Source organism: Neofelis nebulosa, chromosome 7 (assembly GCF_028018385.1).
Source record: "Neofelis nebulosa isolate mNeoNeb1 chromosome 7, mNeoNeb1.pri, whole genome shotgun sequence".
NCBI classification, from domain to species: domain Eukaryota; kingdom Metazoa; phylum Chordata; class Mammalia; order Carnivora; family Felidae; genus Neofelis; species Neofelis nebulosa.
In genome coordinates this window covers 80,885,171-80,957,259 of record NC_080788.1, presented here as the reverse complement: position 1 = coordinate 80,957,259, position 72,089 = coordinate 80,885,171, and the positions used below count along the sequence as shown (strand labels likewise).

Genomic DNA, 72,089 nt, shown 5'->3' with positions numbered 1-72,089 from the left:
TATATATGTACACACATATAAAGAGTAACTCTAGAGTCTGCTTTAAAGACTAAAGAATTATTGCTGCTTTTAAAAATAAGAACAAAAAAAGCAAATGTGAAAACCTCTAAATTAAATTCCAACATTTTCAAACAAATGCTGCCTGGGAGATCACGCAAACCATTCAAAGCCTAAATTGAATGTATGTTGGCAAGAGCATCTTCACATCTCTCTAAATAACTAGCTAATACAGTCAGTATTTTGCACCTCATCGAGGCCTGGCACTTATTTGCAAAATGTTGCAGTCAATTGTCAACTAAAAAGAATGCAGCATTTCAATCCTTTTTGGTGTGGGGGTTAGGGGACTGGCAAAAGGTTTCTCTTCTGAAGAATGTTGTGTTGCAAAGACTGAAATTCTCCAGGGGCTGCTAATACTGCTGTCAGGTGTAATCTACCCTATCAACATTTTGAGGAGAAAGAATCAACACAAAAAGAAAACATGAGGCCATTAGAAAAGGAGATGTAGAAGCAACCATCTTTAAGCTGCTGTAATTAAGCCTTTTATCTGTTTTATTGAATAAAGTTTTGTAGAAAGTCAAGTAGAGAACAAAAAAATATACTCTAAATTGTTTCTCTTTTCCTTATTCTTTTGCCAGGCCTCTGCTTATATAACCACAACAAAGGTTCACCAATCATTTGGCCTTTTATTTAATTCTTTCTTTATTTATTTAAAAGCAAGGCAAGTGATTGCAAAAGAAGTATTGGCTTTGCAGCTTAGCAATCAAGGAATATATATCTAATGGGAAAAAGGCATGTATTGAAACTGTTATAATACAGAACAGAAAACAAGAAGCATCATGAAAGATGAACAAGGGGCTGTTAGCATCCAAAAGAAAAATGCGTGGATGGAGATTAGTGTCTCTCATTTTTTGAACCCACCTACATTATAGACATTATGCTTAGTGTTCTATACATTAAATCCTCTAACAACGCTATGTGATAGGTGTTACCCCATTTTACAGGTGAGGAAATTGAGATGTAGAGGTTAATACATTTGATTTGGTTTCCACAATAGATGGTAGAGCTGATATTAGAATCCTCAAATACCTCTCTAACTCCAATTTCTAACAGGAATGCTTTAGGGAATACTTCACAGAGGTAGGGGCTTTTGCATAGATTCTTGAAGATTAAGGGGATTTGAACAGTGTGTGATATGGGAAGTGCTCATTTCATAAAGAAGAAATAGTGTGGGCTTACGGATTGAAGTTTGGTTGGAGCCTAGGGTAGAAGCAGAGTTTCTCTGTTTAGTGAGTTGGGACTTATAGCTAGTTTATAAATTGAAACCTTGGTAAAAGTGGGGAAAGAGTTTAAAAAAACATATGTAGGCCTTTATTTGTATAAATATAAATATAAAACATACAAGTATATTTTTTTTTTTTTTTTAACATTTTTTATTTATTTTTGGGACAGAGAGAGACAGAGCATGAACGGGGGAGGGGCAGAGAGAGAGGGAGACACAGAATCGGAAACAGGCTCCAGGCTCTGAGCCATCAGCCCAGAGCCTGACGCGGGGCTCGAACTCACGGACCGCGAGATCGTGACCTGGCTGAAGTCAGACGCTTAACCGACTGCGCCACCCAGGCGCCCCCATACAAGTATATTTTTATTTGTCAATCATCTCTTGAGGCACCAAATCATTTTCTTGAGTATGAATCTGTTGATTGTAGTCTGTACCCACAGTCCACCATTTTATGCCTGATTTGATACAAACATGTTTGGTTATTTAAAATGGAGCAAAACTGGAAGACACAATCTGAGTGTGGCATCCTTCTGGATTTTTATTACTTTTTTTTCTCAATTTATTATAGCTGTCTTGCCCATTCCTGGTTTGACATCAGTTTTGTTTTTTTTTTGTTGTTGTTGTTAGCGTGTTAGTTTTTTTAAATCAAGCACATAACTTAGTGTTCATAGAAACAATTTTCTTTCTGTACTCCTATTTTATCAGTTTTCATATTTAATTAAATCACATAATTGCAAGAACAAGTAAGACTGGCATAAATAGGTTTGGACAAGTATACAGCTAATTGGTGGGAGAAGGGCACAGATATACTATATTACTTGCTAGCCTGGAGTGTTTAATCATCCATGTTTTACAGAGGGAATGGAGAGCATTGATCTGATGAGTCAATTAAACAGAAATGTGTTAAAAGAACTGCTGTTGCAATGGAAAAATAGGAGATAACATATATTAGGGTCAGATCTTTCAGGGCCTTGAATGCCAAGCTGAGAAGTTTAGTCATCATTGATTAGCCATTGTTGCTATCCCTACAATGTTGGGATCATTGTGTTCAGAGCTGTGGATGGGGATGATTAATTTAAATGCTGCCTAGAGAGATTTGGTAAAGAAAATTATGAGAGGGAATAGTATAGTGGCAAGTGTGAAAAGAGAAGAGGGGATGGATGTGAAAGATATTTTAGATGTAGGGTGAGTAGGACATGACTGGACCAAATATGAGTGTGGTATTCAATGTATCTTTCTCAGAAAAGTGAGCAAGTAGGAATTTGTCACCTTGACATTGTATGAAACTCCAGGGACTTTACTAGTGCTTTTGACTTCTTGTTTCCATTAAGCTTAAGTCATTCCGCAAACCATCCCAGTGATTGCAATGGTATCTCTTGTATTAGCCCTCTGTCCATCACTATCTGTACAGCCTCACCAGTATTTAGCACTGTTGTATATTATTCCCTCATTGTTTTAGGTATATACGCTATTGCACTAAGACACACTTCTATGTTTTTTTTCATTTTAGCATCTCTAAAATCAGAATGCATCTTAAAATGTCAGTGCATCTTGACATATGATGACATGTTAAAAATTTTTTGTGCTTATTTATTTTTGAGAGAGAGAGAGAGAAAGAGAGCAAGCAGGGGAGGGGCAGAGAGAGAGGGAGACACAGAATCCAAAGCAGGCTCCGGGTTCTGGGCTATCAGCACAGAGCCCAACGCAGGGCTTGAACCCACAAACTGTGAGATCATGACCTGAGCCAAAGTCGGATGCTTAACCGACTGAGGCACTCAGGTGCCTCATGATGACATGTAAAAATTTAATTAGTTGCATGTTTTTCCTTTCTTATGGCTCAAAAAATAGCTGTGTTTTATAATCTTGAGCACCTTCCTTCCTCAACCAGGTTATAAATTCTAGGAGCAATTCTCAGACCACTTATCTTCTTCATCCTTTACAATGTCTCATACAGTGCCAGACACATAGTACACCTTTAGTAAATATTTTTGAATTATTGTTAACTCGAATTAGAATCATGATAGGTCAGTTCATGAATAAGGCATTGAACGAGGACTTGGAAACTACAGTATTCTGAGCTTCAAGGATACTTCCACAATGTCTTAAGGAGACTCTAAGAAATGAAGAAACAGAAATGTAGATTTCTATTCAGAAATCACAACATGAGTAAGAATTAACTTGGTTGGCTTGATATTTAAAAAATTTAGTATCTATTGTTGATTAGCTCTCATGACACCTAAGGAATTTTTGAAGGGGACTATTTGATTTACCTTCTGTTTGTTTTCTTCCTTGGGAATATATCAATTACTAGACAAGAAAAAATGAAGAGAGAAGAATGAAAGATTCAGGTAATAAAGCCATATAGACTCTACAAGATAAAAATATTTTTTTTTAAAGAAATTTTTTTTAACGTTTATTTATTTTTGAGACAGAGAGAGACAGAGCATGAATGGGGGAGGTTCAGAGAGAGGGAGACACAGAATCTGAAACAGGCTCCAGGCTCTGAGCTGTCAGCACAGAGCCTGACACGGGACTTGAACTCATGGACTGCGAGATCATGACCTGAGCTGAAGTCGGCCGCTTAACCGACTGAGCCACCCAGGCGCCCCAAGATAAAAATATTTTTGATAAAGTTGACTGTTTCCAAGATTTGTCTTAGCTCAAAAAGTCTAAAAGAAGAAGCCAGATGCCTGAGTATACATATGTTAGAAGGCACAGTGGCATTTAGGCAAAGGAAACAGGTTAGTTTAGCAGTATTCTAAGGAAAATCGTCAAAATAAGTGTGGGTTATCTGCCAATTTCTCGAATTTTCCAATGAGGATATAGAAATTGCTTTCCTTAGAAAAATTAATGAATGATGGAAATACACTTTAAAATCTTCTACTGATATAAATCATTAATGGAATTATAGATAATGAGAGTTTTTTAAATGTTTATTTATTTATTTTGAGAGAGAGAGAGTTGGGGAAGGCCAGAGAGGTAGGGAATGAGGAGAGAGAGAGAATCCCAAGTAGGCTCTGCACTATCAGTACAGAACCCAACATGGAGCTTTAAGCCACGAACTGTGAGATCATGATCTGAGCTGAAATCAAAAGTTGAACGCTTAACTGACTAAGCCATACAAGCACCCTGATAATGAGAGTTTTGAATGAAAAGATATTTGCATTATCTACAAATGGAAGGTGAAAAATTGAGGATTTGGCACAATGTTTCTAAAGTGGGTATGAGGTTTTTTGGAGTCTGAGGACAAAAATGTAAGAGATTATAATGGGTATGATTTGAGTGTTTCTTTCTTACATTACAGAACCTAAATCATTTTGGAAAACCAAACCACATTTACAAAATGCAAACTTCCTGGAAACATCCACTCCTTGTAGTGAATAAATACACTTTTCCCCATGGGTAGAGTCTACACCAGGCCTATTAGGAAAATGGTAGTAGAAATGAAATTATAAAAATAAAATATTCAATGAGAAAATGTTTAATGAGGCCATAGTATGATATTGATTTAATAATGATGAAAAAGGAAAAGATGCTTTGTATTATTTATCCTGGCAGCTTCATTTTGGATTGACTTTCCTAGGTTATTAAGATTAAATAATGTGAAAAAATTAAGACACTGCCAATTCTCAATTATTGGTGTGAAGAGGTAGTTTATTGGCATACAATTAATAACAAATTTTGACTTCCAATATATATTGTAATGTTTCCCAAACTTTGCTACACATTGGAATTACTTGGGAATCTTTAAAAAATACTGTGTTTGCCTCCCAGCCCTAGGCATTCTAATTTCATTGGTGTGGGGTATGACCCGAGCATCAGGTTTTTAAAAAGCTTTCTGGGTCATTCTAATATACAACAACGGTTAAGAGTCACTGTATTGCCAGTGAAAACAAGTATTGCCTACTTTCTGTTTTACTGACATAGAACTCCCTCCGTTCACTGCCTACGCAGAGAAATGTTTTGTTACTGAAACACATGCCCTTTGCAGAAAGGGTAGTTTGTGTAGAGGGCTGTTTCTGCCTGATAGGTAATAAGCCTGATGGACTAAAAGGAAAATATTCTGATCATAAGAGATTGTGGGAAAGAATTAAAGGTTCTGATAAAAAAAGAAATATTTCTCCATTCCACCTGAGATTGGACTTACTGAGTCCTCATTAATTAGCTTATATTAATTTTCTATAAAATATATATCCATATTCAAAAATCAGTTCAAAATATATTAAAAAGATAAATTTTGATGATTTACTATTCTGAATTACTTAAGTCTTGGGGAATAATCAGAGGTCTATTTTCTGAAAGGGAAAAACACTTCAGATTGTTGATCATTGCAATCACTACTCTAGGTAGATACATATTATATCTTTGTTATCTTTCATTTCGATGATTCCCTGAACTAAAACTTGTTGTAATACTACCCTACATAATGGCCCTAACTATTCTTTAGCAAGTTCTGTGATAAAAAGAACAAGATAGTAATTTCAAGATGTATTTCCTATACGACTCTGCTTTTGTGACTTTATCGATCCCAACATTATCTGAACTCTTTTCCTTCTAGTTTTGGGATATCAGATGAGAAGGAGTTATTTTAACTATCTCTTGGAAAATAACATCGATGAACTATTTTCGTCCAGTGCAGCATAAATTGTTTTTGTCCACAGTGGATTCCACCCAAAGAAGGCAGACTCTGATTACTGGTTATTAAGCTTTTTTCCCCTGGCCATATGCCTGAATGGAAACGTGGCAGATTTTCCTTTGGGTTTCAACAAAGTGTTTTCTCAAACCGCAATGAAACGAGCTGATTGAAATGTCATAATAACAGTGGTGGTAGTAGATTGTTGCTACTTCTTGATAAAACAGAGAAATGGGGCTATTTGAAATCAGGGTAACTTTTGAGTGAAAGGATAAGACTTGGAAACCAAATATCAAATATGCTGGCTAATAATGAAGACCGTTTGCTTGTTTGGAATTTCTGCAGATAGGCTATATTAATTAGTTTCTCATCTCCTGAGACATATAAGAAACACCTCAGAATGAAGAAGAAAATGCCAGAGCAGCACTTGTGTTGGGTGATGTTTGTGTTGGCTGTACTTATGTAGGACGAAATGTCTTTTTTCTCTTGTTTAGTAGCATTCCTGACACATTTGGGGTGATATCTAATGGGACTGGTCATCAGCCCAGAAATGCATAAAGGAGAATGCATTAGCCACAATTTGTCCTTATAATGCTCTCTTCACTTATTCTGGCACAAGATACGGATATATTCTAAAGAAGATCACCTTGCTAGAAGTGCTGATCACAATGCTCTCATTAGTCATCCTGAGTCACTGAAGTGGACACTTTTATTAGTGATATGATGTAATTGTTGTATTCTCAAGTCTGAAGCCAAAAGAGTTTAAGATTCATGAGGGGTTTTCGATAAAATATATTTAAAATCAAAGTCTTAGTCTTGGGCCTCATGTAAACTGAAAGTAAAATCGAGATATATTATTTGATCAAGTGCCACAAATTTTGGACAAGGCTCATTTTTTTTTACCTCAACATATAGGATTAATTCTGTATGTTATTTTTTCATTTGTTACCCCCCCTCCATGTATGTCAGCCATTTATAGTTGTTTTTTTAAATTGTGATAAAATATTCCTCACATAAAAATACACCATTTTAAGTATTTTTAAGTGTGCAGTTCTGTGGCATTAAGTACATTAACATTGCTATGCAACCATACCACCATACATTTCTAGAAAAATTTTGTTATGCCAAACTGACACTCTGTATCTAATAAACAGTAACTTCCCATTCCCCTTTCCTCTCAACCCCTAGCAACAACCACTATTCTACTTTCTGTCTCTGAATTTGGTTAGTCTTGGTATCTCATGTAAATGGAATCATATAATATTTGCCCTTTTATGTTCTAAATTCTTTTTTAAGCAGCTGGTTTTATATAGTCATGACAATTCAAATAAGGAAGAGATCAATAATGCCAACTTACTTTCATGGATAAGAGAGCTGATCCCTGAACGTTATCCAATTTGTTCTACTGACTTCTAGCCCCAAAAAACATTATATCCAGTTTAAGATACTTCATTAAAACACTATTTTGTACTTCTAATCACTTTTATGATATTTGTTCTAAGAAAGTCTTTATTTTTTAAAATTTATTTATTTTGAGGGAGAGAAGGAGAGAAAGCATGCATAGGGGAGGGCCATAGAGAAAGGGAGAGAGAGAATTTCAATCAGGCTCTGCACTGTCAGTGCAGCTCTCAAATATGGGGCTCTCAAACCCATGAGCCGTGATATCATAACCCGAGCTGAAATCAAGAGTTGGTTGCTTAACCAACTAAGCCACCCAGGTGCCCCAAGGAAGTCTTTAAAACCTCTCTCCCATCATCTCTCTACTGGACCTATATTTAGCTTTCACAAAATGAGTTGATATTAATTATAATGATAATGAAGATAGCTAATATTTATTGTGTGCTTCCTGTTTGACAAACTTAATGCTGTTATATATGTATTGACCTCATTTAGTTTATGCAACATTTTATAAGGTAGATACTCCAATTATTCCCATTTATAGGTGAGAAACTGAGGCATGAAAGATGAGGTTGCCTCCACTGGGTTGTGCAGCTAGTAAATGTAGAGCCAGGACACTGAATACCACTACCTGGCCGATATGTAATAAATAAAAATCAGCATGTTAAAATGAACTGGATTTGGGAAGTCTATTAAAATTAAGGAAAGCTATGAAATTTCCGGTTTTTTACTTTTTCAATTATTTTATTTTCATTGGCAATTCAATTCCTTCATACACAAATGATCACCCAATTAGCAGAATCAAGGATAATGCTAAATTGGTTAAATAATAGACATTGCAGTAACATTCTCCTGTACAAAATACTTTTAAAAAGGATGGTCTTTGATTCCTTTCTCTGTATATCTGTAAACGTTATTACACATATGTTAGGCATTAAGTAAATTAGTGACAATAAGACATATGAGAGATGGGTAATACCAAGTTAACCACCAACCTAAGTAGACCAATCCTCTGATGATGCTTTTATCCTATAGGAATTTCAAGTTCTATATCTTAAGTCCACATTCTTTGATACATCAGCAGCACCTATCAGGCTAGGATTTTCTGTTAACTTTATCCTGGTTCTAGTCTTGATTTGCTCTGCAATAGAAACTGAGTCTTTCTTCTGTGTCTCAGTCCTATGGTTCTTTCAATCACATCTAACAGTCCTAATAGGATGGGTCATTGGAATAACTAGCCAGTCAGGAGAGCATGGCTGAATAATTCCCAGTCAGGAGGTTATGGGTTATTCAAGTGATTGACAATATTTTTTGATAATGAGTCAGGTAATGGCTTTGTTCTGTCTTCCACGTCATAGCAATCAGCAATTAGAATTCCATTAGTCATTTCCTCTCTGGTAGCTTAACTCCATACACAGCATCCCCAAATATTCACCAGAGATGCATCCTGTATAACAGGTAGTTGGAATGGCTGTTGCTGCAGGACAACAAATGATCTTTGAATTTGGAGAAACAGTCTTTTAACCTCTAATATTGAGGTAAATTTTTTTCCCCTTTCTGTAAACATTGCTTTAAGACTGGATCATTTCAGGGCCAGAGGGGAGACATGGTGTTTACTCCTAGGTTCTCCAGAAATTAGCCTAATGCCTAAAATAGATCATTATTGGATAGAACTTTTAGATTCTCAGTTTCTACTGCCTACTTTAATTCTGTTACTCATGGTTATGTCACCTGTCTCTACCCCCATGCATGCTTCCATCTCCTGCTTTGTAATTACTTTCTTCAAAATATTCTTGCCTGATGATTACATCCCCCACTTACTCGTCATAAGTTTTATATAATGTATATATTGTTTGTAATGTGTCATTTTCCTTTATATTGTTACATTGTAAACATGCTGTGTTAAAATATGTTAAATTGGTTTAAACAAGTTTCCTTTTTAGCTGCCTTTAATTTAGCTCAGATTGGTCTAAATCCATGAAGAACCATATATTAAACACTCTTGAATAGCTTCTATGAAAAGAAACTTAATTTATGATGTTTAGTATTATACATTATACAGTTTCTTTATTTTTCGCTCAGTTCATCATGCTGTGAAAATTCATGAATATTTAACTATTAAATGAAATGCAAAATTTTCATTATCATTTTATTGAAAACTTGACATCTTAAAATACCATACATACCATTAGTATTCTAATGCATTGTCACCTTATTGAAAAATGCTGCTAAAAAACAATACAGCCATTCAGAAAAAAAAATTTTGTCCGCCCAAGGCTATTAACTATAGTTCTACACATACATTAGTGACAAATAAGTGAAGCAGCCAATGCTCACAAAAGATGTCACTAAAATGCTAGGAAACAACTGTAACCATAGAAACCATCTCACACTGCAATCTGAACATCTTTTGTCAGTGTGTGACTAGAAATGAGATGCTTAAAATCATTAGACTATCAAAAAATCTGAACATCTCTCCATTGAAATTTACATATTTAAATATTTTGAAACCTGCAAAAACTTCAACATGATACTTCTATAAAATATTGTTTCAGCTCCTAGCCCTCAACTATCAGTTTAGATATAACAACAAAAATTATACATGAAGACTTACAATTTTTCCCCCTCTATCTTTAGGCTATATGCATTGTCTAAGGAGCCTAAACAAATACCCTGGAGAACAGAGGTTAGCTCTGAGGGCTGTCTACCCTCCTGCTCTAAATCTTCACAATGGTGCCATTCTTCACCTTTCCTTTCTCCTTTGAACAATCACTGGCTTAAATTGTACCTGCTCCAGCAAGACAGGTTTGCAGGTTTCATAAGCCTTCATGACAGTAAGTACAAAATTGTCTTAGATAATGAGATATTTAAATAAAGGATTTGACAAACCAGTGTAGGAGAGCGTGAGTTTGGATGAATGTGGAACAGCCTTTGCAACCTTGGCTATGGAACTGACTTTTTCCCCTTGTCTTCATCTTCTCAGAAACTCCTGAAAGGTCTGGTTATTTAGCTGAATGATCTGTGTTTAAGGGGCAGTAGAAGCCATTTTCCCTGAAACCTCCATTTGAGACTAAAGGTTAAGAAGCTTCTTTAGCAGCCTGGATTATTGAGACTTTACTGCTTCTAAATCACTCTCTCTACCCGCTTCAGTCATCATTCTAAAAACATTTATGAAGCACCCATAATGTGTAGGCACCATTCTAGGCACATGGGGCAGACACATCAGTGAGCAAAGCAATGTTGTCTGCCTTATGGAGTTTGCATTTTAGCACTTGGAGACAGAAAATAAACAACAAAACAAATACTAAATTTATAGTATGGTCTATATACTTGGTATTTTTTGAGTGCCTACCTCATGCCAGCTACCATTCTAGGCTTTTCAGATCCAGCACTGGACAAAATAGGCACAGCCTCTGCTCTCCTGGAGCTTTCATTCTGAAAGAATCTTAAGGAAGGATTTAGTAAATACATGAATACATAGATAACATACTTAATCTTTGAGGCTTTATCATTGGGATCATCCAGGGCAGCTCCAGCTATCTATATTATAGGCAATCAACATGACATAAATAAGTTCCATGGAACAATTCTTTGTGGCTGACCATGTATCTAAAATATGGTATCCAATTTTCTGTTCATTTCTTCTCATTATACTTATTTTTCGGATTTCTAATTCCTCTTCTCTATAGAAAATGAAAACCCTATCCTTTATGAATGGTTTCTATTTTCCCACTGCCAAATAACAATGGTCTTCTTCCATAAATCTCTATAAATGAAGCTTACCAAAGATTTAATAATACATAATGCATGAAATACATATTGATATATGTATACAGACAGTCCCTGACTTAAAACGGTTTGACTTAATGATTTGTTGACTTTATGATGAGGTGAAAGTGATAGGAATTTAGTAGAAACTGGAGTCTGGATTTTGCTCTTTTCCTGGGCTAGTGAGATGTAGTGAGATCCTCTCTCATGGTGCTGGACAGCGGCAGGAGCTGTAGCTCCAGGTCAGCCTCATAATCATGAGCATAAGCAACTGATACACTTATAAGCATTCTATACCCATAAAATCATTCTGTTTTTCACTTTCAGCAAAGTATTTGATGAGTCACATGAGATATTCAACACTTTATTATTAGATGATTTTGCTCAACTGTTGAGTAATGTAAGTGTTCTGAACATGTTTAAGGTAGGCTAGGGTAAGCTATGGTGTTCACTAGGTTAAGTATATTAAATGCATTTTTGACTTAGTATTTTCAACTTATGATGTGGTTATCAAGACCTAACTCCATTGTAAGATATGTAAATGTGAAATACATGCATATACACACAGTTTTTTGAATACTTATTATGTGCTGGGCATCATGTTAAAAATATCATTCTCAGGGGCACCTGGGTAGCTCAGTTGGTTGAGTGTCTGACTTCAGCTCAGGTCATGATCTCACGGCTTGTGAGTTCGAGCCCCATGTCAGGCTCTGTGCTGACAGCTCGGAGCCTGGAGCCTGCTTTGGATTCTTTGTCTCCCTCTCTCTCTCTCTCTCTCTGCCCCTAACCCACTCACATTCTGTCTCTGTCTCTCTCAAAAATAAATAGACATTAAAAAAAATTTAAAAAATATCCATATTCTCATCTAAATATTAAAAGAGCTTGTGGAGGTGGGCATTATGATCATCATTTTCTGTGGGAGGGAAACCGAGGACTAGAACAGTATAGTAACTGGACAAAGGATACATAGCTAGTGACTAGTATTGCTAAGACTTCAACATGAACGCATCAGACTTTGGTCTATGATTTCAACCATGATTATTATTGAGTCAAGGAGAAAGACAGACTGTGCTTCCCCCCACCCACCCACCATGTGCCCCAAAGGGACTCTCCAGAAGGACATAGCCTGCACTTTGTCATAGTGGTCCTGGAGCTTCTTCAACTCTCCTGTGGGTGGCTCCTGTCTACTCACTGCATTCCTGCATCTTCTCTACACAGCCGCATGGTCTCCACTAACCACAGTGTCCAGGATGTTCCTTCACAGCTGTGTATGCAGGGGTGGCATTAGGAATCAGACCAAAGGAGAAGGGTTTCTTATGATTGCTTAATAATGACCTTCTGTACACAAATGTTTAGAAATCTTAAAGTTGTAAAGGACCATGAAGGTATCTAACTCCCTCATTTTACTGATGACTGTACTGTGTACAGAAAAGACCTTCTGTACACAAATGTTTAGAAATCTTAAAGTTGTAAAGGACCATGAAGGTATCTAACTCCCTCATTATACTGATGACTAAATGGAGATTTAGAGTTGACATGAATTGCCCAATTACTTCATTAGCTAATTAGCATCAAAGCCAGGTCTGAACCCAGGATTTCTATCTCTTTTAATAGTAGACTGGCTCCTACACATATCTGTTGTGTGTATGTGTGCCCATAAATGTGCAGATAACCAGTACAGACATACACACACGTGTGCATTCTGTATATATTGAGAGTTACCCATATGTTTAAATTTTATTTCCAGTTTAAATTTTACTCTGGAATATCAATTTTGTTTCTTGCCTAATTTTTGTTATGATTCTTTAAACTGCATCTGTAATGTCACAAGCAACCTTGATTCATGGGAGGGCACTGAAGGAGGAACTAGAGAAATGATGTGAGTCTCACTCATCAAGCCTCCATCTCTCCCCACCTCCGCAGTACCTCCCACAGAGCCCACAGTGTAGTTACACTTTGCACCATTCCAAACCCCTATGCCAAGTATGAATTTCATTAGTATTTTACAAACAACATATTTTATATATGCATACATGTGTATGTATACATAGAATATTTACATCCAATAAGAAGGCCCACACATGAAATTTTCTTTTTCTTTAAAAGTGTAAATGTGTTACAAAATAGTTACTCTACCTTTTTAGATAATAGAGAAGATGATGCCTCTGAATTTTAAAAGGTCTTTAATGATAAATGAACAAATGAATAAAAATTTAATAAAAATGGCACAGCACCTTGATCTTTGCCATGGTAAGTCAAGCGTGAGAGCTTTGATTCCAATCCTCAATCACTCAAATGATATCGAATCTAACACATAAGTGATTTCTGTCCACACTGCAATGTAATATCCAGCTGTTTGCTTTTCTTCCGGGACCCTGCTGCCCACCCCATCTGAAACTGAGGGGAGGAAGCACTATTAATCATTCTTTTGCTCATTATTGAACTGGATTCTTCTCAGAGCCACTGGCCCCCAGGGCATGGGGGAACCTGCTTAGGCGGACCACCCAGGATTCCTTAGAAAAGTGGTCATTCTGAATGCAGGTGGCTGGTCTCCTGCTCAGGTTTCTGTTAAGACCCATTAACTTTGTCTTGATGGGCACTTAAGAGTATTAACTCCTTCATTCCCAAGGCATCTAGGCACTAAAGTTTTTGAATGTTCCAGGAGAATTATTGCTCCTCAGACTCAGGGCACCAGCAGCTCTAGTTCTGATGAGAGAACACCACCCCAGGAAAATTACAGACTAAGGATCCAAATCCGAGCCAAGAAATCCCAGCAGGTACCTCTTAGAAAACTTGGAAGTGTTCTGTATTATGGAATTGAAGATAGAAGTGTTTTTCAGGGTGCTTGGGAAGATTCCTTTGGTATCTCAATGGCTCCCTCCATTAGTTTTCCAGTGGTTGAAAATTTACCATGACAGCTTTATTCCTTTCTATTTAAGATTTTGCCACCTGTAAAAATGCAAATACCCTTGGAAGAATCAGCATATTAAGCTTTATGAATGAAAAGAACATTTAAATGAGAGAGCTGACCAGATTCATCCTAAGTACAAGCTTTGATAGAAGCTGGTGACAATACTAAGAGAGGGGGATGGAGTAAAGACAGGTGGAGGTGCCAACAACAGGAGGAAAGGAAGAAGGAAGGGAGATGGGATTTGCTGAAAACACTTGTCATTGTTAATAAAGGCTATCAATTCAAGGATTGTAGGAGAAAAAGAAAGGCAGAGGGATGAATGGGGGGTGGTGAATGGGAGAGGAGTGAGTGTGTGTAGGAGTCAGAAACTAGTGAGAGACTGGTAAGACAAAAGGTTGATTTACTTTAAATGCAAACATTGGGCAAAAAGAGATGATCATCTTTGTAGATCAGATACTATGAGAGAGCAAAGAAGTTGATGTCATCATAGTAAATTGGTTTGCAGTACAGATAGAAATCAGTACTTCTGTTTTAAAGTCATCCAATTCCTGGGGTGCCTGAGGGGCTCAGTTGGTTGAACATCCAATTCTTGATTTCGGCACAGGTCTTGATCCTAGGGTTGTGGGATTGAGCCCCACATCAGGTTCTGCACTGAGTATAGAACCTGCTTAAAATTCCCCCTCTCTCTCCCTCTGCCCCTCTGCTTCTCTCCCCCACTCATGCTCTCTCTCTCTAAAATAAAAAAAAAATTAAAATCATCCAATTTCTTTGTTGGTATCTTTTACTTTTCTCCACTAAAGTCTTTAAGGATGCACATAAAGCATGGAGACTTAGTAAATATTTGTTGAATTGAATTGAAACCGAAATGCTTTTTAACAACTTTTTCTTAAATCTACTCAGACAATATCACTACCCTGACAAATAGGCCCTGGGAACTCTGAATCCAGAATTGAATAAAAGAGAAGCTCTTTACACTGGGTTAAACCGCCTCTCAGATGTCAGTGCTCTCTCCCTTACACCGAGCATGGTTGCCATTGCAGGAGAGGAAAAATACCTTTTCTTCTACCTTTTTAAGTTCTCACTGGGGCCCTGTTAACAAAGAACATATTAAGAGAAAAACATACAAATTTATTTAATGTAACTTTTATTCCTCCATAAGGAAATGATAAGCCAAAGAAGCAGTGAAGCCTGATTGTTTTCTTTTTTTTTTCTTTTTTTTTTTTTTGCTGGGCATTGTGAACCTTGGAGAGTTATAGAAAATGTGACAGGACCAAAAAGGCTATGAGCTAAGAGTAGTAAACTGGAGAAAACTTTTGAGGCCCGTGCATCTAAATTCCTTTTGACATCCCTCTGTCTTCAGAGATAAGGTTGCTCTTTTCCTCTGAATATAGGAAAGGCACCTCTCACATGAGGATCTTATAACCTGCTTCATAGGAAGGTCAGAAAATCTTTCAGGTGCTTGCTGTTTCTCAAATTCCTTCACCTTGAAATATTCAATATGCCAAGGTGTCATATTTGGGGGTGGCCTGTACTGAATCCCGTTACCATTTTCTGTACAGTTTTTCTACTTCTCACTTATGAATATCTACATATCTGCTGTGTCACATGAAGCCCCGTCTCTTCTGGTTTTCACATTTGCTTTTCAGATTTAATGTCTTCTGTTAGACTTTTTTCAACTGATAAAAACTAATTTTTCAGCACTGAGCTCTGTACTTTCCTTTGAACTTCCATACAACAGTCCTGAATGCAATACCTTAACATATGCTGAATAGGACTTAGACTGATACAGAAAGATCTGACAGATAGTGTCTAGATGGTGGGGAGAAGACGTGGATGCTAATTCCATAGTAACTGTTGAAATGGTAATGTAAAATGTGCCAGGATCTATCTCTAAATTATGATTCTAAGCTCTAATTATGGTTCTAGTGTAACCCTTAGTAATGATTCCAAAAACTCTAGGGACAAATGGTCATAGCTCTTATTTATTTATTTTTTTTCCAGTAAAATGTGTATTTCTCTTTTGTGTCCACTCTTGGAAGTTTACACATTTCACTTGAGGTATGGGTCTGAATTTTGTACCCAATCAGGATAAATCAGGGATTTGGTTCCTGTGATGCTACGCACTATAGTTATTAATGAGCCCTACAGAATGCTGATTTCTACCAGCCAAATCCTATCACCAGCTCCTTGGAGAGAAGATGGTCATCCTGGTGAGAGGGAAGATGGAGGGAGAATGGTTAAGCTTACCTAAGAATACCCAGGTTCATCCTGGATCATCCCAGAGTTTTTGCTTTTAGAGCTTAAGCTCTTCCATTCCCATCCATATGTCCCTCCAAGTCCCTCACAACCCCAGACACACTGAATCACAGATAATCTAATTAGCCATTCCTTCAAGGGCTTGAAATACCTGTTATATGGATCTGTCCTCCAGTTGTTGGACAATTTTTCCTTCTCAACCCCTGTAAGATCTTCTTACATGCTTTTTCTTGACAATAAAGCCATCCATCCAGTTTCCAAGAGAGGTTCCAGTTCTACCCACCTTCACTATTTCTGAAGATGGGCGGGTGGAGGTAAGTTTTATGGCTCAGAGGTGAATTACCCTCTTAAGAATTTTCAAGGAGATTTTTCAGCATCTCTTCTCACTACAGCATAGAAAAAAGTCCAATTTTCAGTAAGCCATCCTTCTACTTTAGGTATCTCCAGGGGTAATTTTGTTAGTACTACCTTGAAATCTTTTTGGTGGCACTTGAGTATACATCAGATTTAAAGTGCTTCTGGAGGCATGGTGTGAGGCAGGGTTTCTCAATTTTAGAGGCTCTTAAAAGAATGGCTGATAGAGTTTTTTAGTTGGAAAATACATAGAGATTATCCAATTCAGTGCAGCAATTAGACATCAGAGTGTTTTCAGTTTCCTCTCTCATGTCATATATCACTAATAAAACTAGAGCTCTTTCTTGATGGACCTTTATTCAACCCCACAATCCTTTCCAATTTAACACTCCAGGGAGACTTTCCTAATTGATCAGATTTGATAAGCAATATGAAACCTATTTCCTCTGCACATTTAGCTTGATCTTTTTTTGGCATATTATAGAGAGAGGGAGGAAAGGAGAGTGGAAAAGAGGGAGCTACAGAAGGAAGGAAGGAATGGAGGGAAGGACGGAGGGTGACTGTCTTGCTGGAGTCATATAAGTTTTTTTGGTATCATTGAGAGTATAATTTGTGCTATGCCAACCTTTAACATTTTCATTAATTAATGCTAATTAATAGTTTTTGCTTCACAGAGCTCTTATTATAGAATTAATTCTCCTTAGAAAGCATCCCTATGAAATAAGTTATAGCATTGTATAATGTAGAGGATCTGAACCTCATTAGAATGAGGGACTTTGTAGCCTTTTAATTTCCAAGCAACTTCTGTATCACTGAGAGCAGAGCTAATAATCCCACAGACTCACAAGTTGAGAAGTGATAGTGTGATTGGGTTGCAGTTTTTAATATTTATGAGTGCCTAACTGTCAAATGGACTCAAATCTAAACTTTCTGCTGTCACTCTCAACAGGGAGGCTGAAAGCAGGTCAAGTGTGTGGGCTCATCCTTCAGTTATTTTGGAATTAATGGTCCACTTAGGTTGGATCTACATAATGCCACATCAACTCATTGAAAATGAAAAATTAGGTCAATCACCTAGCTATTTTGATACCCAGTGAAAAGTCATCAATGTGTCCATTCTGAGCTTTAGGCATAAATCATTAAAATCTTATTTGTGGTATGGATAGACAACAAATACTATTAGGTTCTATGACCCAGTAATGATACATGATATTTAATGAGTACATTTTATATGCCAGGCCCAATGCTAAGCACTAGTACTTTAAATATATTATTTTATTTAACATTCACAACAACCCTCTATACTATTTTCCTTGTTTCAGAAATGAGCAATCAAAAACATAGTTATCTTTCTTTTTTATTAAGATATGGATTATATATTGGGGACCTGGGTTGCTCAGTTGGTTAAGCGCCTGACTTCTGATCAGGTCATGATCTCATGGTTTATGGGTTCCAGCCCGCATCAGGCTGTGTGCTGACAGCTCAGAGCCTGGAGCCTGCTTCGGATTCTGTGTCTCCCTCTCTCTCTGCCCCTCCCCCACTTGTGCTCTGCCTCTCTCTGTCTCTCAAAAATAAATAAATGTAAAAAAAATTTAAAAAAATATATGTATTATATATTTAATAAGAGCAAATATTCTTTTATTCTGTGGTCAATTATAAGTCTAAGGAGTTTCTGTTAAAGGTGGATCAAATAATAGGGTCTTAGTATAAACTGCCAATTGTTTTGGTTTCTAAAATTCTTCAGAATAAAAAGTGAATTTAGAAAAACACATTGGATATCTGGAATGTTGAGGCCTTTCAGGAGAATTGAAACCTTGGTGGGATTTTTATCTTTTTATCTTCAGTCTTCCATTTCCTGATACCTCATAATGGGTTGAGGTCACAGTAACAGAATTGAGACCCTGTTCCAACCTAGTTCCAACCTAGAGGAACTGTGTCATATTGGTACCAAGGAAAGATACTGAAACAATCTGGAATTCTGTTTGCCAAGATCATCCACAAAAAAGTACATGATCCAGGAAAGTTGCGCTACTTATTGCCAACCATTCAACATTAAAAAAAATGTTTACTTATTTTTGATAGAGAGAGAGAGAGCACAAGCAGCGGAGGGACAGAGAGAGAGGGAGACACAGAATCTGAAGCAGGCTCCAGCCTCTGAGCTGTCAGCACAGAGCCCCACGCAAGGCTCAGACTCAGGAGCTGCGAGATCATGACCTGAGCCAAAGTTGGATGCTTAACCGACTGAGCCACCCAGGCGCCCCATCAACATTTTTTATACACATGAAATGGCTCAAGTAAACAGGGAGAGAAGACTTGAAAGGAAAAGGTAGTCAAAATAGTCAATCAACAAATAATTTAAAAGGAGGGACATGGAAGGGAGATATGAAAGTACTATAATTTTGCCTTGGTGATGATAGAGGAGGTGATAGGGCAATTGTGGGTTATGCATATGAGTTTCGAATCATGTAGCTAAATTCCCTCTTTTACCTCATCCAGTTGCTTCCTTGAGTTAGTAATAAAGTTCTCACAGATGAGGCTACCTCCAAAGTTTGGAGCTCAGATAATAGCTAAGTACACGTCTCCCCTTTCTCACCTGTATACTTTGGACATAGATCTACATGCCAAGTTTCTTCCTGGTCAGGACATGGGGACAGTGCTCTGAGTAGAGACTTGTAGCAGATAAGGCATATATGAGATGGCATATAAAGTCATCTTTCTAGGCCTGTGCCTTGTACAGGGGGGTGAGGATAGTGGTAAGTGTATGTGCATGTGCATGTGTGGAAAAATTCTTAAGGGCAGAAGATACAATTAAAAGAGAAGAAAGAATAGACATGCAGCATAGGGAAAGGAAAATATCATAGGAAGCAGAAACTAGAAAAGACATTGAAGTTGACACTGAAGTTGATACCTAAGAAATGTTTGACTGGCAGAATTGTTTGGTCAGGGTAAATGATATTTGGTCAGGGTTAACAATGTTTGACCAGGGGAAATAAGGCAAAAGCCTTATTTTCCTTTCCAGTTCAAACCCAACATCCTAGCAGTCTGAGATGCAAAAGGTACTGCCTGTAGTATGGGCTTGTTCAGAGTTTTGGGAAATCTTATCTTCCAATTGTGTAGCATGGAAGAGTCAGGGGTCAAAATTTAACAGCATAAAAAAATGATGAATACAAACACAGATGTTTAAAACTCAGGTGCAGATTATTATATTGATGCCCACTGATCATCCTACAAATTAGAGAGGGCTGCTGACTCTAGCCTGTTCAAAAAATTGTACCTCAGCAGTTAGTTTGTCTCAGATTTAGCCCCTGGCTAATGGAAAGGAACAGACAGGAAGTACAAGTAAGTTATCAAATAAAAATGTTTCTACTGCTTTTTCACTTAAAAGGTAGCTCAGTGATCTATAAATTGACTGAACTTGGCTTGGTTTCACTTTGCCAGATATTGTCATCATCTTTGACTCACTGATGCTATACGAACCTGCAGGTTTTCCATCATGGGTACATGTTCTTTTGGTGGAGATAGATGTTCTTTTTTGGAACTCTTCATCAGCTGCCTTTTCTCCAGCCTTTCTTTCTGCTCACTATTTTTCTAGGCGTGAAGTTCAACCACTGGAGATTTCACTGACATCTAACTGCAATCATAGTCTTTGGAGGATGGAAATAATTAAACTAGATTATATTCACATTTCATATCTTTTTATAACTTCATATACTTTAATACACCCACAGCGACAGGTAAAAGTAAGTCAAGATTTCCATAAAGAGACATTTCACCTTGTGTCTAATTGAAAATGCAAAATAAGAAGTGAATCTTAGAGATGAAACCACATTGGAACAGAGGCTTTGGCATATGAATGAGTTTGTGCCTCAGAAAAAATGCATTTTATTTTTGTTGGGAGGAAGAAAAGGAATGGATATTTACTAGTCGTGTGAGCTTGGACAAATCTCTTAATATTCTGGGCTTGAGTGTTTCCATCTGTGAAGTGAGGAGATTGGATTAGATTATTTTGGTATTTCCTCTAGTTTTCAAATTTCATGATTTGGATCTGGAAATCATAAAAACATTCTACATAAGAGGTGAGTGCAATGGGAGGGAGCAAAGTTTTCAGAAGATGCCCCAACTTAATTTGTGATTTAAAATTTTCCTTGTTCTGTTACAGTTATTGGAATATCCATGTCTAAGAGGAACAGAATCACTCTCCCTTGGACAGAACTTGATAAAGTTTTTATTCTTTTTTTTTTTTTTTTTAATTTTTTTTTCAACATTTTTTATTTATTTTTGGGACAGAGAGAGACAGAGCATGAACGGGGGAGGGGCAGAGAGAGAGGGAGACACAGAATCGGAAACAGGCTCCAGGCTCCGAGCCATCAGCCCAGAGCCTGACGCGGGGCTCGAACTCACGGACCGCGAGATCGTGACCTGGCTGAAGTCGGACGCTTAACCGACTGCGCCACCCAGGCGCCCCAAAGTTTTTATTCTTTATATTTGTTCCCTAAGCAGCATTATATATGACATGTGAGAAAAGTTTAGCTTTCTCTGTTTCACAATCATGTTTTCCTAAGGACACCCTTGTTCCCCTTAGTGTGTGTTCTTGAGTAGATGGAATGAGTAGGAGTGAGTTTAGAGAGCTCAGCAAAAAGCGAGGCCAACTCACAGAGAGTCTTATATGCTGTAAGAGAGAGACTTAGATCTCTCAGCACCTTATTAGGAAGGTGATGAAAAGCCATCAAAAGCTTTTTAGGTTTTTAGTTGTGTTGTACATGTAGAAGGTCAGGAAAAGAGGGAAGTTGATGATGACTCTTAGGTTTCTGTCTTGGGAAACTGAGAAGATGGTGGATGTTTGGGTAAAGAAAACAGTGGGCTCAACTTTATGCATGGTAGATGAAAGTATAGCAGGAATGGTTGCAAGAGGAGTTGAAGGAGGAAGGGAAATGTTGACTTTAAAGCAGAGGGAGAAAAAGAAACAACAAGAGAAGGTGGAGGCCTTATTGGCATAGCTAAGGGCTTCACAATACTGGGGGCTTTTTGCCACCTGCTGCTCTAGACTTGCTCAGCTCATTAAACAAACACTTCATTCCTCGGGGAACCTATGGCATGGGAGAGAGAAACAGAAAAACAATTATAACACCATTGCAGGAGCTAGTATCATGCTTCTTTCTGTATTCCTGATGCCAAGAATGATGAATAGTGAGCCCCTTTATGCTTGTTGAAAAAATGGATAAATTAATTAGTGAAGTTCCTTATTAAAAGCATATAAAACATGATATAGGATTATCAAAGAAACAATGAATTATTTTTGAGTGGAGAGTAAATGTCAGATAATATTTAACAGAAAATGGCATTTACTCTGGGACTTGAAGGCAGAGAATGGCTGAGAAACAGTTGAGGTAAAAGGAATGACATTTGTAAAGTCATGTTGGTATTAAAGTGAATCTATTCTTTATATTGAGCTTTTGTCCTTTTAAGATAGTGGTGTTGAGCTCTATTTTTAGTATGGATTATCACAGGGGGATTTAAAAAATTCTTAGAAAAAGACATTCACTCTTGAAAATATGCTTTTATTTCACGGTTTTTAAGATTGCTAAACTATTATGCTTTGCGCATACAATAAACAGAAATGGTGTGTACAGCTTCCCCCACTTAAATGAAATAGGGAAAATAATTCAACTAAGCTATTTCTGCAGTCATTGAGTGAATGATGTCATAATGATTTTATGTGAAGAATAGCATCAGTGTTGATGAGTAAATTCTGATAATTTTCAAAGACCTTAGTTTTAGAATGAATAAATGTGGACTAATTTAGGTTTAAAAACTACTATTAATTCTTTTTTTCAATAGAGCTGAAGATCCATGAATATGCATGTTTCCAGTCTTCCTCCTTTGAGTCTTCAACAGACTGTTGAAGTCTAGAACCCTGTCCTAAGGTGTCAATATTCTGATATTGTTGTAATTTATTCATGCAAAATAAGAGAAACAAGGTTTTCTAGACTGTCACATGTGTCTCCTTCCTTAATCAAATACTGTTTAATATATTCTACATGTCAAATATAAATATGTATCATGAGGAATATTCTGGCTCCTGAAGATATGGCAGATTAGGAAGAGAGACAAAATTTACCTAAATGGAAAATCAAAAACAGTCATAACTTGTGATTTTGATTATTAAAGTTCAGTAGAATTCCCAAAGAAATAAATTCTCTTTTTAGCTACTTGCCTTGTTGCATGTTGGTAACAAATACCTCAGTATACAAAAGACCCTACTATGTACATCTGAGAAATTTATGTTTTATTCACCTTCTGCTCCTGAATCTCTACTTATATTCTGGTATTTTTTCCAAAAGAATTACTTTTATGAACACTTTCAATAGGCAAAAAAACAGACAGCAAATATTCTCTAAGTGCTTCCTGTGTACCTGTTACCTTGCCAGTTATGTTGGAGGCTTATGAGATGAAAAAGACATAGCCCCTGCCATCGACATGCTTTATTTGGTAATGGGAAGAGTGGGAGTAGGTTGGGAGTTAGACAAGTACTCAAATGACTTTGATCCAGTCAGAGTAAGTTAAGAATCATGGAGAAAGAACTCAAAATGCTATGGGTGAAAGCAATTGTCTCTCAAAGCATCAGCAAAAAATAATAGTGAGAATCTTCTATGTATCAAATGTATGGGAAATAAAAAGGCAAAGAACATGGGTCTTCATAGAACAGCAAAAATGAGATTCAGTAAATGTTTTTTTCTTTGAATGGATCATGTAAACCTTCAGTTTACTTGATATAAAGCATCATCATATACCTTGAAAGACTCAGTGAAGTCAGTATCATGTTTGATAAGCCTTTCCTGTCCACAGCCTGAGCTCAGGACCCAGGGAAATTTTCCCTTTTGTCTGAGACTCAAGTATTTTTTTTGGAAGCAGACAACCTGAGGGTCCTTTTCTCTTTCAAGATCAGGGACATCTCTTATTAGCATACTGTAGCTGGCATATTTCTAGCACCTACTACCTACCACCACATATGAGGTGTGGTACCTCATTCCTATTTGATTCTCTGTATGACTCCTGGAAATACATTCAGTGGGGCAGCTTTCTGTGGTTCTCACTCTAGGACCACATGTTGTTTCCAACTCATATCTTTGGGTGGACAATGAAACTGAAAACTTAAATCTGTCTTTGTTGGGCTGGCCTCCTAGCTGTTTCAAAGGTTCCAGGGATCTAGATGACATTGCTTCATTGGCTCCTGAGAGAAGTTTACCCATCTAGAAGTCTTGGTCCCACCCCTCAGAGATTCTTATTCAACTGGCCTGAGCAAGAGATTTTTTTTTTATTTTTATTTTTTTTAATATGTGAAATTTATTGTCAAATTGGTTTCCATACAACACCCAGTGCTCATCCCAAAAGGTGCCCTCCTCAATACCCATCACCCACCCTCCCCTCCCTCCCACCCCCCATCAACCCTCAGTTTGTTCTCAGTTTTTAACAGTCTCTTATGCTTTGGCTCTCTCCCACTCTAACCTCTTTTTTTTTTTTTCTTCCCCTCCCCCATGGGTTTCTGTTAAGTTTCTCAGGATCCACATAAGAGTGAAACCATACGGTATCTGTCTTTCTCTGTATGGCTTATTTCACTTAGCATCACACTCTCCAGTTCCATCCACTTTGCTACAAAAGGCCATATTTCATTCTTTCTCATTGCCACGTAGTACTCCATTGTGTATATAAACCACAATTTCTTTATCCATTCATCAGTTGATGGACATTTAGGCTCTTTCCATAATTTGGCTATTGTTGAGAGTGCTGCTATAAACATTGGGGTACAAGTGCCCCTCTGCATCAGTACTCCTGTATCCCTTGGGTAAATTCCTAGCAGTGCTATTGCTGGGTCATAGGGTAGATCTATTTTTAATTTTCTGAGGAACCTCCACACTGCTTTCCAGAGAAGCTGCACCAAAATGAACAAATCAGGAGACTATAGATGCTGGCGAGGATGTGGAGAAACGGGAACCCTCTTGCACTGTTGGTGGGAATGCAAATTGGTGCAGCCGCCCTGAGCAAGAGATTTTTTTTTTTTTTTTTTTTTTATTTATTTATTTATTTATTTTTATTTATTTTTGGGACAGAGAGAGACAGAGCATGAACGGGGGAGGGGCAGAGAGAGAGGGAGACACAGAATTGGAAACAGGCTCCAGGCTCCGAGCCATCAGCCCAGAGCCTGACGCGGGGCTCGAACTCACGGACCGCGAGATCGTGACCTGGCTGAAGTCGGACGCTTAACCGACTGCGCCACCCAGGCGCCCCGCAAGAGATTTTTAAACGCTCACACATGATTGTTATTTGTAGGCAAGTATCAGAATCACCAAGTGTTCTCCATGGACGCCTCTGGGTTCTGGGAGCCCTTCCTCTCTGGTTCTGAGGGAGCTTGACAACTCCTCTATGGTAGGAAGCATGGCTTTACCAAGCCCTAATATTCTAGGGAAAATCAATTAGAATATTTGGGGATCAATTTAAAATATTATGTAAATATTTAACTTAGAAGTCAATATCAGTTTTTCAGGTTCCCTTGGTTCTTCAGTTGACATTTATTTCTTGGGAAGCTAGTATGGCAGCCCCTATCCTAGGTAGATAAGATGCAATTGTGAGAAAGACTCTCTTCTGCTAATGAGAACCTACATAGTATGGTAGAAAGAACACAGGTTTCAGAATCAGGAAATCATTTGTTTGGGTGTTGGCTCCACTATTTACTTTGTTGTGTGACTTCAAAAACTAACTACAGCAAGACAGACTCCTCTCTCCCACCTGGGGCTCAGGTATCATGTCTATAAAATTGAGATATCCATACATAGTTCATGGTGCTATGCATTCAGACTAGAAGTCATACACACACACACATTTCTTCCACTTAACAACCATCTGCTTACTATATAGTAGACACTAAGCAAAATATTTTATGTACTTTTTAAAATGAAAACCCCAAGAAAATTCATTTATAGATGAGGAAACTGAGACTCAGGTTAAACAGCTTGTTCACAGTCACACATATGGAAAGTTGCAGAGGGAAGATTTGTCTGATAATATGGTAGATCATTATAATGATGGCTCCCAATGAATCACACCTCTCAGTGTCAGCCACGTGCCTTTGCAAGTGAAGTTGCTGCTTTTCCTATGAGATAGAAACTATTTATGTCTCCTTGAATCTGTACTGGCCACATGGTAGATGTGATGTTGTGCGAGTTCTGGAGCCTCGGTCTTAATAGACTATGCAGCTTCTACTCTTGTGGTCTTGGAACCTTCAGAGTACCATGCTGTGAAGAAATCCAGTCTAGCTCACTGGAGAAGTGGGGCCATGTAGAGGGAAACTGAGCTTCCTAAACTGACAGCCAATACCAATTTCAGTACATGTAAATGAGACCATTTTGCTGTCTAGCTGTGAAGTGACTGCACCTACCTGAGTGACCCCCACAAGACCAGCAGACAAATTGCCCAACCAACCCTCAGAACTGTGAGAAATAACAAGTAACTGAGTTTTGGGGTGGTTTGTTATGCATCTGAAACAGATAACTGAAACAGGTCAAAGTTCTTGCTTTGAACAACTGTCTAGAGAATAAAATATATAGTATACTGCTTGGCACACAGTATATATTCATTAAATGGTCAGTATTAGGATCGTCATTGTTAGATTAGGAGGCAAAGCATACACATTCAAATATCTCATTAATAGCAGTGATGATAAATAGCAATGTGTTAAACAAACAGATGCCATGGGAATTAGGTGACATTCACTCTGGGCTGGAAGGGTAGGGTGGCATTGGCACTACTAGCCCTTGAAGCTTTCATGCACTTGATAAACCTGTAGAAATCCCATTGTCCTCCAAAACTTTGCCTGGATTAGCTTATGGTCACTAAACTTATAACCGCTGCCCACTTCTTTTTACTGCTTCCCATGTTGTTAATGTGAAAGAATATGAGCCCCTGCTGGTACTTCCCAAAGTCACAGAATTCTATTAAAAAATAAGAGAATTCTATTAAAAACAACTGCCACAGAAAAAGAAAAGTTTAAGTAGGCAATAGGCAATTACCTGAAGGCCTGTTCCCTGATTTCCCTTGGGCAGTTTTCTGGAAGGTGCTGGCATATGAGTCAGTGCACAATTTCATGACTGGGAGGGAGGTTATCAGAAGCAGGATATGCCTTTTCTTTAGGGGAAAAACAAGGCATATCAACATAAAAGTCTTTTAAACACTTTCAATAACCAGAATGATCTTGAATTTTTAAGACATCTTGAACTCCTTTGGAAAGCATTTTAAGTCATCATTGTTTTGATATTGCCAAGAGGTTAGTCTAAGTGTCATTGCCTTTGAAAGCAATTTTTTTAACCAAAAGATAATTTAATCATTAAATGGCAATTTGGTCCAATAAGCAAGAGTAAGGCAGTATCAGCATGAATTTCAAAAACCTGCTAAGAGCTATAAATATAGCCTGCAATATTTTGCAATATCTAAAGTGTTTGGCCTAATGTTGAACATGCTCCATTGTTCAAACCAGCTGTGTTCTTTCACTCTTTCATTTCTATAAAACTAGGATAAAGGCTGTCAAAGCAAATGCGGCAGCAGCGGCAGCAGACTTTCTTGCTGAAAAGTTCTGTGTACATAGTACATAGCAATCTCAAGATGGAACTTTGAATGTTTCAAACCAGAACAAAATCTTCATCTAATTATAAGTGAACTATATTAAGCACAAAAGGCAATTTCAAATTATACTGAACAAAGTTACATTTTACTCTTTGCTTTCAAAATGCATTTGTCGCAATTTTACAAACTAATTGCAAATTCATTTTGCTTAATTTTCTTAGGTTATTTCTTTTATTGCTTTCAAGTGCTCTGCATATTTCTGAACCATCGAAATCCATAAGGAAGATTTAGAGGATCTTTTTTTGTTGTTGTTAATTTGTATTTAAGATGGTAGAATAGGAAATGAATCATTCTTTTTGTTTCTAATTCTTGGATTAATGTGGTGACCAGTAAACCAGTTCCAGTTATTAGAGACACATTCAAAATAGAGGGAGAAAAAGTTACCAGTGATGAGCACATTTGAAAACTAGATTTGGAGAAAGACATGACAGTTTAGAGACAAACTCAAGTGGAGCTGAATGTAACTGACTGCCTTTTATACCTATATGATTGCAGGTCTTTGTATAACTTTGCATGGTTTCTTAAACAGAGGCAGCTCTCCATTTCTACCAAGGTTAGTTATCTGCTATGTAGGTTAACTTTGGCAAATGGTTCATTTAAGGCTGGTTAATTCCAGTTTGTCTTCCCCAATTACATGCTGTGTCTAGGCTAAAACAATTTTAAACTCTAAAATTCTTGCATTCCAAAGTTAAACACAAGTTGAAATTTGTTGTGTTATTTTATATTTACGGTCTGCCCTCCTCTTGCACCGTTAGTAGGGTTGATGGATGGTAGCCAGTGTGCAGCATGTACCATTGCTTTTTGTTTCACTAGTTTCACAGACAAAGCATGTTTTTGTAAGGATTGAATTCATGTTCTACATGGGCTTTATTCATAGCTGACCTAGAGGGACGTGTCAGTCCCTAAAGGGTCTGCATTGTATTCTTAGGGGTGGTGTGTGTGTGTGTGTGTGTGTGTGTGTGTGTGTGTATGTAGGGGGAAGGGTCTCTGGGTGGAGACGGGAGTCCAGTTCTGTATTTTCTCCCCTGCAATGGAACAGACAAGATAGCTACCAGAATTGGATTTCTAGGCCTACATGTTTAATATTATTACTCTATCTTCCTGTGACTAAGTGAATTGTTTATGTGTTTGTTAATTAATTGCCCCCAAATGATAAGATGTGTGTATGCTTCTTTCTGCATTTTGTGGATTTTAGCAGTTTTTGCTTCAGGGGAATGTCATTAAATTGTAATAATAACCTACATTTACATAGCACCTTCAATACTTTTATACTAAAGGAACCTAAAATACTTTGAAATTTCCCTGAATAGATGTAAGAGCTATACATATCTTTCCTTAGATGTCCTGAAATATCATCTTGCCTATAATTAAAATACAGTCATTCTTAAAACATAGCCATAGAAAATGAGAAGTATTATCTCCTTGGCTGGAATTGTAATTAATCAAGGATTTTGGATCTAAGGAGACCATTTAAGGACATAGAGATCTAATGCATGGTTTTTTGGTCTCAGCTCTGCTCTTGCTTGGGTTACTTTCTTCTGACCATCTGGTCTACCACATATCCTAGGAAAGAGTCCTCTCTTCCTTTTAATACTCCTCCTCCTCCTCTTATGCCTCCTCTTCTTCCTCCTCCTTTGTCTTTCTTAATATAGTGACTTGCTCCTTCCTCTTGCTTAGGTGATAGCCAAAGTTTATGGCTCTATTATTGATTAGAAACTATTGGCTTTTCAGATTCTTGCTGAAATCATAATATCAAGATTTCTATTGCCCAATTCGTACCAAACCTCCAGCTGAAAGAAATAGTCATCTCATAGAATGGCCTGAAGTATTTCCAGATGGCTTATTTCTCCAGATATTTAAATATTTACCCTTAGGATCATTTCAAACCACAAGAGACCTGGGTAGTTTAAGCATTTTATTTTACTCTCTCAAGAGATTATTTTTTCTGAATTTTATTTAGTAATTTATTTTCATATTCAAGAATGATTTTGGACAGCTGCTTTTATTGAGCTGTGCTTTACTGTTGTGCCATTTGCTAGATTAAGGGAAGTTGGGAGACAAAGGTCACTTGAAAGTTGTTTTGTTTGTCACAGGAGTGTTACTAGAAAGTGCATGGCATCACACAATCTTCTCTTTATGTGGATCTGAAAGAGACATTTCTCTCTGGTCTCAGTACTGGGAAAGGCTTGGCTTCTTTATAGCAACTGTGTTATTTTTATATCATAGACACTACCAATCATATCATATTTTTCTTTGGCTGCTCACAAACTCGCAGCCAAATTTGTAACCCACTTCTAGGAGCTGTGCAAACTTTATAGCCTGCATTTCTCTGTGCTAATCTTTCTCTTGGTTTTATTTTTCTACTCTTTTTTTTTTTACCCTCCTCTGATTATTTTAACATGATTTACTCTATGTATTTTTTTTAACCTATCTCATATCCTTTGAAAATTAGGGTGCACTAGATATAAACAAGCAAATAAATAGCAAGGAAAAGCATTCTATGGAACCCCAGGGGTGTGTGGATTATTTCACATACAGCCAAGACAGAATGCCCTCTGTCAGTGCTGCTAGGTTGTGTGGCATTCCTAAATCTCATCTCTGGAGACCTGGGGCTTTAGACTTTGTAGCAGGATATTCTACTCGGATTTCCAAGAGGAAAAGGTGCTCTAAGCCCAGGTGGGAATTTTAGTCTTCTCTTGTCATGTTGGATTCCAAAATTCTTAAGGAATGTAATAGGATATTTGAAGTGAATTCCAACTCTGTAAATCCTCCAAATGAAGAGATCACAGGAAGCTCAGAACTGCCTGGTCTTTATGGCTTATGGCTCAAGTATTCTATATGGAAGGGAATCCTCAGGCAGGAGGGAGGAGGCAGAGCCTGACACTAGATGCCCACATTAGGTTGGAACAGCCCAAAGCTGGAAGAGTGAGTAGCGGGCCTGCCCATGTAAGAGAAAGCTGGATGGTCATGATACTGTCTCCAGGGACTCTTCTTTTATGGTTTAGGGAAAACAATTGCCACCAGGGTTCCCAGAAATGATCTGGGGACCAGCAGTCTAGGGCAGGACATTTTAGAGGGCAGGGGTTTCAAGTGGTTAGCAGGTCCATCAGTTTTAGGACCACTGATCTTAGATTCAGTGAAATGATTCCATTTCCTCCCTTGCATGCTTAGCAAACAGTTAAGCCTTTTGCAACAATGCAAGTGTAAGTATGCAATTGTTGCCCTGTTGGAAGGACAGGAATAATGATGCCAAATTACAAATATGAGCCCGGAAAGATGGTTTGGCACTGCTCATGTCCTAATTCCTGCTCTATACCAGGATTCTGGTAAGAAGGTGATTGGGAATGTTGTTTTTTGTTTTCTTTCTTTCTTTCTTTCTTTCTTTCTTTCTTTCTTTCTTTCTTTCTTTCTTTCTTTCTTTCTTTCTTTCTTTCCTATGGAAAATGCTAGGCAGGCCAGGTAAACAAAAAGGAGCCTAGATAAAAGTTGTTGTTTTTTTTTTTTTTTTAACACTGACTCTGTTCCCAGGTGTGAAATTCTGTCCATCTTTGAGATCTAATTTTACTTGAAAAAAATATGGACAGAAAAAGGCAAGAACAGCACACCATCCCTGACTCTCTTACCAGCTTCAGTGGAGGTAAAAAGATAGAACATTTTATCAATATAAATGATTTCCTAGAGCTTCCCCAGGAAGTAGAGTAAGTGGGATTGGGACATATGAGAAACACTTTGAATTTTCTGAAGGAAGATGATAAGGTAATAAAAGCTGAGATCAATTTAGAAAGTCTGACTAGAATTGAGGATCTCCCTGCCTAGCCTGAACAGCCACAATTTTCAGTCCTTGTGTGAATTCCAAGTGACAGCAGGGAAAGGAGTCCTCTGCTCTCCAAACACCATGCAGTCAGTTGTAGTAGTAATGGCAGAGCCCATAGATAATGTTATGCCAACTAGAGGTTGGTGAGAGGTGAGTGCAGGTCTGCAGTCTGAACACCTGGGGCTGGCTTGAGGCCTTTGGCACTGTCCTATGTTTACATGAGTCAGCCCTCAGAGATCCTTTGGCTTCCTGTCTGATTTTTAAGTCATAGCCAGATTGGAGAGGCCGACCAAACTGAGGTCTCCGGACTATAGCAAATGAGAACTTTGGTTTTGACCAGGGTCCCAGATCTCCTTGGGCCCAACCTTCTAGCAGCATATTTGACTTGACTGCTCATAACAAGATGTCACTTAAACCAGTTCCCCTAGTTACTTGAGATAAATAGCACAGAGGGAGAGAGAGAACTGAGGGAGAGTAATATAAAAATGTGTGCTTTTAGCTGAGATTTTCAGCTACTCCTTTTGATTTTCAAAATAGCCCCCATTTCTGAATTCTGAATTTCTGGGAGAAAGATGTCAAATCTAATGATTGCCATTTAGTTTTTCCAGTGATTCATTGGTACTGGGAAATAAGAATTGGAAGGGAAGACACAGGATTGCAGCTGGACCAATTTTGTTTTTTCTTCTCCCCATATTGTCGCCACAATGATGCTATTTTGTATAGGTATGTATCTTCTGCATCCTTAGGCCCTGCTTTAAACTCTGGCAAGGAATATATGAAAAATTTCTCCCTTCAATTCTGTTAAAATTATTTCAGTACACAGTAACATAACCTCCCATTGTATAAGTTTCCAACAGATATTTGAAAAAATATAAAGCACTGTTATATGAACCTTAGAAGGTGAATGGAGTGTGGTCTTTGCCTTCCAATTGAACAGGGAAGTTATGCTATATATTAAGCTATCTATAACACTTGGCTTGCTGCGACACATGTGTTGGAAAATTTGGAAGTAAAGCTCTCTGGATGTTCAGAGAAGCTGGAGGAAATTTTCTTTTTCTGAATTAAAAAAAACTTATTAAAATTTTTTTTTGCCTCTAAAATTTTTATTTTAATTTCAGTTAGTTAAAATATAGTGCTATATTAGTTTCAGGTATATAATATAGTGATTCAACAATTCCATACATTACCCAGTGCTCATCAGGGAAAGTGCATTCCTTGGTCTTCACCACCTATTTAACATATCCCTCCACTCTCTCCCTTCTAGTAACCATCAGTTTGTTCTCTGTAATGAAGACTCTGTTTCTTGATTTCTCTCTCTCTCTTTTTTCCTCTTTGTTCATTTGTTTTGTTTCTTAAATTTCACATATGAGTGAAATCATATGTATTTGCCTTTCTGTGACTTATTTCACTTAGCATTAATACTCTCTAGCTCTATCCATGTCATTGCAAATAGCAAGATTTCATTCTTTTTTATAGCTGATTAATACTCCAGTAGTGTGTGTGTGTGTGTGTGTGTGTGTGTGTGTGTGTGTATCACCTCTTCTTATCCATTCATCAATTGATGGCACCTTGGGCTGCTTCCATAATTTGGCTACTGTAAATATTACTGCAGCTAACATAGGGGTGCATGTACCCCTTCATTTTAGTGTTTTTGCATTCTTTTGGTAAATACCCAGTAGTATTTGGATTGCTGGATCATAGGGTAGTTCTATTTTTAATTTTTTGAGAGACCTCCATACTGTTTTCCAGAGCGGCTGCACTAGTTTGTGTTCCCACCAACAGTGTAAGAGAGTTCCTTTTTCTCCACATCCTTGCCAACACCTTTTGTTTCTTGTGTTGTTGATTTTAGCCATTCTGACAAGTGTGAGGTGATATTTCAATGTAGTTTTGATTTGCCTTTCCCTGATAGTAAGTGATGATGAACATTTCATGTGCCTGTTGGCCATCTGTATGTCTTCTTTGGAGAAATGTCTCTTCATGTCTTCTGCCCATTTTTAAAATTGGATTCTTTGATTTTAGGTGTTGAGTTTTTTTTTTTTTTTAATTTTTTTTTTCAACGTTTTTTATTTATTTTTGGGACAGAGAGAGACAGAGCATGAATGGGGGAGGGGCAGAGAGAGAGGGAGACACAGAATCGGAAGCAGGCTCCAGGCTCCGAGCCGTCAGCCCAGAGCCTGACGCGGGGCTCGAACTCACGGACCGCGAGATCGTGACCTGGCTGAAGTCGGACGCTTAACCGACTGCGCCACCCAGGCGCCCCTAGGTGTTGAGTTTTATAAATTATTTATATATTTTGGATACTAATCCTTTATCAGAAATGTCAGTTACAAATATCTTCTCTCATTTAGTAGGTTGTCTTTTAGTTTTGTTGATTGTTTTCTTAACTGTGCAGAAACTTTTTATTTTGATGTTAGTCCCAATAGTTTATATTTGCTTTTGTTACCCTTGCCTCAGGAGACACATCTAGAAAAAAGTTGCTGTGACTGATGTCAAAGAAGTTACTGCTTGTGTTCTCTTCTAGGATTTTTGTCATTTCAACTCTCACATTTAGGTCTTTAATCCTTTTTGAATTTATTTTTGTGTATGGTGTAAGAAAGTGGCCTAGTTTCATTCTTGCATGTTGCTATTCAGTTTTCCCAGAAGAAATTTTCATTTAGCTGTTGGGAAATGTTTTTCTAGGACTGTAACTTTTGTAGCTAGAACTTGAGAGATATATATTATAGAATTTTAGAGTTAGAATGAGGAGGGAGGGCGATATAGGAACATGGATGACATAAGCTATAAGGCCAAGGGTGGTTTCAGAGAACAGACACTGGCCCAAGTGTAGGGTATATAATAATATTAGTAATAGCTTATCTTTAGGATATTCTATGGTTTTCAGATCTTCCCCCCATATGTTATCACATTTGATCTTTATAACAACTCCACAGGGTGCACCTCTATTTGTTGAGGATCAAGTTAATGAATTTTTTCCTCTCACTGGGCACTAGGGAGCCACAAAGGTTATTTCTGAGATGGGCTTAATGAAGGGCAACCCAGCTAGAAGAATTTTTTTGCAGGCTGCATTGGAATGAGAAAGTCTGGAGTTAAGACAATTCTGACACTATGGTGTTTGTATAGGTGCGAGAACAGAAAGGGAGGAATGAGAAGACACATCCCCAAGTATAATTGCAGATCAAGTGGAAGTGACTTGAATGCTTCAAGAGGGACTCAAAAGCATTATTTTATGAAATTCTCTGCTGTGATCTTTCCTTAGAGTTAATTGTTCTTTGTATTCTCAGAAAATTCTGATCACTTTAGCACTTCTTTCTGCCTCATTTTATTATTGTTTACATATTTCATACTTACTAGGTTGTAAGCTTCTGGCAGATAAAAATAATGCTATTTATCTTTGTCTTCCCTTGGAGGAAGCATAGAGCTTGGTCACTTGCACATAAGTAGTATTTAATAAACACTTGCCACATTTAACTAGTTTGGCAGTGAAAGACACAAAGAAAGCTTAAAAAGCAGGGTTGCAGGAAAGGGTTATTTATTTAAGAAACAAGTGAAATAAAGTGGACAGGATATCCAAGATGGAGTCAAACTTGGTTTAAATCCTGGCACACATTTGTTTTCTAAATGACCTTGGCCAAGTCACTTAATGTTTTTAAGCATTATATTTTCCATCATATGACATCCCAATGATAAAATCAACCTTTTGAGGTTGCTGTGAGGACTAAATAAAACATTACGTGCAAGTTGTCTAACACAGTGTTTGGCATGGAAGAGATTTTCAACCATGTGAGTTCATGTCCAGGTCTGCTCCAGCCCCCTGACTTGAGTATGTTCCTAGACCGATGAGGAGAAGATTAAGAGATGGAAAGCATAAAAGAAAGGAGAAATTAAAGATCAAGCTTCCATAAGATGGAGCAGGCAGAGAAGGTATTTCTGAAAAGACAAGACAGATACTCTTCCCTTTAAATAGGCAGAGAAGGAATAGTGAAAATTTATTTTCAAGTGAAGAGTAGTAGTTTCAGGAACACTGATCTCAGAAAACTTGGAAGATTATCTTCTAAAGGTGAGAGGTATGGGGGAGGGGATTGTAAGTGCGGTTGAGTACTGGAAGAGAGTAAATAATATCTGGAACAGCTGCTGTGGGTATTGGGGCAGGGAATGAACAACACAAGAGAAAGATTGCTTAAAAGTAATTAAGGTCAGTAAAGCCTGGATGGCATGAGTTTGCTGTTGACACAATCAGCAAGGCATCAAAAAGCATGAAGGACATGTATACATATATATTTTTTTTTCTGCAAAATAAAGGTATACTGATATATTCTGTCAAAGAAACAGAATAGCTTGCCCAATCTACTGTTATATTATATCTGGAAAAGACTTTAGAGATTATGTAGTTCAACCTAAGCTTAGGTATGGGAAATGAGTGTGACTTGCCAGAAATTATTTTACCAGGAGGCCATATGGCATAATGGTTAAGAGTGTGGCATTAGGATCTGCCTGCTGCATATGAATCCTAGCTGTGTAGCCTTGGACAAGTTTTTTAGCCTTTATTATTATAAAATTATCCTGTGCCTGAGATACAATAGTCACTCCATGAACATTATCTAGACTCAGATCTCCTGATTCTTCTGTACTGTTCTGTCTGCTACATGAGTCTGCCTTGTTGACTGACAGAACTCCCTAAGGATTGACCATGGGTAACGGACTGTAATCTCTTTTGGTGCAACTCTTTTTATTTTTTATTTTTCTTATTTATTTATTTATTTATTTATTTATTTATTTATTTATTTTTTCAATATATGAAGTTTATTGTCAAATTGGTTTCCATACAACACCCAGTGCTCATCCCAGAAGGTGCCCTCCTCAATACCCATCACCTACCCTCCCCTTCCTCCCACCCCCCATCAACCCTCAGTTTGTTCTCAGTTTTTAAGAGTCTCTTATACTTTGGCTCTCTCCCACTCTAACCTCTTTTTTTTTTTTTCCTTCCCCTCCCCCATGGTCTTCTGTTAAGTTTCTCAGGATCCACATAAGAGTGAAACCAAATGGTATCTGTTGTGCAACTCTTTGTGAAAAACATATCAGAGGGGCGCCTGGGTGTCTCAGTCAGTTGAGCGTCTGACTTCGGCTCAGGTCATGATCTTGCAGTTTGTGAGTTCAAGCCCCGTGTTGGGCTCTGTGCTGACAGCTCAGAGCCTGGAGCCTGCTTCTGATTCTGTGTCTCCCTCTCTCTCTCTCTGCCCCTTCCCCCGCTCATGCTCTGTCTCTCTCTCTGTCAAAAATAAATAAACATTAAAAAAAATAAAAATAAAATAAAAATAAATAAGAAACACATCAGATATATTGGGCTTATATTAGATATATTGGGCCCATATTTCTTATGAATTTGCATTCTTAACCTTTGACAAATCAAATTTTCTCTTCCGTGTTTCCACTGAATTTATACAGCACCTTCACGATAAGGATGATCTTGCTTGAAATACTTGTAATGAATGGTCTTTATATATAATTTATGAAACTGCCTTATTTCTTTCAACATATAGTTTTTACAACCACTTACTTTTGAAGACTAATCTCAATTTTCTTAATCAGAATTCTGTTAAAAAGAGAACCCTGTTTAATGTGTTTTTGGGTAAGAAAACCAAGGCACAAGGAGAGTCATTGAGTTTCCTGAGGCCAAACAATGGCAGAAATGTGGGATATGAAGCATGGATTATCCATAGAGTGTGGCTTCTCTTCCAATCATAACCTCAAACCAACATGAGCTGATCCAGAGGCCTGATACATAGATCATTAAGGCACTAAACTCCCTTTTTTAGAGCCCAGAAATAATTATTTCTTTCCTCTACTTCTCTGACTTCCATTTTTATAGTAATGAAGAAAGAATTAAAAATCAGGCCTAGTAAGACCATTTGGGCCTCAGGAAACAAATCAATTGTTTGTGTTTCCTTCATTCCAGAGATATTCTGAGGGTTGGTACACACCAGCCTGGAAGAGAGAAAGATCCATGGACCATCTCATTTCTGACTCACTCAGCCAGCTGGGTGTTGAGACTATTTCCATGGCTTCCAATCCGTCAGTGCTTGAAAACATTTACTACAGAAAGGATCGCTGGCTGAGGGAAGACATTTGTCTAATTCGGCAACAGCACTTTACACTGCATTTCCAGATTATGCCTCTTCTTGAAAATGATCTATTACAGGAGCAGTTTATAAAATTAAACACTTGTCATTATGCAATGTAAAATTCATGAAGCAACCAAATGTCAGGGATCTACATATTTAAAAGATGGGAGTTTTAGCATTTCTTCCCTGGCAGGGATTCTGAGCAGAAAAAGGCCCAGAGAAAAACATAGCTAATCACAAAGCTGTTTTGGAACAGACCAAACAACTCCTTTTTGGAACTGTTAGTCCAAAGGGACCCTCTTTTCCTAATGAAAAAAGTAATTATTTCTTTAATAAATATTTACTGAGTATCTACTATGTGCCAATCACTATGCAAAGCATGGGACAACATCAGTGATTATAAGCAATGTTCTGTCTCTCAGGGAGCATACATTCTAGTGAAAAGTGGGGTTCAGGGAGGCAGGCAGTAAACAAGTAAATAAATGAACAAGAAAACAATACTTTTGACACTCATGGTTCCCTCCTTACCCATAAACATTATTATTTTTTTTTTTCTGTCAGAGAAAAAGGAGATCTATCTCTTTAAACTACAGCAAACTTTTTTGAATTGCCAGGGCTAAATCACTCATGTGTACAGTTAACACTAAGCAATTGTGGGGTGCAGAATCCCATACTAGATTCAGAAATGATGAAATACTGTAAGGTGAAAAAGAAACTAGCTGTCTGTAAGGAACTTTCTTTTGAAGAAATATAAACCACACTCTTGATAAAACTGAAGATCATACTGTTAAGACCCTCTAAACCATGCTCTCTTCTGGTTCAACTTTACTTCTAGCACTGCAAGAAAGGAGTAATAAGCATTTATCTCCAGGGTTAGCCTGTGAGAGATGTGGGAGCATTAGGCAGCTTAAGCTCTTGCTTAGGGGCCCAATTACCCATCCATTGCATGCTCTTGAAGAACATTCCCTGCTACTGGGACCAGTAACCTACAAGTTTACTTCTAATGACTTCTTCATAGGGAACCACACCTACTGGCTATAGTTTTCTTAGGATGTTTGTCCTACCAGCTTGAGACCCATGAATATGCTAGTGCCTTCTCCTCAGAGCTCTGTTGTCAGCTGTCACACCACTATCACCAGTTCACTTTCAAGGCCAGGTGTGTCATTGACATTGAGACCTGGCTGCTTTGGCATATACAGGAATTTTCAACATGGAATCATGGCTTTGACATAATATTTTAACTTCTGTCTTTTAGTGTTTTAAAATATGCATCATGGTGAGAGGTAAAGGTATAGTAAGAGTCAAAAATGTTGGTTTCACATGTCAATTAGTGATGACACAACAAAGAAAACAGTGATTTTTATACATTGAAAGTGCCATTTTTGGTGTCAAAACAGCTACATCAAGATGATTATGTTAAAGTGGGTGCATCATATCACAGTGTCAAAAGTTGTTGAAATGCCCTCTTACTTCATCTTCCTTGCTCATCTAGGGTAGCCTGTTCCAAGAAACTCTTTAATCTGAAAATAACCTGAGTGTCCAGTGTCAGTAACAAACTACACTAAACAGATGTCACACAGCATTCCTGCTGAGGCATAACAGCATCACGCACCTATGTCAGAAAGCAGGGAGCAACTATGGGGGGTGATGAATCCTCAGGCCATAGCCTGTGGTCCAGCTTTTTGTGAACATTTATATTTCCCTTAAAGTGAGACTACTTGAGGAAGGATCTCAGAGGAGAGATCTGAGACAAGTGTGATCCACCTTAGATTGCTATCAAGGGGCAAGTGTATTTTGAGAGGTTAATAAGACCTAGGTTTTGGAAGGAGTGAATGGGTCGGGGAGAGGGGGCAGGGGGAAGACTTCTGTGTGCAAAATATTCCTGTACAAGTGATGCCAAGAGACAAATTGGAGTTGGACATGTGTTCAGGGAACATGTGTTCAGAGAAAGTGGGATGTAATTGGCAAAGAGCCTTGAGTATGTGAAGCTACAGAAATTTGATGTGGTATTAAGAGGCAATAAGAAACTATTATGGATTTTTAACAGGTGACTTACATAATAGCAAAGTGGTTGAAAGACTAACCAAGCTTTTTTGTGAGATAATCTGGTACAGGAGTGGAATTAGAAGACAGAAGAGCTTCCTTGAAATTACTCTACAACCTAGGTATAAGGCATTGAGGATTTAAACCCATTTGCAAAGACTACATAAATGGAAATGAAGCTGTATATATGAAGTAAATCAAGAAAGAATTTGCAAGATTGGGAAAGATTAAATATGGGGGATAAAACAAGGATAAATCCAAAATGAATCTAAGGTGTTAAATTGAGTTGAAAATTGGGCATATTGTTGCCATTGATAGCAATGGACATACTTGGAAAGCATGTCTGCTTGGAGGCAAGAGTCAGAGCCCAGAGTTTACTTATCATAGTGTTGATGGGACAGCCAAGAACTATTCTGTTGCAAAGGTAAGTGGTGATATGGACATGGAAAGAGGTTGTAAAATCACTGTGGAAATGGAGGATTTTGGAACTGTCTTTGAAGAAATGGGAGCTAAACTCTTGTGAGCAAATTGTCATCAATTACCATCATCATCACCATTGTGTAAGGATACAGTGGGAATAGGTAAATACATTTGTAAAGTCACAAACATTTATAGACAAAACCCAAGTTTGATAAAGTCCCCAAAGAAGAAGATATAGGTGAAAAATTGAAAACAATGAGGTATTTGTAAAACAGAATGAGTAAAGTAGAGAAGAGAGTGCTTCGAGAAAGAGGTACAGTCAGGGTGTCATGATGAAGCAATGAATTCATAGACTAGGAGCAGAATTTGACCATTTGACCTTCTGGAAAAGCTGATTTCCTTTTTTAGAAAGTAGTGAGTTTACAGACAGGATTAAGTAGGGAGTAGCTGGTGAAAAAAAGGGAAGATTATAATAGAACTCAGTTTGAAAAGGATGGAATCAAAGTTGGAAGGGACATAGAGGTCATCCACTGTGACTTCCTCTTTATTTCAGGAATCACTTTCACAGTCTGTATCCCTAACAGATATTCCCGCCACCTTGTTGGAAGGATGCCCCCTAATTTGTCAGGCAATTGGTTCCATATTTGAACAGTGGGATAGTGGGTCAGTGAAGTTTTCATTTCACTGAGATAAAAAACAAAGCTTGGAAAGATACAAGTACAGAAAGATATTTTCTGGTAGCAGGAAAGTACAGAATGATCAAGTGAAGCTCCATATTTAACTAGAAGAGAGGCTTGTATTGGGCAAGAAAAAGAGACATTAGAGAAGAAAGGATGAAATAATCTAGAAAGAGAGGGAAGATAAAGTCTCTTAGAGGCCAGAGGCAGGAAGTGATCAGACACAGATGGAAAAGTTATTTTCTTTTTATTTATCCACCCATCAACCAGTGCCTGGTACAGTGCTTTTAGCATAGCATGTGTGCAATAGAGAGACGTGCTGATTGATTGAGAAGAAAGGTACTTTTGAAATCTAGGAAAAGATAAAGGGAGGGAGTTGAAAGCAGATCTAGGATCTAACTAATGCTACAAATCTTATGAGCTAAGGAGCAAAAGAAAATTCAGAAGCATTACTTTTGGCCACTGAAAAGAAAATGGCTGTTGTTTAGTCAATTTTAAAGATAATGATTAAAAAAAAAAAAGAAAACTATCTGACTCCTTTGTACCTTCTCCCAAAACTGAAGTAATAGACAAGGCATTCAGATCAAATCATCTCTCCTGGAAGATGAGACATGCCAACAGAACCTCAGCCAGATGGGAGCTGTAGAAAGAGGCTCAAAGGGACATTTTGTTGCCCAGTCAGTTTGGATTTAAACCAGGTGCCTCCAGGGTAGAAGGCCAGCGCTTCGCCAGGCAAGAGCATGGATGTAAGCTGCCATTGTGTGAAAACAAGTTAAGTTGCTTGGTTCCAGGGAATATGATCCAAGTGTCATAAATGCATCTGTTTAATAATGCGTATCAGTAGCTGTTCCAGAATTTGGGTGCCTTGAGCTGCCTTTGTTTCCTCATTTCCAGAAACATGGACAAGCCTGTGTCTTAACAAAAGCACTAGATGGCAGCATAAGACATCTATTCAACTGTCTCTCTCCACAGGCTGCTGGAATTTTGACAGCTACAAAACGGTACCTGTGGTTTTGTGTATAAAACTGGTATAACTGTTTGTACATTTAAAAAATGTAACAATAAATTAAACATAAGGGAAAGGGGTTGCTAATAAATACAGTGTTAGACTGCATTTTTGTATACCAGGTGACAAGCTCGGGCATTCAAACCTGATTTGTGCAAGGGGATAGGCAGGATGGGAAGCAAGTTGAAGGAGCTGCAAAATGTACATGCTGAGTGGTTATAGCTTCCTTGAGGGTTGTTGTTGATTTACCCATATGTCTGTATGCATTACACAGAGGTGAAAATCTAGGAAAGTGAAGGGTACGATATGTCTGAAAGTCTGGTAACGAGGGATTCTAGATTCTGTGATTCCCCTAACTCACTGTTTGGATGCGTGGAAGCTGAAAGTGTGAGCTCATTATATCTGTTTTCCTTAAAAAGGACACAAATCATGCCTTTCCATTCTCTTAGATCCATGTATCATTTAGAAAATGGGCCTCTTAAGCCTGCACACATCCTTGCCTATAGGACTGGGCTCAGTAGGCACAGTTATCTTTTTCTCTGTTGTGTAGGCTGATTCACTTTTTTTGGTTAGAACAAACTGTAGTCCGAGATGCCAAGGGTATGAGTTTGATTCCCGTAAGGGCCAGTTGGCTTGCTACAGAGAGGTGGAAAACAAAAACTATTCCAAGGCTATGTATAGTAAAGCTTGCTCTACCAGCTGTAATATTCTTTACCACTCCTAGAAAAAGAATTCAGAGCACAAGTTCTATCAAGATGATCAGAAGCATTATCTTTTTATTCTTTCTTTCTTTCAACAAATATGTATTATCTACTAAGTGCCAGGCATTGTGCTGGGCAATGAAAGATCTAAGACAAAAACAACCCCCCCCCCAAAAAAAAAAGACACAACATGATATAGCATAATATACATCTTTCTTTATTACACAGACAATAATAGAGGTTCCTACTAGTATAATGACACATGACACATAGATCCATAATATCTTATTTGGGTCTCACAAAAACCCTATTGTTTGGATCTTTTTACAGATAAGGAAGCTCAAGTTCAGAAATAATTAGAAATTTGCCTAAGATCATAGCCAATAAGTGGTACACATGGCATTTGAAGCTAGGGTTTTGATTCCAATTCATGAACTTTTTTCACTACACCGTACAACTATAAAGAAAATGCTTTATATTATATTATATTATATTATATATATACATATATATTACCATTTCAAACTCTTCTGTCGAAAGCATTTTTATCTCAGAAATGTGCGAAATTTAGATCAAAGATTTGAATTCAAGTACTGCATGATTATTAGTAAATAATGGTAGGAATAAAATTTACTAACTGTGGAATAAAAAAAATATAAGATGCCAAGGAGGAACATTCCACCTTGGTTTGTTGTTGTCCCTAGTGCTGGTTTACAACTAGGACAAATGTTCTTTTTAATAGCAATTTTCTTTTCATAGAGTGGACACACATATTTCTTCTGCTGAAGGAGTGTTTTCCATATATTATTTCTTTATGTCACATACCTCTTTCTCTCATTTCCCTCATTGTTTCCCCTAGGTTTCTGTCATGCTCCATAAAGTATGCTCAGCTCCTTGCAGACTGACTGGCATGTAGTGTTTCCTCATTTATTTGTTGAATAAATGGAATGAATAAAAATAAAGAGTCTCTATTTATTTGTTCTCACTTGGTCCAGCCCAAGCCAGTCTCCTGCCTCTTTCCAGAGGATCTCTCCATTTTAAAATCAGGATTTACTTCGAATCTGATCTACTAATCAAGGCTGTCCCTACATTTTTCTAATATTGTATACTCTCTTGCCACATGGTTTAGCGCTTGTTTTTGGGTTTTCTGGCATTGTTTTCTAGTTGTTTCATGTAAGAGAGTCGTGTTTCTTCAACCAGAGTTTGAGGTCTAGGAGGGCAGTGCTTGTCATCACATAACATCAGTTTAGTTGCTTCTCACAACATTTTGCCTATTTAAATCTGTAAATTCTGTGTGGTCATGCCTTTTTGTGATGGCACATTCGAGTCTAATCCCATCTAGAGGCACTTGAGCATGAGCAGGGATGTGGAGATGCTATCTTTTGGAAGGTGCTGCACCAGGTGAAATCATCCTGTTTCAATGTGGGCATTCAGACCAACAAAGAGGCCGTGTTGCTTTATACCTGCAGCCTGCTGATTGCCCATTTTAGTGATCTAGGTCCATCATCTCTCTTTTAGCTAGTCACAAAGGGCCAGTTGTAAACAACCACTGCCCAAATTGTATCACATTACCCAGGAGATGAGCAAATGCCAGGAATAGCCTCAGTTAGAGTCTAGAGGGCTTGCAACTTACAGCCTGTGATGTAATCAGAAGCAAAGACCATAAAAAAGTAGGTTGATTTCCTTTTACTTACCATTCAATGAAATGAATCATTTAAACACTCAGTGATTTTTTTTAAATAAGCTTTTGACATAGAGATTAATGACGTTCTCCCCACCCCATGCGTTCTATGTGCATAAGCCCAAAGTTGGCTTATCCATATGCAATATGTTGCTATCTATATGGTCAGATCTGAAGTACTCTACAAATGCCGCAGTTTTTTCCTGCTGGCCTATTACAGTATAACCTTTAGCATCATTTATTTTGGATAAGGCATCCAAATTTCTATGGAAATGGATATTACCTGGCAGAGACATTAGAAATTACCAACAAAGAGTAATTCATTGGGTCATTTAATTTTCACTCAGCATCAGCAACCTCCACCCCCACCCTGGCTCAATTCCATCCCCACCACATAGAATCAGCAGGAGGGCAGAAAATGAAAATTTACCACTCAGAGGTAGAAAGTTCTAAAACAATCTTTATTTGAGACCAGAGGTGAAAGGATCAAAAGTCTGAAGAACCCAGAAGTATGTATGTATTTTTTTTCTTTTGTGGGGTTCTGGAGAAGAGAGGAGGGGTAGGATCCCAATTCCACATTTTTAATCAGTGTGTTTCCAGGTTGGCCTGAGGTTTGAGGTACAGGGTCACTCCATATCGCGTCTGATCAGCACTTAAGAATTTACTGATAAATGGCTCTCCCATCAAATCCCTCCAAACCCTTCAATAGCTGCTCTTGCCTACAAGGATGGGCCTTTCTGAAGGCTCCTGATGACTCACATCTCACCTTGCCAGAGGTCCAGAGAAATACACATTTTTGTGGTTACTATGTTCAGGAGAGGACACAGCAACTAGAATGGGAGTTAGGGGAGGGCATGCAGCCTGGGTCCAGTGTCCTCGGTTTTTGTAGTCTTTGTGATGTTTGTCTGTATTTCATCATCTTGTGTTTGTAAAAATAGCCATGGATAGCCTAATAATTTTTTTGTAGGTACCACATCTACAGAATTAAGAGATCTGTGACGCCAATTAAGTAGTGAATATTTAAGGGATCAGATCCATTAAAGTGACTCAGACCAAACTACCTGAACTGCCAAAGAATCAGCTTTGCTTTGGTGATGTGCCAGGAGCTGGACTGTTTTAGTGGGAAGAGTGAGAATCAAAGGATTGTGTGTGTTTGTATGTGTGTGGTGTGGTGAAGATGGCAGGTGGTGTGTGCATGGAGTGTCAGAGAGTGTGTATGCATGGGTCGGCACCTCTGTGTATCTCTGCGCACGTATGTGTGTGTGCACAGTGAATCTTATATTCCCTTGTTTAGTGGAGTTAATAGGACTATTATTGTATGGTTTTAGGCAAATTGTTCACTTATGTTATTCACATTTCCAAATATCTGCAGCTGGGTCAAATGAAAGCTGGACTAAACTGTACCTTCAGTTAATCTACTCTGCTGTTTAGTTCTTCTGAGCAGCTCAAATGTTGATAGACCATATGTGGTCCAGATCAGACAGCATGGAGTTCTAGAAGTGGTTTAGGGTTGGGGAATAGAATTCTGACCTGGATAAATCCTACCTGTATAACAACTACCTCAGATGTTTGCTACGAGGGAAAAAAAACTAGGCATCTCCTGAAAAGTGCTCAGCATGTGGCATCTCATTTAGCAGGCATCCAACCAATGGACCTTCTCTTTCAACCTGGCATAGTGAGCAGAAATGATGACTTAGCCCTTTGCTTTTGTTCTGCTAACTTTAGAAGACATAATATAAATCTCTTTTTGCCATCCTCCCAAAAAATTCACTTTATTTTCCAAATAGTGCTAGAACGTAGTAACAAAGTGGTCCCAAATAGCACGCATTTCTGATATGAGGAAATACTTCTTTATGTCTACTGTGGGCTCTAGACTTTTGGTGCCTTTGGGTAATCACATGACTTAAAGCAAGACTTGCAAGAACTCTAAGTCACTATTTTTTCCACACTAATGTAAAAATTACCCTTTAAAGGCCTAACTCAAATTTTCTATGTTGGCCCACAGCCATCTGTCACCTTTGTGAATTTTGACTGCTACTAGGGTTACATGTTCTGAAATAATTTCTTCCATGATATAACATTTCTCCAACCAAATATTTAGCTCTAAGTGTGCAAGGTGTGTGCAATATTTTTTTCTGTAGTATATTCTACAGTGAAAATGTTTATTGACTGGTGGATGACATTGGTGATTTCATTTTCTAGGGAGTAATTATTATCCAAAACGTAGACTACCACATTTGGATTTCTTGGTTTTTCTTCTTCCTTCACTACTTTACCTATTGTAAGCCCCCTCCCTACTCCATCCTCTGTACCCCCAGACAATGGACAGGACAGAGGAAATTTAATCTGGTATCTTGGTCCACTCTTAGATGAAAGAATTTGAGAAGCCATTGCCTACAATGAGATTTTTGAGTTCTCCAAATTATCCATGCATTCTTTTTTTTTATTATTTATTTAAAGATATTTTTAAATATTTGTTTATTTTTTGAGTGAGAGAGACAGAGCATGAGTGGGAGAGGGGTAGAGAGAAAGGGAGACACAGAATCGGAAGCAGGCTTCGGGCTTTGAGTTGTCAGCACAGATCCTGACGTGGGGCTCGAACTCATGAACTGCGAGATGATGACCCTAGCTAAAGTTGGTCACTTAACCAACTGAGCGACCCAGGTGCCCCCATGCATTCTTTACTACTATTAGTAAGGGCTCCTAGAGAGAAGCTCATGAAAACTTTATACAAGAACCACTATTATTGCAGGGAGGTAAGGGTTAAGCATAACATATGAAATTAAATGTAAGTTCTGCAGCTGTTCAGCTGGGTGTAATAATACACACCTGATACTACTTACATTCTGATGTCCTAGTTGCTGCTAACAACTTTTAAACAAAGAAAGCACAGAATATTTGCATAACTAATTCCAAGTTTAGGAATTTGCTTTATTATCGTTAATGAAAAGAAGGGGAAAAACTCAAGACTATATAACTTGTGGAATCAATTAAATGCTCTCGATTTCTTTCTTTTATTTGTTCATTCATTCTTTTGTCTGACTTTCCTTCTTTCTATCCTATACTGCTAAAGGTGATGATTAGGGGAGTGAAATAAGAGGATGAGTTGGGAGAGGTGTTGTGTCCCAAGTGGGCCAGTTCTCTTTTGCTGGTCTCTGTCATGATGACAACTGAGAAAATATTTCTTTTTTTTTTTAATGTTTTATTTATTTTTGAGACAGGGAGAGACAGAGCATGAACAGGGGAGGGTCAGAGAGAGGGAGACACAGAATCTGAAACAGGCTCCAGGCTCTGAGCTGTCAGCACAGAGCCCGACGCGGGGCTTGAACTCACGGACCGTGAGATCATGACCTGAGCCGAAGTCGGCCGCTTAACCAACTGAGCCACCCAGGTGCACCAGAAAATATTTCTAACAGCCCCCATGTCTCCATTTCAGCAGCTCCCAATATCACACTGTCCTAGCACTGGAGTACCATGGGCTAGTCCCCACACTATAGGAGGTGCTTTAACATAGCTTCTGTTTACAAACAGCAGACAGCCTAAGTACTCTGGGCACATTTCCCATATGGCATATATGTGGCATGTATCTGGGTTTTGCCAAAACATTGGTGACTTTACATACATTCTCAAAAGTCAAATGAAGTCAATTTCTGGGGCCTGAAACAGTTTAACACTAATAACAGCTCTTTCTCTTCTAGTTTTTACAATCCTACTCCTATTACTCTTTCAGAGTCCATTAAGATGAAGGCTCAAGGGCTAAAAGACAAAGTCAGTGGGCTTTTGCTATTCGGTGCATACTAAGCAGGTCACATACCTGCTATGGGATGAATGGTAAAATGGCTTTGATTTCTCAATGGTGGTAGTCATACTTCTAAGAAACATAACTTCATTTACTTTTAGAGGCGAAGCCAGTTGCCTTAGGCCCTTGCCAACTTCTGCCAGAATCAGGTGCGGGGCCTAGAGAGGTGAAGTGGGCATAAAATGACTACTTCTGGCTTTATTCTTCTTTGATGATTTACGAATGGCTCTATTATTATGAAATCTGAAGCAAAGAGCTGAAAGAGGCTGACTTAAACTTGTATGTCCCAGAGCTCCAGTTGGCTTTGAAAAAAGTAACAGCATTGAGGTGATTATCATTATGTACAATAGAAAGGTATGAAAATGGAAATGACTTGTCTAGGGTAACTTGAATTTACTTTTTTTGGGAGATAATATGGAAAAGATCAAACCTTTAATGTCTATTCCTCATCTTTCCCATCCTTTACCCCCACTCCTATCTTTCCAGAAAGCTGGTGTTTACAAGGTTTTGAATGTGTACAGAAGCAGCCAAATCTGTTTGAGAGCCTCAAAAGTATTATCTCAGGGAGGTATTCATCAGAACCATAGGGATCTCCACTGAGGAAAACAGTATCATATTCTTAGGGCAAACAATAGGTAAATTCATTTGCTTATAGGCTATGCACAGCGAAATATACAAAGGATCCATCCCCATTGCTTATTGAATGCTTTCTGGGTTATAGATACATCATCCCACCAAATAAAACAGGTAGAAATCAATATAAATTGTATAATTTATGCAGTTTATAATGTAATTTATAATGGGAGAATGACCGCCTACTATCTGTAGGCAATGTAACCTAACAGACCCATGATGACTGTCTCTGGAGCCCTCCAAACAAGGGAGGACTTTTTCTGGCCACTCCATAAATCCTGGCTGGGGCAGCATAATTTTCTTGTAAATTTATTGACCCCTACAGTGCTGAGTTAGGTATTTTTTTGAGGATTTAGAAATAGACTACTTAATGACAAATCTTGGTCACTTCTTGATTAGATTGTTCAAGTTGATTACCTTGGTCAAGGGAAACAACGTTTTTAAGACTATTATAAATTAGTTTGCTGTAGTGTAGAGAAAAATGCTATTTGCACAAGCTATGGTACAAAAAATCTCACCAGTTCCCTGTATTTAGCCACATGTCTTGCAAATACATACTACTAATTACAGGAGGAACTAGGGGAACAATATAAAGACATGTAATAATGCAGTGCATGTATCAGCCAGCATAGGTGAAGCTCTATAACATAAACTTTCTAATACAGTAACTTTACACAATGAAGGTTTATTTGCTCGTGTCATAGTCTAATGCAAGTTGGTGGAGTGGATGGGGGGTCTTCTACACAAGCTTCTTTCATCTTCTAGGGCTTGGAAATACTCCATTGGAATATCTGAAATCAGCTGACTAATGAAGAATGAAGAAAAGATGGAGAAGGTACAATCATTATAAAGTGCCTTGACATGGAGGTGACACATGTTGCTGCTTCTCAGGTTTTATTAATGAGAAGAAGTCACATGACCCCATCTCATTGTAACAAGTCTGGGAAATGTGGCTGACCATTCACCAAAGAAAAGAACACAGATAATGGTGAGTTCTAGCTGTCTATTACAGTACAACTCACTGCTTTGGCAATAGCAATATCTTTTCGTAAACATGGGACAAGCCTTTTTTTTTTTTTTTTTTTTTTTTTTTTAATGGGACCAGCTAAGGCTTATTGCCAGTATTTCATGTAATAGTTTGTAAAAGAGTTGCAGACACAATAGGGTGACTGTTAAATTTTCCTTTTGTATTACCTTCTCTCAAAATACATTCCACCACTGAGTATTGTAGCTGGGGATCACTGTTTCAGGGTGATAGTAGTGGATTCACTACCAGTCAGATCTTGTCAAGTGAGCACACACCACAGGCCCTTGATCTGAGCCTGGGTAGCTGGTTAAGAGGGCTGTAAATTTCAAGACCATTCCATTCCCAGGTGCCATGGCACCTCGTGTTTCATTTCTAGCTCCTTGGTGAGAGTGTCTCCTCCCATTGGCATGACATTTAGATTGTTTTAGTGGCTCTTAAGATGGGTGTGAGAAGAACAGAAAAGCTCCTTTGAATTGTAATCAGTCTGTCTCCAGACATAATGCTAGCAAAGATGCTTAAACAGCACTCTGTAAAGATGTTAAGAAAATATTTGTAGTGCTTCACACACACCTATAGACAAAAAACAGTTCTTGTTGCTGTAGAAGCAGCAACACTGTACAGCCTTAATTAAAGCATCATCTGACCTGTTTTTTTGTTTTGTTTTGTTTTGTTTTTTTGTTTTTTGTTTTTTTGTTTTTTGTTTTTTTTTTTAATGTTACAGTTGCAGAATCCTGCTGAAGAAAAGGATTAATTACAGATGAGCTGTGTGTCATGATAATTAACTATTGCGGCTTCCCTTATTTGCTACATTCTGGTACTTTTTCCGCTTTAGTAGATTCAAGGAATGAGGATTTTTATCACATCCCCTGCCTGATGTCCCTGATGGATTTGTCACACATAAATTTACACAGCATACACAAAATATTGAGCCATCAGCAGTTTTTTGTTTTTTTTTTTTACCCCTATGCACATTGGAATAGACAGCAAAGTCAAGCTTGTAATAAGACAAAAAGGTCCAGGTATAGAGATTTTAAAGGTATCATGAGATGTGTTTTTACAGGTTGAGAAGGGGTCCTGAAGTGAAGTTGACATAAGCTAGCTTTGGAAATAGTGAGCACATGTTGGTGGTGGGCGCGGGGTTGAATAAATGGAATCCAAATGATTATGAGGAGATGACAAGATCATCTGGGTCTGATTTGATTAAGACTTGGGATTTTCCATTTAATACAATACAAGCTCATTCATTGCCAAGGTCATATCATACTGTAGTTTTCCACAAGATGTAGAACTCCTGAAAGCATCCGTGGAAAGTGGTGCCATAATCCTAGAAAATGCATAATTTTCTCTACCTGAAAGGATCTATTAGTATTGCCATTTGATTTTCTAACCAAAGTGGCTAAAAGTGTGTCCATAACCTATTTGACATTCCCTTCTGTATTGGTTTGTGCTCAGCTCAGTGGAGAGTTGTGAATAGTTAACCAAGATTCAGCAAAGGTTTACTTTGACTTGGAGCTTCTAAGAATCACTCATTTTGGTGCTACAGATAGCTCAGTTTCCCTGTGATCACCTCACTTCTAGAATGTCTGAAACTAGCCTTGTCACCTTTATTCAACCAGCCCTTTCAATAGTTGTAAATATATAATTCTCTGTATTTAATTTCTATCTAGATACCTACAGTGGCTTCATTGGTCCTGACTAAACCCTGATTAATAGATATATTTTCCAATATATATCTAGATATCTAGATAAGTTTTATAATAGATATATTTTCTAATTCTGCAGTTGACCAATTTCTGAAAAATTATGTGACAGAAATTTTTTTGTAAATAGTCAAAATTTCAGTTTGTTTGAAGTGAATTATTTACATTTTAAAACATAAATTATTTCCCCTCTCCTCTCAAAATAACTTGCACACAGGCTGTAATATTATCCACTATAAATGCCAAGCATATCAATCTAAGGGCACAGGCAGGGTGATCCTGTCTCATTCATATTACTTTTATTTTTTAAAAATTTTTTAGAGTTTATTTATTCATTTTTAGAGAGAGACACAGAGCATGCACAAGAGCAAGGGAGGGGCACAGAGAGAGAGAGAGAGAGAGAGAGAGAGAGAGGAGAGGGAGAGAATCCCATGCTGACAGCACAGAACCAGATGCGGGGCTGAAACCCACAAACTGAAAGATTATGACCTGAGCCGAAATCAAGAGTTGGAAGCTTAATTGACTAAGCCATCAAGTGCCTCAATATTAGTAGAAATAAGGACAGTTATAAATAAATAAATAAGAAATAAAATATATTTTGGTTTTAGAAAATATGCTTCCTGTATTTTCTAATGGGTGATTTAATTTTATCAAGTTATGAGAGAAACTTGACTGGAAAGAGAGGTGGAAATGTGGATTTTGTCAATATCTAGTTATGTCAAAATCTGCTAGTCATTTGGAAGTGTGTCTCCCATACGTAAAATCCTGAAAGTCTATTTAGTATCTTATCAAAGTTCAAAGAGTCTCAACCTATGTGATTACATAAATATATATTTTGAAATAAGATACCAGATATGAACAGTTGTAATTTATGTTAAATTTTAATTTTAATGGATTTAATGGATTTTAATTATCCATAAAAGATAAGGACTGTCTGGCTGATCTCAAAAGTCGTAATTCTGACTGATTTTCTCTTATAAATTGCAGATGATCTGCTCTCCTGGACAAACTGAAATTCATACATACATAACATTCTTTTTTTTTTTTAATGTTTATTTTTGAGAGAGATATAGACAGAGAGTGAGCCGGGGAGGGGCAGAGAGAGAGGGAGACACAGAATCTGAAGCCGGCTCCAGGCTCTGAACTGTCAGCACAGAGCTCAACGTGGGGCTTTAATACCTGAACTGTGAGATCATGACCTCAGCTTAGTCAGACGTCCAACCAACTGAGCCACCCAGGTGCCCCCCCCCACCCCACACACATCGAGTCTTATGTATATGCATACTATAGTTAAGAACAACTGGTGGTGGTGATGATTTAGAAATAACAGTACTTAACATTTATTCTTTGCAAATTTAATTATAGGCAGGCTTCTTCAGTTAAATTTAGTTTAGTTAAACATATGGTACATATACATACACTGATATAATGTCTGGACATTATAGAGGAACATGGCATTCTTCCCCAGAGTGAAACAGATAAACTTGAGTACATGATGTTAACATTCTTTCTCAGATATGCTTAAATAAAAATACAAGATACTAAATAGTTTTGGGAGAGAAATTAAGAATGGAGATGTAAACTCAAAACATTATTATAACCCTATCATCAGGGCAAGAGTTCTTCTATTCATACAGCATTAAAAAATTTTTTTAATGTTTATTTATTTTTGAGAGACAGAGAGAGACAGAGTATGAGTTGGGAAGAGGCAGAGAGAAAAGAAGAAAAAGAATCTGAAGGAGGTTCCAGGCTCTGAGCTGTCAGCACAGAGCCTGATATGGGGCTTGAACTCACAAACCACGAGATCATGACCTGAGCCAAAAAGTCAGACGCTTAACCGACTGAGCCCCCCAGGTGCCCCCATACAGAATTTTTAAATTGGGTTTTTCTGATATTTGTGTAAGTGTTTTTAGTTATTATAATAGCTATTTTAATCTTGGTAGCAATCCATTTGTTTAGATAAATGTCATTTTAGTATTCTTATTTTACAAAAAAGAAATTTTCCTCATTTTTACAGTTGAGGAAACTGGGGCTTAAATAAGCTAAAGTATATGTCTGAACTATGCCAGTTAGATAAGAGATAGGGCAGGTTCACTAAGATCTAGTTCAGTGTTCTTCCCACCAAACTATGCCTCTCTCTCCCCATATATAGAAGAGAATTAGCTTTGTTGCTTCTAACTTCACCACCTTTGTTTCACTGGTCACAGAGAGAGGTCTGCCCTGGGTTGGGACTGGTCTGGGTTAAAAGGTCCCATTGCCTTATGATCAAGGCAATAAAGGAGGTAAGGAATACAGATGACAATAAGTCTGTAATGCTAAGACAAATGAAGAAACAGAAATGAAAATGGTTTGATGGCCATAAAAAAGCTGTACTTCTCTAGTGTCTGGCTTTAGGAAGCATAATTGGTACTTCAGCTGCTGCATTCTAAACTCTGTCACTACATTCACCCCAGGCACCTTTTGGACAGGTTGTTTCTAGACAAAAAGTGTACTTGTAGGATTACCGAAATAAGTCTGTTCCTCTTAGGCCTGTTCCAAGATACAGGACTCCTCTGACTGGCAACTTTAGCTAGAGGATTTCCTATTGGCTCATTCCAGGGTGATGGCAGTGGAGGTGGAGAGAAGTAGTTGAATTCTGTATATATTTTGAAGGTGGGACCAATAGGATTCACTGACAGTTTGAATGTGAGAGTATGAGAAAAGCATGGATGTCAAGGATGATTTCAAAGCTTTTTACCTGAGCAACTCGAAAGCTGGATTGTCATCAACCAAAATGGAGAAGGCTTCAGATGGAGCATATTTCCAGGGGTGGAGAGACGTTTCCAGGCTGTCAGTAGTTTTGTAATGTTGAGTTTGGGGATGGCTATTGGACATCCAAGCATATATGTTTAGTAGACAATTTGATGTATGAGTCTGGAGCTCAAGAACGAAGTCTAGTTATATGTTTGGAAATCACTAGCACATAAATGGGACTGAATGAGATCTTTGAAGAAGTGAGTAAGGACGGGGGACAATTGGTCTAAGGATTGAAACTGGATGGTCAGGGAGAAGAGGAAGAACTGACAAAGAGCCTAAGAGGGAGTTACCAGTAAGACAGGAGGAAAATTGGAGGAGTATGGTAACATAGCTGTCTCTGAGACATACCTATGGAGTTGGGAATATTAGAGTTATAGACCGGAGTATGAGTTGTAAGAATAGGATGGGCTAGTGTTCTTCTATACATGGGCCTTTGGATTAACTGTGATGTTGAGAACAAGACCGTCATTGTGAAGCTTTGAACTATTAGTTATGGACTGTGAATCAGTAAAGATACTTTTGATTTCAAAGACTAGAAAATGCAGCTCAAACCAGCTTCAACAATAGAGGAAATGTTTTGGGTTATATATCTAAAATATTCAGTATTAGGGTGAAGTTCAGGTGAGGCTTGATCCAGTTTTTGAGTGATGTCTTCTGGGAAATGAGTTGTTTCTGTCTCTGCATTTAATTTTCCACATAATAGCTTCATTTTAAGGCTGGCTTCTCTCATAGTTTCTAAACCCCCGTCAATAGCATCCAGTTTGGTATTTAATGTTTCATTATTCATTTTTGGTGGAACAGAGGGAATTCTTTTCTGGTAATTCCTCCCTTGAGAGAGAGAGAGAGAGAGGGAGAGGGAGAGAGAGGGAGGAAGGGAGGGTAGGGGGAGGAGAAAGAGAGAGAAAGAGAAAGAAGAAGCTCCTCTAAGAAGCTTCTAAAAATATCTCATCTCATTTTTTCAAATTAAGTTCATATTCATCCCTGTGGCCAAGACGACAGGATGAACAGATTGCCTTGACCCATTCAGTACCTTCTCCATAACAATGCTGGAGCTGGAGCTGGAGCTGGAGCTGCGTCAATTCTGCCAAAACATGACTATGAGATTAGAGTGAGGAAATGGAAGCTGAGGAGATCTACTATGATCTGTAGTCTGGCTAGACTTCTTGCTGTTAAATACACTATGTGGTTGAGGTTGTAGAGTTTGGAGAAGTAGTCCTTTTGGAGTACCATGAAGAAACTCAATTGATTAGGTAATATAAGACTCATTAGTATAATTGAATGAGGAAAATAAGTTAAATATTCCCCCCAAAAGTAGCTATTTCTTTTCCAGTGGAAAAAAAACTTCTTTTAATCCTATTTCTCAGGGGATAATTCTCAAATCTGGACTATGCCTCAGAATTGCCAGGTTCCCAAACTCTATCTCAAGACTTCATGAATCAAAATGTTCAGAAATGAGGCTTAGGATCTATGTTTAGCATTCATTGCAGATGACTCTCATGTAGCCAGATGAGAGGCTTTGGGAACCAATATCTAAGGCTCATGCAACGTGCACCTTCAATAATAAACAGTATCAAAACTCTGGACTGTGATATCAATACTAAGGGATAAATGGCTGTGGCTTGGAAGTTCAAGCTCCATCAACGGGAATGAAGAAAAGGAATGTTAACGCTCCCTAATGGCCTATAACTTTCCTGGCAGATAATAAATACATACAGATTCTACTTGAAATACACGTCCTTGCCAGTCCTACCACATTCCTTTTAGGCTATGGATGACATGGTTTGGCTCATGCACCTTTCTAAGTACGCTGCACTTCAGAGCTAAACAATTCATTGAGTGTGAATCACAGCAGCCCTACTTCCAAATGTGGCTCTCCAATTAAATAAAACTCAAAATTCCTCTTGGCTGTGTCCTCTAGAGTTCTTACTATGTACCAAACTCTGTTCTAAGGTTTTATATGTACTAACTCACTTAATCCTCAACACAACCCTCAGAGGTAGGTGCTGTTTTATAAACAAAGAAACCGAGGCACAAAGAGTCCAAGTAACTTTACTATACTGACTCAGCTAGTAAGTGGCAAAATTAGTTCTAGGACTGCCATTATGGGTTCATGTTAGGACGTAGGGAGCCTGAGTTCAGTAATGCCTTTAATAATGTCAAACATGGAGGCCACGTGCTCATGAAATGACACAGTGTCATGATTAATTCTGGACAACAGGGAGCTATCTTAAGATGATTTGAATCATTAACACATTCGATAGTGGCCCAATTACAGCACAGGTGGGAGGGGATAAAATGGCACACCTAACAATGCTTCTGAGATTGTTACCTGTGATACCTAGGTACCTAACCTATCCTGACATTGTGTGATTTGACATTCAGTGTAACCAAATTTGACATTGTGGAGTCTTCTAATGATGTTTTTCCTGTATTTCAGATAGAGTCATTTCAGGGAGAGACTAGAGGAAGTTTGAAGGTTGGGATTGGATACTTACCAAAAGAAATGAGAAAGTGGATTGCTAATCAGGGCAGTGTCTTCCCACCATAGTGTAGGGGAAGTTTGAGAAGCCAGCAATGTAAGGCAAGCAAAGCTTTGCTAATGCAAATTGATTCCTGGAGAGCTTCCAGGTCACCAAAGGCTGGTGATTATCTTTGCTGTTGGAATAGCTTTGGATAATGAGTGGTAATCATTAGACATAAAGTGAAAGTTACTTGCCTTTTGGACACTTCTGCAGCATGTGCTTATGGCATATTTAAATAATGGGAAAAAGTAAAATAGAACTCATTTATTTCAGAGTAGCTTGTTGAAAAATGCCATTCCTAATAGCTGTGGCTTTCTTTGTCCAGTGATTTTATTCATAGAGTAACACTCCTTTTATTTCTTGCATTATGGTGGGTGGTACTTTGGGTTTCTAATCTAAAGATTGATTGATTAATAGATCAATCCATCGATTGATTGATTCATCTATTCATTCACCAAACACATTTACTGAGTAAAGGAAAAGACACAAGAGTGAAAATGGCTTGGGTAGTTTAACATTTCCAGAAATGTCTAGCAGGTCATGACAGAGAAACCATATATGTCAACATTGTCCTAAGCAACTGGGCAAAAAGCCTTTTATATAGCCTTAGAGGAATACTGATCATTTATCCCCACAAAACTGACTTTGCTTTTACTAATCAAATGTCATACTTCCCTTATTTATCTTAACCATAACCTTTGTTTTCATGTTTTAATCCAATCATAAGCATCTGTGATCTTTTCTTTTTAGTTTTCTCAGTTTCCCTTGCCTGTTGTAGAACACCTTCTGCACAGGCAACTTGCTTATGTCTTATTGAGTACAATGGGACAACTAAGTCATCATTAGTCCTATTGCATAATAGCTACCATTTTAGTAGTATAATAGTGGCACACAAAATGGTCCCAAAGCATTATATATTCTAATCCTCACCACAGCCCTGAGTTAGGTATTCTTATTTCCATGTAAAAGAGGAAGCACTCAGGGCTTAGAGGATTAAATGACTTTCTTAAAGTTACCGTGCTGGTAAGTGGAAAAGGGGAAGTTTGTAATCTAGACCTCTACAGCCCCAAACCTTTCTCCCTCATGCTATACTGGAGTTTTGCCACACAGACTAGTAATTCATTTCACTTTACCTGTCTTATTTTAAGGAAATAGCCATTTTATTTCTTCTGGTCAACTTTCTTCAAATATTTTTCCGGGAAGTGACTCATTGATAAGTCTCTCCTTTTGAATTTTTTTTTTTTATAGATTTTGAACTCATAAGCATTGGCCTCCATGCACCCTTACTTGTATTCAAGGGGAGACATATAGTCTTTGTTCTTTATTTCTTCACCTCCCTTAAGCATTTTCATTGCTGGCCTTTCCTGCCCAACTCTCATTCTTCTCACTTACTTACCATCTCTATTCCTTCATTCTATAGGATCACAAAGAAATGTGCTAAGAAACAAGAAATACATTTTAAGATGTATTTTTGGATAGGAATAGGTAAAGAGTTTGTGGGAAAATATATCCATGTTTATTGTAAGTTAGATTACCTATAGGAAATGCAGGCATGCATATTTTCTTTCTATTAGATTGTATGTTCACTAAGCTAAGGATATGTCTAAGACTATGACTAAGGACATGTCATAGAATCAGAGATGGTTTTGTTATATTATCCAGATTTAAATACCGCATAGGAATTCAAGAGGCAGGTGGAGACTTAAATAAATCACTGAGTGCAAGAAATAGTTTCCATCCATCTGGTCTTTGCACTTTATGTTGAAGATATGTACTTCAGAATATTGTATAACTCACAGGCCCAAATAATATTCTAAAAATAGGAAACTTGGTGGTACATACCATCTAAATGCACAGGCTAAAATGGATGTAAGTAAAACCACTCAACAGCTGGTACCAGTGTGCTGCTGTAAAAGAGCACTGTTAAAATAGGTCATTAGAATGTAGGGCTCATCCCAACAGTCATCACCACATCTCTTGTCATCAGATTTCCTTCTTCTCTTCTTTCCTCATGCTAGATGAGTGTAAGTAACCCAATTCTTATTCTTTATATAAATAAACTCTGAAACATAATTTGGTTCTGAGACCAGAGAAGAAACTGTTTGACTCTAATTCACCTTTTTCTTGAGAAATAATGACATTTTTTTTAGGCCACAACATTTCAGTAATGTCCTAGGAATCCTTGTTGCTTAATTGGAACATACCAAATAGACGAGAAAGTTCTGGGAGACATGTTCTCTCTATAGATAGAGATAGAGATAGATAGAGATATAGATAGAGATATATAGATAGATATCTCTATAGATAGAGATAGATATCTCCCATCCAAGTACTAACCAGGCCCGATTCTGCTTAGCTTCAGAGATCAGATGAGATTGGGCATGTTCAGGTGGTATGGCCGTAGACTAGAGATACATATCTCGATAGATAGATAGATAGATAGATAGATAGATACAAGTAGATACAGATAAATGAAATATGTATATTAACTAACATAAATACATATAAATAAATATAAAATCTGTATAAATTATAAAATCTATCTATCATCTATCTATATATCTATCTATCATCTGTCATAGACTCTGGGTCTGGAGTTCTCTCTTGTCCAGCAAGAGAGTGGGATGCAGGATTGAAAATGGGAGAGGCTAATGTCCGGGAGGAGACAAAAGTCCTCAGGAAGGGTCCTTGCTCTGTTTTTATTAGGATCAGAAGGCTTACAAGTGTGACGGGTGTGCACAGAGAGACAATGAAACCGTGAACATTAACTAATGGGCGTGGGGAAAAGAGGGTTTTGGAGATATGCTGTGTTTCTGGTGCTGGGTGGAAGATTGTTTACAGCAAACATGAGGTTCCACCTCTGTTTACCTAAACTGGTCTAGGGGATGAGAAAGACAGAGCATGCTACCTCAGGGTCAACGAGGCACCTTTCTTTTGCTAATTAGCTCCACTCTGGGCAACTTCTCCCTGCTGCGTCTAAAGTCCTATTTTCCTGTTTACCTATTTTGGTCCTTCCTTCCTGTGAAAACAGTTTTCTGCTATTGTCCTATACCTTTGTCCTATCCTGGGGGCCTTTGCCCCATTTACCTAGTCTTATTTACCTAATCTTGTTTACCCAAACTTGGGTGTGTACATTCTATAGTTTTCTAATTCATTATGCCTTGTTAAGCCATCGGGGCAAGCTCAGAGAATTCCTGAGTTTATTCCCCACATCTGTCTATCTATCTAACATATCTATCTGTCATCTGTTATCTGTCTCTTTTAGCAGATACAGAGTAAATTGGCACACTACATCATCTATGTTTAAAATTTGGACATTAGCTTTTCCTTCTTCTAAATGCCCCATCCACCCTTTCCTGTTTGGCCCACTCCTATTGCCTTGCCCTCTCATCACAAAATTTTAGAGTCACCTAACCATCCTTGCCTCTAGTTGTGTCCTTCTTAAATTCATCTTTCGTAAGACTTCCTGGTGATCTTAATCATCAGCAAATATAATATCACTCTTCTGCTTAAAAAAAGGCAGTGGCAACCCAACATCTGTCTTATTCTTTACTATAACAAAGTATTTCATAATTTCTCCCCCTCCTCTACATATTTAAATTGTAGCTCCTGCAAACCCACCACCTTCTCACTGCATCGTGCACTCTTTATTTTAGCCAAACCAGACCCCTGGCTATTTCCTGAGTAGGCTGCATTTTCTCACTACTCTTGTTTTCTGGCACTTGTTATTCTTTGTGTAATGAAATGGCATTTTCTCCATTGTCAGATTGGCAAGATGCTCATCATTTTTATGTGATCTCTGGTATCGACTCTTCTCTAAAGCCTGCTCTAGGGGAACAGGTGGCAACTTTTATAGCCTCCACTGTTGCATTTACCTCTTCTAATATGATTGGGAGAGTTTGTTCATTTGTGTGACTGTAAACTCTTTGAAGATGGTATTTGGATCTTTTCACCTTTGAATCTATAAAACTTGGCACAGTGCCTATAACATAAAAGGTACTCAATAAGTATTTTTTAAATGAAAATGATAATTTTGAATTCATCTAGAAAGTAAAATTAACCTAAATCAGCATGTTTATGATATTATAATAATGAGTCCAGAGTTTGAAATAATTCATACCTCTCCATACACAATTATGAAAATACCTGTCATGTGTATGATAACCTATATATTTCAATGCAGAAGGCATGTAATGGTTGTTTGTTTTCTTTAAGTAATACTAAGCTTGATTCGAGGATTCAGGTAGTGATAACCTGAAACTTCCATTTTATGTTCCTATCAACCTTTTTCCTAATGGTTTCATGTATTAATGATTATTGCCTGATTTAGTTATTTCATTAGTAATTTAAGAATGCTGATTAATTTTTTTTCATTATTTCACATATATTTGCTGGAATTTTGTTGAAAACAAACAAACAAACAAGCAAACAAACACCTTTTGGTCATCATATATGGCTACTTCTTTATCTTGAAGTATAGTTCATACCAGAAAACCAAAATAATAGTTATTTATTGGCAAATTATAAAGCAAAGAATCAATACTCTACTTACTTTTGGTGGTGTCCAGTGTAATATTTGCTTCGGAATTTATTTCTGTTACTTAGTATTGTACAGTGACATTAATACATAAATTCATGTGTTGTCTTCCATTCTGGCCATAAAATTTCTCTGCTTTTGATTTGTGTTGCTCCTTCAATATCAAGGAATTGTGTAATGATCTTCAACATAAGTATGTAATTGATTTCTTACCAATAAGCCAATCAAGTGCAGCAAAGTAAAAACTAATAATCTTGACACTAAAATATCTCTGAGGGAGGTATCAATCTTTGCATAGGAAAATACTTTGATAAATTTCTTTTGATAAACATGAGAGAGAGGAGATGAAATTGAGGAGACAAAAAGAAGCAAAATAATATGACAAGAACCTGGAACCCAAGTGGATAAAACTTGCTTTGTTAAAGAACAAGGATATCTAATGTTTAATATTACATTATTGATAATGTGAACTATTGCCACCTCTCCCAAAACTTTAGCGAAACCTACTATATAAGACTCAAAAGCTTGATATAAGGGAATAAAGTGTTTAATGTATTTTAAGGGGAGAGGAAACCAAAGACAGGGACTAAATTCCATGTCTGTGTTAACATGGTATAAACTTAGACCATACAAGTGGAAGAGTGAGAGGACAAAGTGAATCAACCCAGCAGAGAAAGGAGTTGAAATTGGCTCTTAGAACTGAGGCCTTCTGAAAACTGGAAATTCTTCAGGAAGTAAAAAGGCAAGTAAAGGCAATTATATTCAGATCTCAAGCCATAAAGTAACATAATCAAAATAAGGAAATGTTATTAAATGTGTCTTAAAAATTTACAATAAAATGTATTGATTATCTTTTCTATACCCTTCTACTACAGGTTAAGAGTTTTCCTTTTTTTCTAGTGTTCTTGTCTAGCAATAATATCCTTTGTTATTCCTTTGCTTCAGTAATACCTGTTTTGCTCTGTAATCAGCATTCTATCCCCACTTGAGCTTGAGGTTACCTTTCCTCCCAGGCATTTTGATCATGCCAGTTTCCATTTGGAAAAGTTCAGGATGGCTTCTATCTCACTATAGTTGAAGTCTGGGATTTTAACTTCAAGCTTTTAGGCTCTTTGCAAGGATAGAACCAGTTTACTGCTTTGATTTTTACCCACCAGGCTGGCTTCTCTGACCGTCCAAGGACAGTGAGTTCAAAGCCTTGTTTTTGTGTTTATGTTATTCCCACTTTACTTTATGTTTGAAATTTCCTTGGGTCTTTCCCCAATTCCCAAGTAATCTTAAAATTGTTAAAATAATGAGTTAATATTTGCTTCAGTAAGTTTGAAGTTATCATTCATGCAGAACATATCATTACTGTATTAGTTATCTAGTGCTACATAAAAAATTAATGAAGAAATATATGTTTGTTTTGAAAGGTGGAAGACATAATCATATGTTTGTAGGTAATAAGGACACAGTAGAGAATAAGACTTTGATGATATAGAAGAGAGAGGGGAGAGTTCTGGAATTATGTCCTTGAAATATTGGATATGCTCTTCAGGAGGAGGCAAGGCTTTAAATAGAAGTGTAGGTAGTTTATTTACACTAAAAGGTAGGAAATCAGAGTACATGGTGCAGGTATTGGTAATTGGGAAGGTCTAGTGGTGGAAATATGCTAGTAGGTGAGAAGAGAATGTGTGGAAGCTGTCTTATGATTGCTTCAGTTTTCTCAGTGAACTAAGAAATGAAGTCATCAGGTGAGAGTGAGGTTGTGAATGGATATGTTGAAATATTTGAAAGGAATAATATAGTTATCTGTGAATAGCAGAACAAATAAACTAGGGAATATTGTATGATTGCTGGGCACATCAAGGACCCATTTAAATTTATAGTGACATCATCCAATTGTGTTCAACTGCTGAGGTGTAGGTTTGAAGTAGGCATAAATTTGGATTTATGCAGGATTGTGATTTGGTCAAATGACTATAATAAACTGACAGTGAAGCAAAGGAATTGAAAGCATATGCAAGGGAGTTAATGTGTAACTATTTACCATGAAACTTAAGTTGATTTAGGAGGGAAGATAAGATTCCACAGGAGTGAGAGAAAATGAAAATATGATAAGATTAATGGATTGGAGATCCATATTAGATGAAGGTATTGTTAGAATTGGAGTATTAGACAGAGTGCCCCAACATGATAATTTGAGGATGAGATATATGAAATTGAGAACCTGGAGAGGTTGTGAAATTGTAAGCAGAGTCTAAGGCATAAGCATTGGTGTTAATGGCTAAGGTGGAGTATAAGATCATTGGAAGGAAGAAGTTCATCCATGTAGATATGGAAATTGTCTAGAGTTAAAGCAATAAGACTGTTGGATAGAGTGACAGTGAACCAGATGTTTAAACTCTTCAAGAAATGAAACTGAGTGAACTGGAGGATAATAATTACAACAATAAAAGGAGTAGTGGGTAGTAAAAGCCAATGACATGGGATTTAAAAGACAAAGAAATAAGTTGGAGAGCATTAAAAAAAATTTAAAAAGTTGTTCTTAGTATCTTTAGAGATATTCAAGAGGCATTCATAAATCAATAATAGGCTGAGATTGGGGTGCCTGGGTGGCTCAGTTGGTTAAATGACTGATTCTTGATTTTGGCTCAGGTCATGATCTCATGGTCATGAGATCCAGCCCTGTGTTGGGCTCCACACTGGGTGTGGAACCTACTTAAGACTCTTTCTCTCTTGGGGGCACCTGGATGGCTTAGTTGGTTAAGCGTCTGACTTTGGTTCAGGTCATCATTCCTCAATTCATGGGTTCAAGCCCCACATCAGTCTCTGTGCTGATAGCTCAGAGCCTGGAGCCTGCTTCAGATTCTGTGTCTCCTTCTCTCTGTGCCCCTCCGCCACTCATATTCTCTCTCTCTCTCTCTCTCTCTCTCTCTCTCTCTCTCTCTCTCTCAGAAATAAACATTTAAAAAAAGAAAAAAAGATTCTTTCTCTCTTCTCTCTCTCTTTCTCCCTCTGTCTCTCCCCAGCTCTCATGCATTTACAAATGCATGTGCACTCTCTTTCTCTCTCTCTCTCTCAAAAAAAAAAAAAAAAAGGAATAGGGTGCTATAAAAAGAAAACAATTTAAGAATAAAAACAATGTGTGGAAATTAAAAGCATTATTGCAAAATAAAATTCAGTAGGTGGGCTGAGCCATAAAATGGGTATATACAAGGAACAGATTAGTGGTCTGGAAAATAAATATGAAAACTTTGTCCATGATAGAGACCAAAATCTTAAAGACATGATATCTACAAAAGAGGAATTGGGAGATATGAAGAAATATATTGGGGCTTCAAAGAAATTCCAGAAGGAGGGAATGGAATATTCAAGTCAACAATAGAAGAGAATCTCCCAGAATTGAAGAAGGATCTTACACCTCATATTGAAAGAGCCACTAAGTGCTGAACATGGTGGATGAAAAAAGACATTTAGTTAGACACAGAATGGTAAGATTAGAATACCAAGGAGAAAGCAAAAATTCAAATAGCTTCTATAAAGTAATAGACTGTTAATTATGAAAGAATGAAAAGCAGATTAGCATGAGACTTTTTTCTAATCAACTACCCTGAATGTAAAATGAAAGTTGAGCGGTATCTTTAAACAAATGAGTGACAATAATTTTTTTATTGTGGTAAAAAACTCATAGCATTAAATTTACCATCTTAACAATTTTATATGTTTACAGTTCAGTACTATTATATATATTTACATTGCTATACAAGAGATATCTAGAACTTTTTCATCTTGCAGACCTGAAACTCTATATCCATTTAACATAAATTCTTCCTCCCCTCTTCCTCCAGTCCTCAGCAACTACCTTTTAACTTGATGGTTCTGTGATTTTGTCTACTATAAACACTTCATATGAGTGGAATTGTGTGTTTGTCTTTTTGTGACAGGTTTATTTCACTTAGCATGTCCTTAAAGTTCATCCTTGTTGTAGCATAGGACAGGTTTTTCTTATTTTTTAAGTCTGCATAATATTCCCTGAGTGAAAGTAACTTTTAATTTAGAAGTCTATGCACAGCCTAACTATAATTCAAATATGAGGACAAAGTTAAAACATTTTTAGGCATAAGGCTTCAAATAGTTCACAGAATCTCAAGCGTATATTGCAGAAAGAGGAAGATATGGAATACAAGAAATTTTGGTGAGCAAAATCCAGTAAAACTTTCAGCAATTAAATAAGTGCCAGTACACAATACAAGTAAGTTAATTTACAACCAAATTATTAGGTAATTATATCATATTATGGGTCAAGGAAAGTTAGAGAATGCTAAGGTTTTTCCCTTGTACAGCATGAGAATATAGATACTGTTTTTATTGTAGTTGTATTTGAAAAATATAAATATGTGTGACAAAAATATAAAAGTAGTCAAATAGGTTCTGTAACTTTCAAATTGAAGAAAGGAATAAAATAGAACATTAATAAGTCAAAAATTTGAGTAGGACAAAGGAGAGCAAGAGAGGACAAGAAAGCATAGTTCATAGAAAACAAACTAGGCAGTGGAAATATTGACAAATATGTCATTAGTTATAATATTTGCTATGATATTTATAATGGGTAGTAATTTTTAATATTATTTAATGATGTTTATTAAGAAAGTATTTATTAACATATATAATTTCTCTCTTAAAGGATGGAGATTTTCAAATTGGATAAAAAGCCACATGTAGGTATGATTTAGAGACAACACTAAAACAAATGGTACAGAAAGGTTGAAAATCAAAAAAATAAATATGCAGAACAATCTTTAAAAACTAAAGCATGTATGGCAGTGCATCATATAGTAGATTTAAGGCAAAAAATAGTTTATAAACAAAAGGATGATTTTATGTTAAAATATGAACAGCTCACTGAGAAGATGCAATAACCATGAAGAAAAATTGTTAAAAATACAAAGAAAGTAACTTCTTTGAAAGGAATTCGAAACCTAATGTACTTCTCTCAGAATGTGAAAGATCCTTTTGACAAGAAAAATAGGTAAAAATAAGTAAGATTATAATAAAAATCAATAAATATAAGTAAGATTTAATGTACCTCAACAATTAATAAAGCTCCCCTAGCCCTCCAATTTCAGTATATTTCAGAAAAAAAGAAAGTTGAGGCCTCATGCTCTGATCATAATACAATAAAATTAGAAATTAAGACCTAAAATGTAGAGAAAATATCTAATAATTGAAAATATTTGAAGAGGGAACAGAATTTGATAGGTAAGGAAAGGTAAAATGAGATTTTTACTCTGTAAAATTCTTAACCTCTCTACTGAGACTTTTGTAACATTGTGATAGGGAAATTGAAGGGACCCCATCAAGCATTGCCTTTTTTTGATCCTTTTCCTGCTTCTGTTCTTGCTAGGACCTGCATGCCCTCTGTATACAGGCTTTATAGTATTGATAATGTATATCTTCCTTGAGGAGTTAATGATTTCTTAGGAGTCTTCCAGCACAATAGATAACATTAAAGAGTGACCAGGTACGGTCATGATGTATTTTTCCCAAACCACTGACTTACAAAGAACCCTGGGTCCAGGGCATGAATGACTTATAGAGGACACCTAAATGCTCCTCTTTGTTTTAAACAGTTCTGAATGCCTGAGAGGACACATATACTGGACCACAATCCTCAATAAAAACTCCAGGCTCCAAGCAAAGATGAGACACTCTTCTTTCTGAGTCTCCCAGATGCTCTATATCTGCACTCTCTCTCTATATTCAGGTAAACCGTGCTCTCACTTCCTCTTGGCTGGCATTTGATTTCTCTCCTGCATGAAGCCAAGGACCCTCTTGGCTGCTCCTGCAGGCCCCCTCTGGGTACTTAGACCCATCCAGCCTGCATCAATATTACCTGTATAGTTAAAAAATAAAAACCTATAAAAGAAAAAACAATTAACAAGTTATCCCTTCAGTGAATAAATAGAACCTCAAATATTTTGTTTGCCTTCTATCCTCATCATGTCCCTGTGGGTATCATAAAAGTAGGTATTATTCCAATTTGATGCATTGAGAAACTGAGGTACTGCTTCAAAGCAAGTTAAAAGGCTAAGTGGCTGAATCATTTCCCCCTTTTGGGGGGCTTACCAGATAAGTCTACCTTTCCCCTAGATACATGTTTTATAGAAATACATAAATAATAATACAAATTTGATTATGCAAACAAGTCAGAACCATACTATAAAGACAGAATAATATATCTGAAATCTCTCTCATTTAAAATGTAATCCGCTGTAATACCACTAGCAGAAATAATTTTTTTTTTGGACTTTTTGTTTAGCAAGACAAATTCTGGCTGCTAATTAAGGCAGTGGAGTTCACTGTGTGCCTCATTCTCTGAGAAGTAAACACAAGGAAATGATTCTTAAAAGGTACAAGACCTTTCATTCTTTGGAAAGAACAAGACATTTCTGTGTTTGGGAAAGTTTGTGATCCCTCATTTTGACACACACAAAATCTTGAAAAAATAAACATCTTAAGTATTAAAGAACATATGTAATGTTTTTTTTTTTTTTTAAATAATGGAGTATAGGGGCACCTGGGTGGCTCAGTTGGTTAAGCGTCCGACTTCAGCTCAGGTCACGATCTCACGGTCCGCGAGTTCGAGCCCCGCGTGGGGCTCTGGGCTGATGGCTCAGAGCCTGGAGCCTGCTTCCGATTCTATGTCTCCCTCTCTCTCTCTGCCCCTCCCCCATTGATGCTCTGTCTCTCTCTGTCTCAAAAATAAATAAACGTCAAAAAAAATTAAAAAAAAATAGAGTATACAAAATAGAGCCATCTTTTCTTATTCAAAATGAAATCATGCAGTTTATTCAGAAAACCAGTTTATAACTCAGATTCCTCAATCCTTTGCAAGAAACTAATAGTTACTTTTCATTATTGTTCTCTAGAGTGCCCCTTGTTAGTTGCAATGAAATTTCCTGTAGTATTCAGAATCCTAACTCCTCTCTCCTTCCTTGATTTTCCCCCAGAAATCTTAAATTCCTTTCCATTCTAGATACAGAGCAATGAAACTTTTATCAATATACCACCCTCAGGTTTCCAAACCCACAGCCAACACTGGTTTTGTGAACTCTGGGCCCTGCATGTAATGGGACCCACCCTTCTTGGAAGGAATTGGGATTGATTATAAATAACTAGGTCTCAATAGTTGACAGCTTGCTTTCCAAGGCCTGAAAAGGGTAGTGCACTTTTGTCAGGACAAGTTAATAGGAGGAAGATCCTATATTGGGAACTCTCTGAGTGGCAATAAAATTCAAATACTATATTTTACATTTTCAAATATCCCTGTGCTGTGTCATAAAAACATGATTTATTTCCCCAAGTTGATCAAGAAACCCCAGAGAGTGCAGCAACATCAATTCTAAAATGAAAATATTTGCTTCATATGTGTGAGTTCAGCTATCAGAATTTCAAATTAAACTAATTTAGTAAAAGTAATTTTTGTACAATTAAATCATTTTCATATGTTTGGCACAATGTAAAATAGAAGGTAAATGTCTCCTTGTATATAGTACTTAAAGTTGACTTAATTACATTTATTTCAGCTCTTGGGCAGTATATAAATTAGTCATAGGAAAATATGACTCAGCCTATGCTAACAACTGCCTTAGACAATTTTGTCTTTTAAGTGGTAAATGGATTTTGGTAGTCTGGGATATTTTCAAGTGAATTCTTGGACTTCTTTATTTATTACCTGGAAACTCCTTACTGAGAATCAGGTCAGGACACAGTGGTACATTCTGGAGAAGTTCTGTTAGTTTAGTGAATTCCTTTGAACTTCAGAGTAGATTTCTCTGTCAAGGAACCCATTTTTGGTGTCAAAGAGGCGTTTTAGAGGATTAGGAGAAGGAAACCTATATTGTAATTTAAGTAATAAGAAATATATATTTGGTCTTCCTGGTATGGAAGCCCTTTGAATTTTGTAAGTCATAGGGGTGTCTTTCATTATGTTAATGGAGCAACTTGTGGAATGCCCCTTGGTCATCTAAGGATCTGGAATGGTAGCCCGAAGAACTGACCATGGGAGGTTGGAACTTTTAAGTCTTTTGCCCCTCTCCTTCCCACCACGGTAGAGGAGCTAGAGATTAAGTTCAGTCACCGATGGCCAATGATTTAATCAATTGTGCCTATGTAATCAAGCCTCTATAAAATCTAGAAAAGACAGGGTTCTTTCTGAGAGCTTCCAGGTTGGTGAACACATGGAGGTGGAGGGAGAATGAAATTCCTGGAGAGGGCGTGGAATCTCTTTGCCCCTCCTATATACCTTGCCTTATGCATCTCTTCCATCGAGCTGTTTTTGAATACATTCTTTTATGATAAAATAATAAGTAAATAAATCTAGTAAGTAAAATGTTTCTCTGAGTTCTGTGAGGCACTCTAGCAAATTGATCAAACCTAATGAGGAATCATTGAAACCCTGATCTGTGGCACAGGTGACAGTCTGCACTTGTGTTTGGCATCTGAAGGTGTGGGGCAGTTTTGTAGGACTGAGGGATCTGATGCTATCTGTAAGTACATTGTGTCAGAATTAACTTCAATTGTAGGATACCCAGCTAATGTACAAGAATTGCTTAGTGGTGTGGGAAAGTCTCTTCTCCACATTGGAATAGTTGGAATAGTATCTTAAAACTAAATCTCAAGAAAGAAGGTTTGACATCATCAAACTCATTGATAGTCCAGTAAGATCTAATAATAAACTAGGCAGAAATATGGGTGAGTACTGGAAGTGCTTGAAGATCCAAGCAAAAATCATTAACACTGAGCAGGATTTCTTCCTTCCTTCGTTCCTTCCTTCCTTCGTTCCTTCCCTCCTTCCCTCCCTCCTTTCTAATGTTTATTTCTTTATTTTGACAGAGAGATAGAGAGTGAGCAGGGGAGGGACAGAGAGAGAGGGAGACAGAGAATCCCAAGCAGGCTCCACACTGCCATTGTGGAGTCTGATGCAGGGCTTGAACTCATCAACCATGATATCATGACCTGAGCCAAAATGAAGAGTCAGATGCTTAACTGACTGAGCCACCCAAGTGCCCCCGAGCAGGATGTAGTAAACGCCCACTTGTGCATAATACCAGTCTAAATTTTGTACGCTTGCATTATTTTTGCACTCCTGAAAATTTCTCTTCTAAACTTGTAGATTTCTAATTCATTTATTTGAACTGCATTCTTTGTTCTTACTGGGTAATTCAACCCATTGATCCAGTGTTATGTTCCCCTCTTCCCTCTCCTATCTTCATCTATATTTTTCCAACTGTCCATTCTACTCTTCTTCCCTTGGTTTTGTCTTTGTCTCTTTACTTGATTGAAGGGTGAAGTTGTTGAAGTTTAGGGTGAAGGTTAATTACATCTCACATTCCCTATCTGCCCCTTTGTGGCTTTTGGAATCACCATCCCACACATTCTTGGAGTAACATGTAATTTCTTTGTGTTGCTAGTACAAATCCACAGCTCTGATGAAATCCAGAGGGTAATTTGAGGGGCCAGTTGGTCCTGTGATCATGGATGACCAACCTAAAGGTAATGCTTAGAGTCAGGATCCAAATAGGTCTAGAAGCTTAGGTTTGATTTAAAAGAGAAAGAGAACATCTTCATGTTTCCCAGCTGTCCCAGCTCTTGGCAATTCCAGACTCATGTGTTGTTTTTTTTTTTTGTTTGTTTGTTTTTTTTTTTGTTTTTTAAGTAGCACCTGTTTGCATTGTAGCCTGAATTTGAAGCAAATTATTTCTACACAGTTGGAAATAACATCAAATTGGCTCTTTTACCAGGCACGCTGGACGGGTGCATTTGGGTTTCATAGATGTTTGTGTGTTCTTGTAGTGTGAAAATGCCTTTATTTAAAACAAATACATTTTCCAACTCATTATCCCTCAGTGTGAAGCCCAATTCTGTTAAAAATAATTACAATGGCTGAATTATTTTGCTGGGAAAAACAGGTATCCACATGCCACTGTGAATCAAACTTTTGTTTCCTATAGGCTTTTGATGCATCATCATCCCAAGATATTGTGGCTTGAAAGTTTAAAGAATATTCCTCTAAGATTATTGCCATTATTATTTTTACTGATTTAATGATGAAAATCCTTACCAATACTCATAATAAGTAAATTTCATATCCCTCTTGGGTTACATCAAAACAGAGAGAGTTTCTTTCATTCTATTTTTCTTTTTTTTAATTCTTAGAAATATTGAAACTCACTAGATCCTGTTGGGAGGAAAATAAAAGGTTCATCTCATGACCTGCTATGTACACATAAAGAAGTCTAATTTGCTTTAGGAAAATAAGGGTAAAAATCTGAAGAAGATAAAACTTTAAAGATGCAAAAATTTCAATGCTCACACAAAGTCTGAGATCTTTGGGTCCATGAACTGCTGTCATAAACATCAAATGAACCAACCTATAAACCTTTTGCCCTTATTTATTTTTGTTAGAACCACACAAAGCACATTTACATGCCTTATTATTTTCTCTATCTTTAATTTGAAGAAAATTAAAGAATAGGCAGATGAGGGAGATGGTGAGGAAGAGAGAATTGAATGCTTTGTTCACTAGAAATTTTTTTCAGTGTCTGAACCTTCATGTTATTTAAGTAATGCAAGTTGATCATTAATTCTCAATAAGTTCTCTAAAGTTAAAGCAGTCATGCTATCCAGGGGCATTGGAAAATTCCTCCAGGCAAATAGAGTTTTGCAATAACTATTTGGATATGCAAGAGAATTTAGACTATAACTGTACTGGATCACTTAAAAGGGACACTGGATTGAGAGACACTTTAGTCCCTACAAAGTGCATTTTCTTGGCCCTCAAAGGTGTTCCTTGAATAGTTCTGTTAGATGTTGAGAAATGCTGTTTTATATTCTCCTTGGTGATTCATATTGCACTTTAACATACTGGAAGTTCTCTAAGAAGTTCTGCAATAAAGTAACTTGTTTAACTTTATTTAACCCAAGTCTCCTAAACTTAAATGATCATGGTGCCCTTTTTATATGCAACATTTATTTACATTCTGGGATTCCACAGAAGGAATGCTATTTTTTGCTTAAAGAGCTTTGCAAGGAAGATTTCCAGAATTATCTCCTGATGTACAGGTTATGGTTGGTAAGAAATATCGTATGCAGCGATATTGCCAAAAGTATTCTAAAATCATAAAAGATGTGTGAAGGCCCAAGATATAAGGAGATGTAGCAATGAGTATAAGAAATACGTAATTTAGCCTCAAATTTGGTTTTTCTGGCAGAGTTGTCATTCTAATTTCTTTTAAAATTATCATAATTTGTTCTTGAGATAATGTTCACAGAAACTGTTATATACATGCAACCT

The 72,089-nt window shown here is 37.4% G+C and overlaps 1 long non-coding RNA gene across 1 annotated transcript; it reads left to right on the top strand.

Annotated features, from left to right (window-relative positions):
• The first annotated feature begins 22,311 nt into the window (after positions 1 to 22,311).
• LOC131518233 (uncharacterized) lies at positions 22,312 to 50,082 on the top strand. The gene is made up of 4 exons (XR_009264963.1): positions 22,312 to 22,523; positions 41,241 to 41,347; positions 48,932 to 49,154; positions 49,915 to 50,082. It is a non-coding gene; the product is annotated as an uncharacterized LOC131518233 (long non-coding RNA).
• Positions 50,083 to 72,089: the final 22,007 nt, after the last annotated feature.